Genomic DNA, 71,437 nt, shown 5'->3' with positions numbered 1-71,437 from the left:
TGGGATGTACTGAGATAATTTCAAACCCCAAGCTCATGACCCAGAAATGCCTTATTAGTAATGTTGAATCATGTCCTGTGTAACACAAGCCTCGGGAAGTCTCATGGAGGAGAAAGTGTGCAGGTTATACCACCTCCCAGCTGTGGGACCCCATGACTAGACCCCTGGCGAAAATGAAGCAGCGCTCATGGACAGAAGCACCCGGCATGAGTGGGATTTAAGGACCAGTCCCCTCTCCCCTTGCCTCTCTAGGGCAGATAAGCAACCAGCACCCAATGCAACAAGCAGAGCCGACCTTGCCCACACCCGCCTTGTTCCAGAAGATCAAGTTCTTCTCAATAGAACTCAATCTTTTGGGGGGAAAACTTTGCTTAAATTGAAAAGTTGGCTGGGTTTATACCTGTAATCCCAGCACTTTGGAAGGCTGAGGTGGGTGGACCACCTGAGATCAGGGGTTTGAGACCAGCCTGGCCAACATGATGAAACCCTGTCTCTACTAAAAATACAAAAATTAGCTGAGTGTGTTGGTGGGTGCCTGTAATCCCAGCTACTGGGGAGGCTGAGACAGGAGAATTGCTTGAACCCAGGAGGCAGAGGTTTTAGTGAGCAAAGATAGCGCCACTGCACTCCAGCCTGGGCAACACAGCAAGACTCCATCTCAAAGAAAATAAAAATTGAAGTTATTTTAGTGAGGCATTTAAGACACCTAGAGAGTAAGCATGAGCCGGAATCAGGCAGGGTTTGAATTTAGGCTCTGTCACTTGCTAATAATGTGTGTGGTTATGCAACTGCCGGTGTCTCAATACAATAGGAGTAATAATAACAGAGCCTGCCTCATAGAGTGGTTGGAGGTGTAGATGAGGTGCCGCATACAGAGTCCTGAGAACTGTGCTGTCGCCCAGGAAGCAAGCTCTGCAGGTTCGCCAGAGCCTTGTTGAATCCTTCAGTATGTTCTCCACTGCATTTTTCTTCTTGTCTTTTTTTACCACCTCCTTCCCCACCTCCCACAGCACTGTTCATCTGAGTGTTCAATGTGGATTACGCCAAACATCTCTGCTTCTTTTAAGGGTGTAGACCATCGGGCAAGTGACTGCATGTGACAACAGAGAGGGGGCGTAGCACACGGTGGCAGATGAGCTCTGGACTGCAGGCAGATCAGGGTTCCAGTTCCAGCTCTACCAGCATGTGTCCTTCTGTTCTCTGGGCCTCAATTTCCTGTTGTAAAATTCAGAACTTGGAAAGACGTGAGTAGTTAGGTCACTCCTGAGACATCCCAGGTAATCACAGCCATCCAAAGGTTGGCTCAGAAGCCTTGAGTAACCAAGACAGCAGGAAGCAACAGTTTAGTAAAGGTTCAGAATCCTGCGATTAGGGCTCGAGAATGAAGAACTCTTCTAAGATCTTCTCCCAGACCAAAAAGAGCTAATTAGGAAAGAATGCTGGCATTCTTTTGGGCAAACTGGAGGACTCCCGGGCTTGGCCTCTTCATATCTGCCCCCTTGACCCTCCTCTAGCTCCCTTGCACACAATGCAACTGCCACTCTCTACTTTTCTTCCAGATACTGTAGTAAACCTGCTCTCAGATCCTCTTCCACATTCAGGGAAAAATTCATTCATCAACTATACCCTTCAGTGATATGCTCGTACTATGTACCAGCTACTCTGGGTGCTAGGGCAGAGTAGCGGGGACATAGTCCCTGCCCCCCTGGGGTCAACAGGCTGGTGGGGGCAGACAGAGGTAATAAAATAACCAAGTAAGACACACAGTAGAGCAGGCAGAGTTGGTGAAGAGCTGCATCTAACTGGGTTGGGGTTTTGAAAAGCGAGTACAAACCAGTTCAGGTTGCGGAGGGGAAGGCACAGACAAGGCAGGGACTAGAATAACTAACCCTGGAATTTAGGCTGGGAAAGGAGGGAGAAGGGATTTGAAAGGGGATGAGGTCAGTAGACTGTGGGGCCCTGAGGGGGTGAGGGTTCCGAGGCACATCACGGAAGACAAGATCACTGGGGAGAGGCAGTCCAAGAACTGGGAGGTGAGGCCAGGGTGCCATCGGTGGGCTGGTAAGTGGATGGTGAACCCACCAGGCAGGGGACAGGAGGAGTCTGAGAGAAGACACGAGATGGGAGCTAAAATCGGCAGGGGGTGTGGAAAGCAGTCACAGCAGTGAGCGCGGGGACGCTGGTCCTGAGTCTGGGATGGGGCGATGGAGTTTGAGGAGACATATTTAAGAGGACTTCTTAATTTTACATGTGGGAAGAACCCCTTTTGTTTTCATAAACTACAGAAAGGAACAGAGCTGTTCGTGTCATGAAAAGCAGGCCTCAGCATTACAAGACTGAGAAACACCTGGGAGGATCTTATTTCAACTGGGCTCAAAGCTGTGGGCCAAAGGGATGGAGTCCGAATTGGGCAATTGTGAGTGACTTGAAGCTGGGTGGGAAGGCCTCTAGTTTTTTATGCATGGAGGACCTTCCTGTAGTCTTTGAAATCACACCAAGTAGATCACCACCATTTCAGCCGAGGTTTGGATTACATTAATAATGACAACTTATCAGTATCATAGAACTAGTGTAATTGATTGATAGGAGAAGTTAAGAACATGGGACCTGGCCGGGCGAGGTGGCTCACACCTCTAATTCCAGCACTTTGGGTGGCTGAAGTGGGTGGATCACTTGAGTTCAAGAGTTCAAGATCAGCCTGGGCAATATGGCCAGGCAACATGTAAAAATATAAAAATCAGCCAGGTGGGGTGGTAGACACCTGTAATCCCAGCTAGTCTGGAGGCTGAGGTGGGAGAATCGTATGAACGTGGGAGGTAGAGGGTGCAGTGAACTGTGATTGTGCCACTGCACTACAGTGTGAGTGACAGAGTAAGACCTCGTAAAAAAAAAAAAAAAAAATCCAAAAACATGAGATCTGTTTAAATCTGGCTCTGCTCCTGCTACTCATTATCCTCTTCTGTGCACAGGGGTGATGCCAGCCCCCATCCCTCTGTTTCTGAGAAGTAGATGAACGCATATGTGCACAGAGACCTGCCTGCAGTGTTGTGAGGACTCACAAGATGTTGGCTAGATATCCTAATCTTTCTCATGTTTGTTGGCAAACAAAAATAGGCTTAGATGGCCCTGTGCCATTGGTATTTCTGTGTGTGGAATAACAGCCAGAATAAAGCTGAAAAGCAGGTCCTTCCTTGGCTAATTGCGTTTCAGCAGCCACTGGGAGGCAGTGTAGGGGGGCACTGAGAGTCAGGGGGCCTGGGTTTCCTCCTCATCCAATGAGGCCAAGGCCAAGTCAGGATGTCCCCAAACCCCTGTTTGTTCACAGTAACGTGCAAATGACCAGGTCCCCCACAAGGCTGTTGTGAGGACCAAATGAGGAAATGCTTCTTGAAGGTAAATGAAAATGCCCCACAAGAGCAGATGCAGCTCCCCTGTGCTGCTGAGGGCCCACCTACTGTGTGCTGGGCACAGGGCAGAGCCACCCACTTCTCCCTGCAGCAGTGCCCGGAAGGCAGGACCAGCACCCAGATAGCCAGAGCTGAGACAGAGTTTAGGGGCCTGCCAGGCAGAACCCCCTCCCCAGGCATGGAAATAACAGTAAATCTCGAGTTCCTTCAAGGAAAATTCCAGACACCTAGCTAGCCCTGAGAAGTACATGAACAACATGATAAGCAAGAAGGTAATAATAGCATTTTAAAAAAATAGCCAAGGAAGTTAGAGTCACAAAATGCTTGGTTCCCTATTGAAACTTAAGATAACATCTTATCATATGTTCCTGAATTGTTTTTCAGAAACCCAGGCCCCCACCAAATGGAAAATGCCATCCACTGGCACGGAGACCTCAGTTGGGAGCTGAGGACTGAACTCAGCCCACCATTCTTTGTTCAACATTTCTTCCTGAGGGGGCTGGAGGAAGTCACACCCTAAGGCCAGAGCTCAACATTCCTTTCTGCTGACCCCAGGTTTTTAGAGAAAGCTTTGCCCCCTTAACCAACCACAAATCAGAGGATCTTTGAATCCGTCTATGATCTGGGGGCCCCACTTCAAGATGTCCCACCCTTTTAGGTCAAACCAATGCACAGCCTCCATGTATTGGTTTATGCTTTGCCTGTAAACCCTGCCTCCCTGCCTTTAAACACCCTTACCTAGGCGTGGGTAAGGGCATGGTGGCTCATGCCTGTAATCCCAGCACTTTGGGAGGCCGAGGGACGGATCACGAGGTCAGGAGACCAAGACCGTCCTGGCTAATATGGTGAAATCCCGCCTCTACTAAAAATACAAAATGTAGCCAGGCATGATGGTGGGTGCCTGTAGTCCTAGCTACTCGGAAGGCTGAAGCAGGAGAATTGCTTGAACCCGGGAGGTGGAGGTTGCAGTGAGCTGGGATGGTGCCATTGCATTCTAGCCTGGACAACAGAGCCAGACTCCATCTCAGAAAAACAAACAAACAAACAAAAACGTCTTACCTGTGAGCTACGGAGGAGTTCGGGTCTTAAGCATGAGCTGCCCGATTCTCCTTGCTTGGTGCCCTGCAGTAAATGCCTCTCTTGCTGCAAATCCCAATGTCAGTGCTTGGCTTTGCTGCACCAGGTGGGCAGACCCTAGTTTGGCAACAGAGTCTGTAGGAGAAAGTGCTGTCAGAGGAACATGCTGGAGCAGTCAGATTGCAGAAGAAAGAAGCGTCATTATGGGTAAGTCTGTGAGCAGATTTGAGGAGAAGGTCATGAATGGCACCAAGTGTATTCAGCAGCTCCCCTTCTAGGGTGTTATCTGACTGAGGTGCTGCTCATGCCTTCTGCACCTAAGGTCAGGGATGCTCACGCAGAATGGGTTGTAACTGCATAAGGTCGGAAGCCTCCTCTACATCCACCAAATAGAGGATGAGTTGAATATGCAGATGAGAAAGCAGAATAAGGAAAGGCTCTTTACGAACTGACATGGAAAGACTGCCAAGAAGTACTAAGGGAAAAAAACTCAGTGCCAAACAGTACATGTAGGATGCCACCATTTTTTTTTTTTTTTTTTTTTGGTCTAAAAAATGGGGAAGAATATCATGGAACATACTCATTTATATATGAATAGAATAGTCTAAAACTAGTTGCAAGAAACTAGTACCCTTAATTGTCTCTAGGAAGGAAAACTGGGAAATGGTGTATCCTTTTGTATCCTTTGATTTTGAGACCATGTCGATGCAATATCTAAGACAGAGGAAGAGGGAGGAGAAGGAGGAGGTGGAAGAAGAAAAGAGAGAAAGAAACACTATACACAGGCTCTAGAATCAGATAGACTTGTGAATTTCAGCTCCACTACTTCCCAGCTGTGTGATCTTGTCCAAGCTACTCAGTCTCTCTGGAGCTCCATCTGTGCAGGAAAGGGGCATGACTATTACGTAATGCCTCCAACCCACCTGGACTGTAGGGAGATTGAGACTAACGAGTTTAAAGCTCTTAGCTGGAAATGGTTGCTACAGATGTTCAACCAGCCCTGGCTTCCCACTCTCCAGACCAGCTTCCAAACTTCCTGGAGGGCAAATGCAATTCATCTTCTCCTTTCATATGCAATGCCCCAGGCACCAGCCCATGGCAGCCCCTGTGCCTGCGGGATACCACATCAAAGCAGAGTTGGGGGAGGTGAGTGTCTTGAGTCAAATGCAATACCAGCCCCTATGCTTCCTCCCAGAGCAAAGCCCCCTGCAGACTAACTGCTGGGCCTTCTGGTAGTAGGGTCCTGCTCTACCAAACCCCACATTCCTTCATCCCAGGCTGCACCTCCTTCCTCAGATGAAAAGAGCAATTCTCAAACACAAGCTTGCATGTGAATTTCTGGTGCAGTGCTAATTCCTGGGCCCACCCCAGGACCTCATTTTGCCCACTGAGTTCTCTAAGATGGAGCTTTTGCCACCTCTCAGGCCGTAGGTCCCACACCCTTGAAAATCCACCTCTCCCCCCAGTTACACACTGGCTCCCAAGCATATCCAGATCTTTCCTCCTTCGTTCTCCATGCTTCTGATTTTGCAGTTCTCTCCTTCAAGAATCCTCCCACCACCCCCCATCATGCATTCAAGCACATTTTCCCACTTGCCTAAACCACGCCTACCTTGATAGGAGCAGCTCAACCATCTCTTCCTCCAGGAAGCCCTCCAATGCGGGCTGCCCTCCAATGGGGGCTCCCCTCTGGTTGATTTTGTGTCTGTCATAGCCTCTACATAGGTTGTTTGGATTAGAATTATCCTTGATAACAATGAAAGCTTTGACTAGTGAGTGGTTTATTAACATTGGCCCTCATCTGCCCCACACCCCCGAGAAGTGTTACTGTCCCTTTTCATAGAGGAAGAAGCTAAGGTTGAGGGATGTCAGAGAGTTTGCTCAGGGCATAGCACATAGTGGTGGGTTGAGATTTGTCTGCCTTTACCTGGTTGTGTGTGTGTGTGTGTGTGTGTGTGCGTGTGTGTGTGTGACTGCATCCAATTTTGAGACTGAACACTCTAGGTAGTGGTCAGTTTATTTTTCTCTCTTTCAGGGCCAGGGAAAGTCTAATCCCTCAGTGAATGCTAACTTGGATTCTCAAGATGGGGATCCAGGTTAGTATTCATAAGAAAGCTCTCTGATGATAATTTGGGAGGCTGAGTGGGGAGGATTGCTTGAGCCTAGGAGTTTGAGACCAGCCAAGGCAACGTAGCGAGACCTCATCTCTACAAAAAATATAAAACTTAGCTGGGCATGGCAGTGAGCACCTGCAGTCCTAGCCACTTGGCAGGCTGAGGCAAGAGGATCGCTTGAGTCCAGGAGTTTGAGACTACAGTGAGCCGTGATCGCACCACTGCTCTTCAGCCTGGGTGACAGAGCGAGACCCTGATTAAAAAAAAAAAAAAAAAAAAAAGAGGCTGGGCATGGTGGCTCATGCCTGTAATCCCAGCACTTTGGGAGGCCAAGGCAGGTGCATCACCTGAGGTTGGGAGTTCAAGACCAGCCTGACCACCATGGAGAAACCCTGTCTCTACTAAAAATACAAAATTAGCTGGGCATGGTGGGATATGCCTGTAATCCCAGCTACTTGGAAGGCTGAGACAGGAGAATTGTGTGAACCCAGGAGGAAGAGGTGCAGTGAGCTGAGATTGCACCATTGCACTCCAGCCTGGGCAACAAGAGTGAAACCCTGTCTCAAAAAAAAAAAAAAAAAAAGGAAAGAAAGAAAGAGTGGAAGGAAGGAAGGAAAGAGAGAGAGAGAGAGGAAGAAAGAAAGAAAGAAAAGAAAGAAAGAGAGAGAGAAGGGGAGGGAGGGAAGAAAGGAAGAGGAAGGAAGGAAAAAGAAAAGAAGAAACGGTGAGAGAAGTTGGGTAGAGACAATTCCTGAGGAGCTGTGTGGAGGTGGGGGTGGCTCAAAGGGAAGCGGTCGGGAGATGAACAGTATCATCTGGGAAGAAAGATGGTGTGGTGCAAACAGGACAGGGCGGATACCACTCTGACCCTGGGACACTCATGGAATTAAGGGAATTTGCTGACAACAGGCAGGCACAGGGCCAGAGAGGAGCAAACACTATCTTTCCTTTCCTTCTAAACATCTCAGGAGGTTCCTGTGAAAAATCTACGTGTGCACAGCCCCATGTGCAGCTGCACCCTGCTATCTATACACAGAGTTATGCATTGCAGAATTGACTGCGAAAGCCTGGAGCCCATTCAGTGTCTGTTAATAGGGAACGGGTTAAATCGACTAGGAGATTTTCATGAGGATGAAACACTCTCCAGCCAAGAAAGGAGGAGGAAGTCCTCACTGCTCTGATACGAACAGTCACCAAGACATATTTTAAGTAAAAAAAAAAAAAAAAAAAAAAAAATGCAGCATGCATAATCAGGGAAATAAAAACTAAAACCACAGTGAGTTACGGTTTTACACAGATCCATCTGTAAAATTAAAAAGCTGATAATTGCAGGTGTTGTGAGGAAGTGGAGTGAGGGGAATGCTCAAACTACTAGTGGGTTTGCAAATGGTTATAATCACCTTTTCAACCTTTGGCATTATCTACTGAAGTTGACCATGTACTTTCCCAATGGCCTTGCAAATGCCCTAGAAAAGTTCTTACCCAACCCCCGACTCCCAACATACACCAGAAGAAACAAGAACATTTGCACCAGCTCTGTTCCTAGAAGCCCAAAATCGAAAGCAACCCAAATGTCCTTGAAGAGTCCAACGAGGCCAAGCACAGTGGCTCATGCTTGTAATCCCAGCAGGCATGAGCCACCCTTTGGGAGGCTGAGGCAGGAGGATTACTGAGGCTGAGAATTCCAGACCAGCCTGGGCAATACAGTGAGACCTTGTCTCTATAAGAGGAGTTTTAAAAATTAGCCAGGTGTGGTGGTTCCTGCTTGTAGTCCCAGCCACTTGGGAGGCTGATGTAGGAGGATTGTTTGAGCCCTGGAGGTTGAGGCCTGCAGCGAGCCATGATTGCACCATTGATCTCCAGCCTAGGCAACAGAGTGAGGCCCTGTCTCAAATAATAAAATTAAATTAGAAAACAATTATAATTATTATTAATAGATAAAATAGTCCAATGAAAATAATCATTGTGTCTCCATGCAACAGAATTTTCTACAAGAGTGAAAATGAACTAACTCCAGCCATGCATAACAGCACACTGAACTTCAGAAATATAATTATGGGTGGGATAAAAGCAAGCTGTAGAAAACTATCCTATTTTAAATCTAAAAAAGTGAAGCAGTATATCATATTAATTGATTATATGTATTTATGTCTGGTATATACAACGTTTATTATATGTATCTCATTGAGTATAAAAATATAGCATATTTATTATAATCTATTATAAACAACTGGTAAGATTATTTAAAAAAAACAAACAGGCCGGGCGTGGTGGCTCACACCTGTAATCCAAGCACTTTGGGAGGCCAAGGCGGGCGGATCACCTGAGGTCGGGAGTTCAATATCAGCCTGACCAACATGGTGAAACCCCGTCTTTAAAAAAAGAAAAAGAAAAAAAAAAAGAGCAGGATAAGCATAAAATTCATGGTAGTATTTAGGGGAAGAGGAGGTGGAGCTGAAGAGGGGCAAAATAGAGGACTTTAAAAGCCCAGCTTCGGCCGGGCACGGTGGCTCAAGCTTGTAATCCCAGCGCTTTGGGAGGCCGAGGCGGGTGGATCACGAGGTCGAGAGATCGAGACTATCCTGGTCAACATGGTGAAACCTCGTCTCTACTAAAAATACAAAAAGTTAGCTGGGCATGGTGGCATGTGCCTGTCATCCCAGCTACTCAGGAGGCTGAGGCAGGAGAATTGCCTGAACCCAGGAGGCGGAGGTTGCGGTGAGCCGAGATCGCGCCATTGCACTCCAGCCTGGGTAACAAGAGCGAAACTCTGTCTCAAAAAAAAAAAAATAAATAAAAATAAATAAAAGCCCAGCTTCTTTGTCTAGAATAGGGTGTGAGTACCCATGCTGCCTATTGTATTGAGGGTGTTTTAAAAACGTATATATATTCTGGGGCCTGGTGCAGTGGCTCATGCCTGTAATCCCAGCCCTTTGGGAGGCTGAGGCGGGCAGATCACGAGGTCAGGAGATAGAGACCATCCTGGCTAACACCATGAAACCCTGCCTCTACTAAAAATACAAAAAATTAGCCAGGCTTGGTGGCATGTACCTGTGGTCCCAACTACTGAGGAGGTTGAGGTGGGAGAATCGCTTGGACCTGGGAGGTAGAGGTAGCAGTGAGCTGAGATTGCACCACTGCACTCCAGTCTGGGTGACAGGGTGAGACTTCGTCTCAAAAAAAAAAGTATATATATTATATAACTAATATTTTTGTATCTACTTGATACTTAATTTTATTTTTATTTTTATTTTTTTAAAGACAGGGTTTCACCATATTGGTCAGGCTGGTCTTGAACTCCCGACCTCAGGTGATCCGCCCGCCTTGGCCTCCAAAGTGCTTGGATTACAGGCGTGAGCCACCACGCCCAGCCATTATAAGACACTTAATTTTAAAATTTTAAATGAGGCCTGGAACAGTGTAAAAAGTATGCCACCCTTTGTATAGAAAAGGGGAGCCGGGTGCGGTGGCTCAAGCCTGTAATCCCAGCACTTTGGGAGGCCGAGGTGGTTGGATCACGAGGTCAAGAGATCGAGACCATCCTGGTCAACATGGTGAAACCCCGTCTCTACTAAAAATACAAAAAAATTAGCTGGGCATGGTGGTGTGTGCCTGTAATCCCAGCTACTCAGGAGGCTGAGGCAGGAGAATTGCCTGAACCCAGGAGGCGGAGGTTGCGGTGAGCCGAGATCGCGCCATTGCACTCCAGCCTGGGTAACAAGAGCGAAACTCCGTCTCAAAAAAAAAAGAAAAGAAAAGAAAAGAAAAGGGGGACATGCACATCACTCTTGTGCATAATTAAAGTGTCTCTGGAAAGTTTCACATGCAACTGGTGAAACTGGTTTTCTCTGGGGAGGAAAACTGGTAGGCGGGGGACAAGGAGGGACAATAAATCAATTGAAGTTAAGAATCATAAAATTTGAAGAGGACACAAAGAGGTGAAGGAGGAAGAGTAGGGAGGATGGAGGGAAGAAGCCAAATTCTGGTCCTGGGAGGGACAGGGAGCAGGAAGAGGAGGACTGGCCAGACTCTGGCTGTCAAAACCTGTGTGTGCCCACAGGCACGAGTGGGGCCAGAAGCCTGCGGGCCGCCCAGGAAAGCCTGCGTCCTCCCTGCACAACTCAGGCTTAGACCCAGATCATGCTCTTGCACCTGAGGACCAGGCCGGCTTCAAATAGTTGCCCTGATTGACCCTGGCTCTGCAGTCTTTTGTTTCCAGAGCTTTGCCTCCAAATGAGGCTCCCTCAGATCTCTTTCTCTGGCCCTGCCTTCTTATCTCTGACCTTCACCCCACCTATGATCCAAGCAATTCCTCTGAAGTTGCTTCAGTCTTCTGAGCCTTCATCCTCGATGATTGAAATGTGCGTCTGCGGCACCAAGGTCAGCCAACAGCAAGTAGGCCCTTTTCATCTCCTTTTAAACCTTCCCCTCAAGGACTCAGTGTCCTCGCTGTATTGCCTTATCAAAACCTGTTCACATATCCTTTGTTTGCACTGGGATACCAGTCACTTAAAGGAAACAGGCCCAGTCTAACTGGGGTCACTGCCATGTCCCCAAGGATCATGCCCTTGAGAGGTAAAAGCATGAAACACTAAGGGTAGAATTTTGGGCATCAGCCAGTGGACAAGAACACAATGGACACTGTGCAGGGGTTCCTTCTGCCCCATCAGTAAGGTCTCTGTCCCATGACACCTCAGGACACAGGCTGGGGTCTCTATTCAAAAGTGGGTCCCTCAGGCTATGCGCAGTAACTCACGCCTGTAATCCCAGCACTTTAGGAAGCCAAGGCCAGTGGAGTTGAGCCCAGGAGCCAGGAGTTCTTTTTTTTTTTTTTTTTTTGAGATGGAGTTTCACTCTTGTTACCCAGGCTGGAGTGCAATGGCGTGATCTCAGCTCACCACCACCTCCGCCTCCTGGGTTCAGGCAATTCTCCTGTCTCAGCCTCCTGAGTAGCTGGGATTACAGGCACACGCCACCATGCCCAGCTAATTTTTTGTATTTTTCGTAGAGACGGGGTTTCACCATGTTGACCAGGATGGTCTCGATCTCTTGACCTCGTGATCCACCCGCCTCGGCCTCCCAAAGTGCTGGGATTACAGGCTTGAGCCACCGCACCCAGTGAGCCCAGGAGTTCTTGACCAGCCTGGGCAATGTGGCAAAACCCCATCTCTGCAAAAAATACCAAAATGAGTCTAGTCGAGCATGGTAGTGCACACACCTAAGGTCCCAGCTATTTGGGAGGCTGAGGGAGGAGAATCACTTGAGCCCCGGGAGGCAGAGGTTGCAGTGAGCTGTGATCAAGCCACTGCACTCCAGCCTAGGCAACAGAGTGAGACCCTATCTCAAGAAAAAGAAACAACCAGAAAATAAAAAAGCAACCCTCCTGCAGAAGTGGGTCCCTCAGATCCCAATGGTGGAGATGAGGAGGATGAAGTGGGAGAGGTTGTGTTACTCTGAACTAAAAAGGACTGCCCGGTATGACCCTATTTCCCAAACAGCCCATGCAGGGATCCGGGTGGTACCATAGTATGGAGGTGGGTTCTAAGAGAAGCCTGTGCTACATAGCCAGGTGCGTACATGCCCTGGCATCCAGGACAGGATCCGCAGCAAATCCACTCCAGGGAGCTCTCCCTCCTCACCTCCTCTCAATCAGGGTTTGCCGGTTGAAAAGCACCTTGGCAGTTGTTCATAACTCTCCGACTAGAGACAGAAAGTGCTGTAAAGGAAGACAGAAGCCTTGCTGCACAGTGGAGCTTACTGGAAGTCATTCAACAAGCAGGTCTGGAGCAAACGTCACAGGCCGGCAGTAAGGTGTGTTGGCAGAGACGTGGAGCAACTAGACTCTCGCACACTGCAGTCACGATACGGCTTGGATTTGTGTCCCTACCAAAATCGCATGTTGAATTTTAATTCCCAGTGTTGGAATTAAATGTATATAGCACCCATCTAATTTCAAATGTTATGGAGACTACCAATATTTTAACAAAACAAAGGAACAAACAGGCAATGCTTGGTTTAGGCCTGTCCAAGATCCACAGCAAGTGAGAGGGGCTGGGTGGGAGGTGATTAGATCATGGGGGGAGGCATTTCCCCTTTGCTGTTCTCACGATCGTGAGGTGACTGCTCCGATCTGGTTGTTTCAAAGTGTGTAGCACCTCCCACTTTGATCCTTCCTCCTTCTCTAGCCATGTAAGATGTGCCTGCTTCTCCTTCCCCTTCCGCTATGATTCCATGCTTCCTGAGGCCTCCCCAGCCATGCTCCCTATACACCCTGCGGAACCGTGAGCCAATTAAACCTCTTTTCTTTATAAATCACCCAGTCTCAGGTATTTCCTTATAGCCGTGTGAGATCAGACTAATAAAGATGGGAATATAAATTGAACACCAAATGGAAAACCGGCAGAATCCGCTAAAGCTAAACATATATCTGACCTGTAACTTAGTAATTCCACTCCTGGGATATACAAGCACTTATCATGTCTATCAAATGACATGTACAAGAATGTTCACAGCAGTGTTATTTATAATAGCCCCAAACCAGAAATAACCCGATGTCCATCAGCAGGAGAATGGATACACAAACTGGTGTGTCTGCGTGATGGAATATTACTCAGCAACAACAAAAAGCAAACTATAGCTACATGCAAAACAGGGTGGAGCTCAGAACCATAATGTTAAGTGACAGAAGCCAGACACAAGAGCACAGGCTGTGTGATTCCATTTATGTGACGTTCAAGAACAAGCATCACTAACCCATGGCAATGGAAGTCTGGATGGTAGTTACCCTTGCAGGAGGGTCCTGACTGGGCAGGGTCATGAGGAACCTCCTGGGCCACTGGAAACATTCTGTATTTTGATCTGGGTTGCAATTTCATGGATGAGTACACGTATAAACAGTCATAGAGATTAAATCTAAGATTTGTGTGCCAGAGTTACTGTATGTAAAACTAGATCTAAAAAATAAAAATATTCAAAGTTCGGGCTCTGTTCCTCCTGCTGACAACCTGACTACCCGACTAACTGGTTATGTCCTCAGAAGAGTGTTGTATTTGCTGTGGAGAGATCTTCGTTCCTGATGCTGGTGGCTGTATCTGAAAGCAGAGGTGGGAACTTCTCAATCAAGAGAAGAATTATATGGCCATATGGTGGCCTCTTCACTCATTAGGTGTTTGCATGTGGGTCAGAATTTAGTCTAGGACTTAATTCCACGGAAATTTACCCCAAGAGAGCAAAGTTGTTGGGGTGAAGAGATATAGCACCCATCTAATTTCAAATGCTATGGGGACTACCAATATTTTAACAGAACAAAGGAACAAACAGGCAATGCTTGGTTTAGTCCTGTCCAAGATCCACAGCAAGTGACAAAAAGCAAGACTTATTTAGGCTGAGGAGGTGTGGGGACTTGCATTCTAGTCGTACCAAGAACTTCCACAGTGATGTCAGAGAGCTAAGAGACTTCTCAACTACCAAGTACGAGAAACTAAAATACATGCTCTACCTAGAAAAACCAAGAGACTATAAGGAATTACATTAAAATGGTAATTTCTGAATAAGGGTAATTTCTGAATAAGGTTAGAATAAGGGTAGTTCTTAATTTCTCCTTTGCACTTAAAAATTATCCCACAGTAGGCTGGGTGTGGTGGCTCATGCCTGTAATCCAAGCACTTTGGAAGGCCGAGGTGGGCGGATCACCTGAGGTCAGGAGTTCAAGACCAGCCTGACCAACATGGAAAAACCATGTCTCTACTAAAAATACAACAAAATTATCTGGGTATGGTGGCACATGCCTGTAATGCCAGGTACTCGGGAGGCTGAGGCAGGAAAATGGCTTGAATCTGGGAGGTGGACGTTGTGGTGAGCTGAGATCACACTATTGCGCTCCAGCCTGGGCAGCAAGAGTGAAACTCTGTCCCAAACAACAACAACAACAACAACAACAAAACAAAAAAACAAAATTATCCCCCATTACATACAAACAGTCCCCACACATTTTATAATCTTTCATGACCAGTTTAGATAAAATCTCCTTCAGGTCTCATTCTGGACTGTGAAGCTGGAGGGAAGGGGCTACCCCTGGGCCCTTATGTGGCACTCCCTGCCCGTGAGGAACCATCAACGTTGCATCCCCAATAAGGCTTCTGTATCCCCCAAAGGGATTAATAACAAACAGAAAGGAAAAAGAAGGAATTGAGACACTGCTTCAGGAGTTCAGTGGAATCCAGCCTCTTCCATCTAGCCTTACAGGTGCCGAGCAAAGGACACAAAATGTTCTTGGAAATAGCACCACAGCCCTTCTGAAATTTGGGGACAATTAGCTTTTTTGATTCTGTGTAGCCTGTGATGGAGATAGAACTCAGTGGTAGTGTTTGACTGCGTGTAGTCCATGAATCCTGACCCTTAAGAGTATTAAAGTTGAAGAGAATACTTACGTATATGTACACACACACACACACACACACACACACACACACACACACACACGTTTTTCTATCCCTGATTACCTTCTGCCACCCTTGAAGGGAAAAGGCAAACAGAAGGTCACCCCAGATGCCAGTGAAATGGGAAAAGTTCCCTTATTCCCCTCGCTGGGCCTGCAATGGGGATGTGGTCTTGGCAAATGCAACATTTGGGCTCAAAACCAAGAGTGCCTGTCCTCAACTAGGTTCATGGGCACAGGCCTGAGGGTGGAGCCCTCACCAGAGACCCCACCCTTCTCTACCCTGCACCTCCCCACCCCGCTCCCACATCACCAGGGTGGAGCCAGCACTCCCCTCCAGCTCTAGCCCAGCACTATTTCTCTGGCCCTTCTTCCTCACCACAGAGTAAGAAACTTCTGCCTCATCTTTTAGAGAAACCACTTCCCTCCTCCAAAGACCTCCTTCCTTCATCCCAGCCCCAGTAGAGGCCAGATGGCTGCAGCCAGCAGGACCAGAGACCTGCACACTCAGTGCCCTTCTGCAGATACTATGGGAGGCTGCAGACTCAGGGTAGTCAAGACCCATACCCTCCATCTTTCCTTCAGCACGGCTCCAAGCCTGGCAGTCTTGCCACTAGCCCCCACTTCTCTCAAAGTGAAGCTCAGAGCCTAGCCAGTTCAGGAGAGCCTATCTGGCAGGCACATTCACACTCAGGTGCTAATGACATCTAATACATTAATGGAAGCAGCCAAGCTGACCAGGGATTTTGGCAAATGCTTTCAGTGATATTTTTAAACTTGTTAGGAGAATGGGATTCTCTATTCCGAAGTTAGTGTGTCCAACACACGTCCCAATATTACAGTATCATTTTAGACTTGAGCTCATGAATTTTAACATAACATTGATAAAATTCATTGAGGACACTTTTGCCTACCTTGAGTAATATGTAGAGGTCTGTGCAGAGGAGAAAGGGCTGGGTGCTGAGTTCTGGTCCAGCGCTGCCTTCTCCTGCTTTGTGGTGCTGAGTAGATCTGACCTGCCTCTCCCTTCCGTCTGTGGCATGAGACAGCGGGGCGAGGGCTGACCTTACCTGTGAGACCCTCCCTGGAGAACAGACCTCACAGAAGGTACTGTCTCCACCTCTCCCCCAACACGACTTTAAAGGCAAGGGGCTTTCCTCAGGTCTGTCCTTTGCCTTCCTTGCCCTCCTCAGCCATTCTTCTAACTGCCTCAGTGGGATCCAGTGTGCCCACATTTCTGTCATCTGCTCCCATCTTTCCCTTGAACTCTGGGCTCAACTCCCATCTGCTTGCTGTAGGTTTTTCTTACATGTCCCACAGTCAACACAAACTCATAAAAAACTACACTTTCTCCTCCCTTCAAAACCCAGAGATCGCTCCAGCAGCTACCCAGCATCCTGTCTTAACACTCCTGCTTTTTAACTTTGATGTTTGGTTAGTTGCCAAGCTCCAATCAGGTCTCTGCCCTGTTCAAATCTTTCAATGGATGCTGCTACCTGCCACATACGAATGACACCTACCTTAAACTGTCTTCAGGGTCCTTTATTACATCGTCTCAGGGAGGACCAAGGTGACACAGTGAGTGATAGTGACAGAGCTTTTAAGCCCAATACACTGCCCCACCACCTCAGTGGCTTCCAGTCACACGGGAGGTCAGCTAGTCACTGGAGCTGGAATACACAGAGTCTCTCTCTGAGCCATGACTTTGCCTCCTCTTCTCGGCCTTGCCTGCTAAAATCCTACCCATCTGGCCACTTTTCCTTTATTTCTAAAATGTTTATAGAATGAGCTCATAATTTCACCCTACTTTGTAAATAACTTGAAAATGTCTTTGTAATTCAAATTACAATTCATATATAATGTCTTTCTTAAGCCCATTTGTCAAGGCTTGAATTAACTGCTTCTTCTGAAAGCTTTCATTGCTCCCCAACTAAACATGTGTCTCTCCCAAACTCCTCCATGTCTGTGACCCTCACACCGGCCTTATGGGGAGTTACGTGAGACGTGTCTTATAAATCAGGTTGTGAGTATCTTGAGACCAGGGATGTGTCTTTGCAGCCCCAACACATAATACAAGGATTATTAGCACATTGGCAGTACTTTGTGTGTTATGCCAAAATGAGAATTTTGACTTCAAAGACAAGGCTGTCAAAGGCCTCGTGGAGGAGGTAATCAGAAGACCCCTGCATCCTCAGCCACACCACTGAGACAAGCATAGGAGCCAGGTAGCACCAGAATGGGATACGGGTGGAGACAGGGGAAAAGCCATTCTATGCCCAGCAACTAAGCAGTCTGTCTCTGGGAACCCCTCTCTGCTACTGCTCTTCAGGGTGTTCTTATCCAGAAATGCTGGAGCCACAGCCCCTGAGAAAGAAGCATGATACAGAACAGGCCAGTGGAGTCTTGAAATGCTGTGGCGCCCATAAAGTCTTGGCCAGATCCTTGTCCCAGAATTCTGCCACCATTTCTTAGCTGGCTGACCTTGGTCTTTTAATTTTGCTGGTCTGTTTCCTTGTCTGTAAAATGAAGACTATATAGGCTCAAGGAGGCCTTCCAGCTTTAAGAGGAGTGAGGCCCATATTTCCCTGTGTGTCCCAGCTACCCATCTACAGAATTAATACAGCAGCACTGACACAGGGGTTGTGAGCATCCTAGAGTCTCAAGTTCAGCAAGCTTGGTAAACAGGTGCCAGGTGTGTCCAAAGAGTTACTCTCCTTCTGAATGAGCAAACTCCTAAAGGGACATGACCACAGGGAGGTGAGGCATGGGAAGGTAGGATGGACCTTCCACAGCTCCCTGAAGGTGGCAGTGCTGTCTGCGAGGGAAGTAAAGTCAGAGATCATCTTCACCCTCCTCCCAGGGCTCCAAGAGACAGACAGAGGCTGGGCATGGTGGCTCCCACCAGTAATCCTAGCACTTTGAGAGGCCAAGGCGGGAGGATTGCTTGAGCCCAGGAGTTTGAGACCAGCCTGGGCAACATAGTGAGACCTCATCTTTGCTAAAAATTAAAAAAAAAAAGGCCGGGCATGGTGGCTCACGCCTATAATCCCAGCACTTTGGGAGGCCGAGGCGGGTAGATCACAAGGTCAAGAGATCGAGACCATCCTGGTCAACATAGTGAAACCCCGTCTCTACTAAAAATACAAAAAAAATTAGCTGGGCCTGGTGGTGTGCGCCTGTAATCCCAACTACTCGGGAGGCTGAGGCAGGAGAATTGCTTGAACCCACGAGGCGGAGGTTGCGGTGAGCCGAGATTGTGCCACTGCACTCCAGCCTGGGTAACAAGAGTGAAACTCCGTCTCAAAAAATAAAAAATAAAAATAAAAATAGGTAGGCATGATGGCATGTGCCCGTAGTCCCAGCTACTGGAGAGGTTGAGGCAGGAGGATCTCTCGAGCCCAAGAAATGAATGCTGCAGTAAGCTATGATCACACCACTACACTCCAGCCTGAGCAACGGAGTGAGATCCTGTTTCAAAAAAAAAAAAAAAAAAAAAGAAAGAGCCCTCACTAGCTAGCAAACTGCAATAGCTAGCTAGACAACCCCATTCTCAATGGTCCTGGTCTGTTGAGGAGGTGGCTGTAGAGATTAAGACAGGGGTAGGCCCCTACTGATCACATTCAACACAGCACAGCAACTACTGCCCATTAGAACATTTATTTCTCAGAGAGAAAATAAGTTTCAGACAGTCATATTATAGTAGGTAAAATTAACTTTTGTATTCTTTACAAGCATAGATTTTTCTGTTTATTACCTCTCTTATACCATCTGTTATAAACAATTCTAGAAAGCAAATAAAGTCACTTTCTACAATAAATAGAGCATCATGTGCTTCACAGCAGACGCGACAGAGACACATAGGCCCCATGCCACAGCAGGATCTGAGCCGTTTCCCGTTCTAAAAGAGCATTTTAAAAAATGAGACTCAGAGAGAGAGACCGAAAGATTCAGAGATTGAAAAATAAAGAGAGAGACTAAGAAGAGTAAGTGTTGTGGGGGAAAGAGAAAGATATACATAGAAAGAGGGAGAAAGCCCCAAGATGTTACAACACAGGTTTAGACAAAGGTCACAGAGTCCACAGCCGACCAACTACCTGGGGAGAAGGGAAGCACTGGCTCCTTTAAATCAACGACACTGTGTGGCCACACAATGGAGGACTCCAATAATGGAAACTATAGGCCTGAATAATTTAGAACAGTATTTTACAATTATATACACCATGTCCTTCCCTAGCCATATGCTGTATTATGTTTTTATTATTGTACAAAATTCAAAACCCCATCCTTTAAGTTATAGTGTTTTGTTGGTTCCCTTTTAAACTCTGGCTCATGTCCCAAATGTATAAGAAGTTGTGGTTGGTTGGTTGTATTTTTAAAAAGTCAAGTGTGTAAAAATGGCAGTGATCTCCCCAGTGACTTTGTTTTGTCCAAAACTCCCCTATGAAAAATTTAAAACAATTAAAAAGAACATCAGGTTAAAAATCAACATGGCAATCAGCAGCCTGCAACTGGCCCTGCGACTTTGGTGCTCAGAAGGTGAAAAGAAATGTCCAGAGAACAGACACTGAAGCCTCTGAAAGTTGTGTTGGTCAGTCAGCATTCCCCGTTCACAGTTTTTTTTTTTTTTTTTTTCCCTTCCATATTTGAGAAGGTGAAGGTGGGGAGGAGGTTGAAGAGAAAGAAGGAAGGAGGCAGAGGGTTTGAAATAAAAGTAATGCATTCCCTGGAGTTGGGAAGTGGGAGTAGCTGAGGCTAAGCAGGGCACGGCAGAGCGCAGGCCAGGAAGATGTTTGGTGGCAGGCGCCATGCCATCCAGGTGGTAGAGAGTGAAACTTACGACTACAATTACAGAAAAAGTCCATGAGGAGAAAAGGGGGAAGAGGGCAGACTCGGCTGACGGGCATAGCTCCACCCCAACTACCCTCAACATCTACGTGGACAGATGGACACTCGCACACCCAGTGTGACAGGAGCCCACCCGGGAGGCTTGGCCCACCTTGCGGCAGCAAAGGAAAAAGCAAGAGAGGACCCGCCTCAATACAGAGGACATACTCACAGAGCTGGGAAGTTGTGTCGTCAGCAAAAGGGAAGGTCTGTGGGTGGGACGTGGTGTCCTGGGGGAGGGGGTCACCAGGTTGTGGGCTGGCCTCTCTCTGGGCCCTGAGGAACTTGGCAGAGACACCGACCTGGCATAGCAGCTGGCCTCAAGGCGAATGAGACATTAAAGAAAAAGACCAGTGTGGTGACGGTTTCTGTCAGTTTGGCACAAGAGAAAAAGAAAAGGGAATATGGGAAAGAGAAAGCAAGACTGGGCAATGGGTGCAGAAGATGGGACAGGAAAGAAGTGTGAGAATAGGTGACAAGGGGGAGAGAGAATGAGCTTGGGGAGATTCCCCTCGGGACCCTGGCATATCCACAGCATCTCTGGGATCAGTGTCAGAACCTCACCCGCCCTGAGGTGTAGTTAGTGGGAGTAGGATGGAGGGGGCCAGACAGCCCCTCAAGAAGGAGCCCAGGACCTCTTCCCATCTGGGCCGGGTCTATCTCCTAAGCTAGGCCCAAGCCCCACAGCTGTTTCTACTTCTAACTGGTTCTTTAGTGAAATATCCCCTGAGGGATCTTGGGTGGGAGTTTTTGGCACACAGCAGGCCTGCCAGGGGAACCATGCAATTGGTCAAAACTGGGGCTTTGCCCATGGTGGGGCGAAAGCCCAGTCCCTGGCCTGCCACGAGAGAGGGAAGCTGCCAGCCATACATCTGGCAGGGCAAGCAGATGTAGGCCCAGCCCTGCCCTTACAGGTAGCTGGAGGTGACGAAGGAGTGGGGCCCCCGGACTCTGCTCAGGTGGATCATCGCGCGGTCATAGGCCACCTGCACTGACTTGCGGATGCTGGTCTTGCGGCCTTCCAGCATCTTGAGCTTGTCCACGGTATCTTCCACACCCAAGGGCAGGACTTTGTCCCTTGGAAGCCACTGCCTGAAATGCAAGCACAGTAAGACACTGGGCAGTAGTGGGTCTCACAGGGGGCTCCTGTGGCCCCACTTGGCCAGGACCAGCAAAGCCAGGGTGAGGGTACAGGGCAGAGGGATGCAAATTGGGAGACTCCATGTAGGAGGCCACCAAGAACACAGCAGTTTAGGGCAGCAAGCAGGATATGCAGGAGTGGAGTGGAGGAATGGCATGGAATCCATTTTGCAGCTGGGTCCTTCTCTGGGGCCTCACTCTGGAGAGGTGTCAGGGTCCATAGGCTAAGAGAGGCCCACCCGCTGCCCTCTGGGGCCAGATGAGCCACCCTGGAGGGCTCTGAGTCTCGCCTTGCTTTAGAGAATTACAGAGTTATGGCTAGGAAGTAGAGCTGATGCCAGAAACTGATAAACTGATCTGTGGTGGGACCTGTACCCTGTGTGTGTGTGTTTTTAAAGCTCCCCAGGTGAATATAACATGTGGCTAACAATACAGGCTTTGGAGCAAGATCTTGTTTTGTATCCCAGTTCTGACTACAGGGTCTAGACTTTCTGAGCCTCAACTTCCTCATCTGCAAAATGGATTATGAGGGGCATTAATGAAGATTTAAATGAAGATTAAAAGTGATCAGATATATAAAATGATCTGTGTAAGTACATGGAGTAAACACTCAATGGCAGCTACTATCATCACTATTTTTATTAGCTAGTTCTACCTCCTCACTCTATAGAAGCTAAGGTGAAAGGACTCTCTTGCTGGTTCTAAGAGAAACTTTTAAGTGTTGTAAACCATGAATGAGCAAGTCCCCTGTAGTGGACACTGCACTGGCCAGAACCGTCCAGGATGGAAACATGCTTCCCAGAAGCTACAGGAAGTGTTAGAAGCCGACAGGCTCTCATCTGAGTCCCTCTCTAGCAAACACCCTCCACCAAAGAAGCCTCTGGCCCAAGGCCACACCCCTGTCTCAGAGCAGTGGCATTCAATAACTAGTTGGCACAGGGTAAAAAGGCATAGCCCCAATTCCTGATGTCTCTATCTTGCTGAGCCACCCAGCTCCAGATGTGCCCAGTGGATGAGCAGAGGCAGCAAGTGGGCTGTGGTTCAACTTCTGCCCAGTGCTGCCTCACTCCCACCCTACAGCTCTCCTCAATAAGCCTTCTGATGCAGGTCTTGACCTCAGAGTGTTTCCCAGGGAATCTGATCTGCAACACCCCTCAGTTACTATTAATGGGGCAAGTAACACCATCCCCTTCACCTGAGTGGAGACAAGGGTAACTGCATCCATGGCCCCTGTGTATCTCACTAGCACAGCAGTACTGACACAGACTCCTGGTGTGCCCCTCAGCCCCCTCACAGCAGCACCCACTAACCAGGTGCGCTTGTTGTCAAAGAAGAGGACAAGGAAGAGCTTCTCTCCAGCCTCTGCCTGTTTCTGCTCTCCCAGCTTCAGCACGTCCAGCGGGGGGACAGGGATGGGAACGCCATTGTGCAGGAGGCCCTCCCGGGGCATCTTGGGATCGATGATCTGGAGGCAGAATAGAAGATGGGCACTCAGTGAGGGAGGCCAGGGTGAGCAGTGCCCCAGCTGCAGGACCAACTGCTAAAGCACCTACACCAGGGGAGTATCAGGCCTGAGTGGGATATCTCTGACGTCTAGACCAGACAGGCAAACCCCTTCCTCCAATATCCTTTAGGAGAGAAGAGTAGAGGTCACTTTTTTCCTGTCAATTTCCCTTTAGTACCTTTGCAATTCACCTCAAATGCTTGGGGGCCTTCCCTAGGTACCATGGCTATGAAGAAGGCTCTGCACTGGGAAGACCATCCAGTTGGTTCTGTCTAACAAGGTCTCTGGTTATCCACTACCTTTCTGTCTAACTACTATCCTTCCTGATATATGGACCAGATACATTTGTGACACCTCCATGGTAAGAGCAGAGATCTTAGTGTATAGCTAGAGAATGAGCTTAGAGGTTGATGAAGAGCGGCGGGGGGTGGGGGTGGGTGGGGGTGGGATGGGGGTGAAAACAAGGGCCACTGAGGCATTAATCCTTGAGGCAACAAGCTCCACAAGGGCAGCAGCTGGCCTCTCTTCTTCAGGTCTGCTTCTGGCATCCAGCCCCGCCTTGCCTAGCACAGAGAAGGTAGGTGCTCAGCAAAAGGCCTAGCAGCATCAATACAACAATCAAAATCCAGGACTAGGGAGCACTTTCAAAGTTTCCAAAGCTAATTATTCACACAGCATCTCATTTCAATCTCTTGCTGATGCTGAGAAGTCTGCTGACAGGTGTTAGCCGACAGAGGAAAACACCAAGCACAGAGGCAGGATGTAGCTGGCTAAAACCACACTGGGGCTAAAACCACACTGGGACTAAAACCAGATAAGGCTTGGGCCTCCGCAGCCTACTGCCTCCTACACAGCCCCTGCTTCCAGAGCAGACAGCTAATCGCTCTGGGAGCAAAGACTGGGAACTTACTGAGGAAGCAGACTTCTCCAGAGATACAGCAATCTTACTTCCTATACGCTGTCCCAGTGGGCCCCTTCTCATAAAAAACTGCTCTCATTATTTACCTTTGCATGTCTGCCAACTTCACTACATCCCTCTCAAGATAAGCAGCTGAAAGCAGCTGTTCTGGTTAGAAGTTTACTCTAAGGAAGTAAACTTACCATCTTAAATCACCTTACCCTACCCACCAGGTGTGTAATTTGATAAAACTCTCTCTCCCAGCTTGTCTGTCAAACTCCCAGGGATTGAAGTAAACGGTTCTAGCGAGAACAACCATACAAGCCCCTGTGAGCTTCCTTGATTACCAAACAAGACAAAGAGGCTACTCTGACAACGTTTCCTCTTGACTAAGGCATGCTGGTTCCTGCCTTGGAAGCCAGCATTCTTGCAGAGGACAGATTGTGAAAAATTTCCCCTGGGGGCAAAAACAAGGTGGGTAAGTCTGCTATCTGAGGAGAGCTTTTGTGTCCCAAAATAATAAATGGTCCATTCACTCAACGAATACTATACAAATGTAAAACAAGAATACTATGCAAATGTAAAACAACATGGTAACAAGGCTTTACATATGTGTACGTACACTATTATTACAACTATAAGATGAATATATGAACACTAAGAACGATACAAAATACGTGGAGTCAACATTAGAATGGTGGGGTTTGTGTTGTTTCCTTCCCCTTTATTTTTCCAAACTTCTATAATGTGGTATATTACTCTTAAAAAGAAAAGAAAAAAATGTTTAGAAGACAAGGAAAAAACAAGACAAGAGCCAGAAAAAATTAAAAACTGCATACCCACTATCTATGGATGCAAATACACACTGAAGAATGCATAGGAAAAAGACTAGGAGAGCATACACCAAAATAAAAACACAGGTTGTGTTCAGGTGGTGGCTGAATTTCTTTAATCATGAGAGAAAGTATATAATTAAGAAGGTAGTTAGAAAAAAAAAAGATGAGTTTTAGATGAGCGTTTTTGCATTGTGAGGTATTTTGTTTGTTTTTTAAATCCAAACCTGCACAGCTTAATCACTTCTTTAATGAATGAGCTGGGAGTCCTGTGGTTTCACCACTGGCAGGGCAGAAAGCCCTGTGAAGGGCAGGCAGCCCGAGGCCCTCACTCTTCAGCTGCTGTAGTACAGCAAGGATTTTCCCCACCTACTACTGCTACGGAGGGACTAGAGTAGGCAACGTGGTTTCCAATATGGTTCCAACAAATTGTACTACTATAACCTCTTTGGGCCATAGTTTCCTTATCTGACCAAACAGGATCAGAATTCCTCCTCTTCTTGTCTTAAAAGGCTGCTGTTAAGAGTCGCAGATATGGCCCGGCGGTGGCTCAAGCCTGTAATCCCAGCACTTTGGGAGGCCGAGGTGGGTGGATCACGAGGTCAAGAGATCGAGACCATCCTGGTCAACATGGTGAAACCCCGTCTCTACTAAAAATACAAAAAATCAGCTGGGCATGGTGGCACATGCCTGTAATCCCAGCTACTCAGGAGGCTGAGGCAGGAGAATTGCCTGAACCCAGGAGGCGGAGGTTGCGGTGAGCCGAGATAGCGCCATTGCACTCCAGCCTGAATAACAAGAGCGAAACTCCGTCTCAAAAAAAAAAAAAAAAAGAGTCGCAGATATGAAGGGGCTGGAGAAACCCAGAGTCCTGTATACATTAAGAGGCTGGTAGGGTGTTTCCCAACCCTGGCTATAGATCATCTGGGATGTTTTCTAAAAAATATTCATGCCTCAGTCTGGCCTCGGAGAGTCTAATTTGATAGTGCTGGGGTGGAGCTGACTTGCTATGGGTATTGTTTTAAAAATTCCCCCAGATTATTCTCACATGTCCCAAAGGTTTAGTATCAGTGGTATCTTTCAGAGCCAAGTGGACACTACCTTCCCAACTAAGAAAGAGTTCAGAAATAATAATCAAGGTGGTAAGAACTGAAGTTTTAGCTGCTGCTACTATGAAAGAAGTGAAAAGCTTAGTTACTGCTGGTGTGAGTATAAACCAAAATGAAATTCTGGCAACATGGCAACTTGTATCAGATTTCTGCATAGACTTTGCCCCAAGAAGGCACTCCTAAGAATTCACTGTAAGGAAATAATCATGGATGTGCACAAGGGTAAAGCTACAATGATGTTTATTGCCAACTGTTTATCATAGTGAAAAATTCAAAACAATCTAAGTGACCAACTAGGGAATGGTTAAAATATGGTACATGCATACAACTGAAGACGATGCAATCATTAAAAGTGATGTTGACAAAGAATGTTTAATGGCATAAGATGTGTATGTTCATGATATGCTGTTAAGTTAAAAGGAGGCTAAAAGCAGTATGGTCTCATATATATGCATACTTATAAAATTTTTATTAAAGGGTAAGTGGCTATACACCCCAAGTTATCCCTGAATAGACAGGACTGTGGATGATTTTGAACTCAGTGGCTCAGAACACAGACTTTGACATCACACATTTTAAGCCCTGGGCTCAAATTCCAACCCTGTCATTTATTAGCTGGATGACTACAAATCGTCAGTTTTCTTCCCTACAAAATGGAATAATCATACTTTCCTCAGTATTTCAAGGACTCAGCATGACAAATGTTTAATAAAACATCTAAGCATTATCAGTAGCTTTAAAGATTCTCTACAATGGGCCCTGTTACTTTTATGCATAAACAAATAAATAAATGCTATTAAAACTCTAAGAACCCTAGCCTTGATCTGCATACTGTTAGTCTATTTTTAGTGCCCCAAACTGGGAGCCTTGCTAGTTTGACCCACCCAGGCTGGGGCAAAACCCCCCTCCCTTCTACAGCTAAAGGCACCCTGACTCCCACCACACTCTGCTGGTTTAATCCAATCAGATAAGCCCCCAAGGCAAGGCAGGGGGCCAGAACCGCCCAGGGGAGGTAGGACGGTGGTGTCTGGGGCAGACTCACCAAGGCAGGGTAGGAGGGGTAGCCTCGGCACTTGGCCCACACCAGCTCCAAGGGCTCCAGGTCTCCGCGGTCTTCAAAGGGCAGCAGGAGGCTTCTGCCTGGTAGTGGGGAGGGGAGGAGACAGCACCCAAAGGGGACTTGGAATGGTGCCCAAAAGACCTGCCTGTGGCCTCCATTTGACCGGGGCAACCCAGGAATGAGTCACAACATTCCCTCCACCCTTCCTTTTCCCTCTCCTTTCCTTAGAAGTTAGACTGGATCAGGGGTCGGCAAACTAGTTCTGTAAAGGGCCATATAGTAAGTATTTTAGCTTCTGTGGGCAACATGGGCTCTGTTGCAATTACTCAACACTGCTGGCATAGCATGAAAGCAGCCACACACACAATCTATAAATGAATAAATATCTATGTCCCAATAAAACTTTACTTTTTGGACACTGAAATCTGAATTTCATATAATTTTCACATGTTATAAAATATCATTCTTTTGATTTTTCTTTTCAATCATTTAAAAATGTAAAAACCATTCTTAGCCCATGGACCATACAAATATAGGCAACAGGCCATAGTTCACCGACCTCTGAACTAGAACCCTAAGATGGCTTTCCCTGGAAAAATGTAACTGCTTCATCCTCAGGGCCTTAGGGAAGGAGGGCCATAATCCAGCTTGGGCAATGCTACATACTGCTCTCTGGGCCTCCTTGAGTGGGGAGTCCTCATGATGGAGGCTTCATGAACAAAGATCCCAGGGAGGACATCTTGGTAAAATTACTTGCTAAATGAGTTCTTTTCTGACAGAGTCACACCTGGTCATCTAGGTCACCTGGATGCACAGCACTCAGTAGAGCCAAGCAGTCTGCAAGTCCTTCACATGCCTTCTTTTGTCAGAACCTTAGACTGGGTATCCCTGGGGCGGGCACTGCATCTTTTCATCTTACTTTGCTCTGCACTCAGTGCACTAGCACATGTGAATGAGTGCTTCACAGATGTTTCTGAACACACAAAAGAACCTCTCTTCCCCTCCCCACATCTATACACTGGAATGCACAGGTGATCATACTCAACCAAGGAAAAAAGTCCCAATCTAACAGAGTGGAAATTATTATTATTATTATTATTATTATTTTTGAGGAGGAGTTTCCCTCTTGTTACCCAGGCTGGAGTGCAATGGCACGATCTTGGCTCACCGCAACCTCCGCCTCCTGGGCTCAGGCAATTCTCCTGCCTCAGCCTCCTGAGTAGCTGGGATTATAGGCACGCGCCACCATGCCCAGCTAATTTTTGTATTTTTAGTAGAGACAGGGTTTCGCCATGTTGACCAGGATGGTCTCGATCTCTTGACCTCATGATCCACCTGCCTCGGCCTCCCAAAGTGCTGGGATTACAGGCTTCAGCCACCGCGCCCGGCCAATTATTTTTAAGGAAATATTACTATCTCGCCTTAAAAAAAAAATTATTTATTTATTTAATTTTTTGTAGAGGTAAGATCTCACTATGTTGCCAGGCTGGTCTCAAACTCCTGGCTTTAAGCAACTCTCCAGGCTTCAAGCAACCCTTCTGCCTTGGCTTCTCAAAGTGCTGGGATGACAGGCATGAGCCACTGTGCTTAATTCTACTTGTAATTTTAAAAAATGTTCAAAAATTATAATAAGATACTGTTCTGCACCTATTTAGTCAATAGCAGTTAACAATAAAAAGATTAAATTCAATACAAAAGAGGTAGACTGAGTGGAAACTGGTGCAATCACATACTACTGATGCAACTGCAGACCAAACCCATCCTTATGGAATGTAATTTGGCAGTATGTCTGAAGAGCCATTTAAAAAATGTATGAACCACCTGTTCCAGTAAATTCCTTCCCTGGGAATTTATTCTAAGAAAAATAACTTTAAAGATGAATAAAAGAATTTTAAACAAAAATATGGGTTCACTACATTATATATGATGTTAAAAGCTGGAAATAACCCAAATGTCTAACAATAGAATGGTTAAGTAAATTATAATGCATTGTTAGATCATTGTTCCAATAATGAGATATATAAAGATTATGTGTCAAAATGAAGAAAGTATAAAATAACATTGAAAAAAGTAGAATACAAAAGTGCGTGTGTTTGGATTAGCATTTTGTTAAAAATGTGCCTAAAATAAACAGAAGGCAACGCAGAGAAATGAAGACAATCATGTTACAGTGATGGAACTATGGGAGGTCAACATCCTTTGGCATCATTTTAATGAGCATGTGGTTTTAAAAGTAAAGAATAAGATGTCACCACCAGAAGCACAAAGTGTGTCAATCCACTCCTGGTTTTGTGCAAGATGCTATATAAATTCATCTAGACACGAGCCCTGCCTTTTGGGCACTGACAGTTACAAAAAGCAATGAAACACACAGGCATGCATTCATCAACACATATACGATAAAGAAACTGACGCTATGGGAAAATAAAGCAGTTGGGTAAAGGAAAGAAGGAAGAGAAGCCCTGTAAGCTGTATGTTAGATGGAAACTTCAAAGACAGGGCATCCAGGAGTGCACACCCCTGTACAGCAGGGCTGGACAGAGGTGAGTGCAGAGAACAGCCTGCTCTGCACCTGCCCTACCTGAGCACCACCCCAGACCTCTCCCCTAGGTCCTGCCCTGCCCTTTATTCCTTTTGTCCAAGGAGACGAGGCCCATGAAACTACATGGTTATGTATGTGTGAGATTCAGTGACATAGGCTATCAGTACGTTAGTGAATGCTGACAGCCAGTATCCATAAAAATTACAAACACACACTTCCTTCAATTCAGCAATTCCACTTCTATAGATATACTCCCTATGGATATAAAATTATGCATAAGATTGCTCACTGCAACACTGGTTATGATAATAAGTAAAAATCTCAATGTCCATCTTTAGAGGGCTGGCTAAGCAAATGATGGCATTCCTATATAATGGAACACTAGGAAGCCAATAAAAAGCACAGAAGGATCTCCATGATATATTCTTAACTGGAAAAGAGAAATGGTTTAGAGGAACATGTGCATATCAGGCTTCTCCATTCACTCTCTTAATTATTCATGCAAGTTTTGGCTTGTATACATACAGATTACCTCTGGAAAGATATAAAAGAAAATGCTAACAGTTGATGTTTCAGGAAGGGGATGGTAGCTTTCATTATACACCCTTTTGTGCCTTTTTGATTTTTATTAATATGGTCATGTATAACCTATTCAAATTTAAGATGCAATTAAAAAAAAAAAAAAAAAAGAGTATGATTGGCCTGGGAAAAGGCCATCTCCCTGCCCACTGGTCCAAGAGTTTTGGGGAGCTCAGGGACTGGCTGCCTGGTTCTGAGCCCAGCAGTGCAGCTGCCTGAAGAGCTGGCTCCCCAGAAGGCCTGGCCCCTTGAGCTCTGCCTGAACACTGCTCCTCACCTGAGCCACTGTAGTCAGAGTCTCCATTCACACCTTCCAGGAAGGGCACTCGAGACAGGGCTGGCTTTCCACGGCTGCGTTTGGGGGGCGTCAGACCACTGCACACAGAGCAGGGAGAGGGGTGAAATGAGCAATTTCAATGACTAAAATGCCCACTCCCCTTCTCCCTTCTCTCATCTCTGACAGGAGTGGAGCTGCAAAAACTCTTCAGGGAAGATAGTTTCCATCTTCCCCTAAAAACTCACACTAACCCATGTTTTTCACTGAAAAGTTCCTATGAGGTGTTGAGGAACCATGTCATCTACATGTAAGGACTGAACCTGGAGGGAGTTGCTCGTTTCCCTGCTCAGAACCCTTGGACTTCATCCAAAGGAAAGGTCACCCCAGTCTTCTGTCAGTCCTTCCACAGTCTCAGCAGCCTTGCCATGAAAAGGGGCCATCTTACATCTGCCCAGAATTCTTTGCTTTGGTTCACATTGCTTCTTCTTTGGAAACCAATTTATTTTTGAGATTCAAATATTTGCCTCTTTGCCAAATTTTCTAAAGTGGACATATCATACTTCCTTAATTAGAAAAGACTGTTTTAAATTGGAAAAAAAAATCACTTCTCACTTCCAAATGGTTTATATGTGAAGTTTTTCTTGGATAGAGAGAAGTGGATTTTTTAAACTGAAAAGTGGGCCGGGCATGGTGGCTCACACCTGTAATGCCAAAACTTTGGAAGGCCAAGGCAGGCAGATCACAAAGTCAGGAGTTCAAGACCAGCCTGGCCAACATGGTGAAACTCTGTCTCTATTAAAAATACAAAAACTAGCTGGGTGTGGTAGCATGTGACTGTAATCCCAGCTACTCAGGAGGCTGAGGCAGGATAATCCCTTGAACCAGGGAGTCAGAGGTTGCAGTAAGGTGATATCATGCTACTGTAGTCCAGCCTGGCCACAGCACAAGACTCCATCTCAAAAAAAAAAAAAAAAAGTGGACCAATTTTTTTTCATGGCTACTGCAAAGAGGCAAAATATGTATTAAACAAAGACTAAAAAGTGATAAGCAAAAATGAAAATAGCAATAGTAAAGCAATGTTACAACCAAAGCCCAACTGCACATCAGTATTTTCAAATTATTTCCCATGCAATTCTAATGTATGACCACAGTTTCTGGTCAAAAATTATGTGGCTAGGGCTTTTTTCCATCCAAACTTCAAAATATATTACTCCCGTTTTTTCTACTAAAAAATGCTTAAAGAACAGGTTGTTGGCCGGGTGTGGTGACTCACGCCTGTAATCCCAGCACTTTGGGTGGCCAAGGCGGGCAGATCACCTGAGATCAGGAATTTGAAACCAGCCTGGCCAACATGATGAAAGCCCGTCTCTACTAAAAAACAAAAAAAATTAGCTGGGCATGGAGTTGCATGCCTGTAATCCCAGCTACTTGGGAGGCTGAGGCAGGAGAATCGCTTGGACCCAGGAGGCAGAGGTTGCAATGAGCCAAGATCATGCCACTGCACTCCAGCACAGATGACAGAGTGAGACTTTAAAAAAAAAAAAAAAAAAAAAAAGGTGGTCAATCTGCAGAAAAGCAGAAATGCTTAAAGAAACCCTTGGTGATATAAGAAACGGCCAGGAGTAGGAACTTGATGGAGAGTAGGGTACTCCTGTTTTATTGAACCAGAACTGACTTTATGAGGATCTTATGCTAAGAAAACTTTGCTTAACCAAAACCCAATGAATCATAATTTTTCAGTAACCAGTAGTTAGGTTGGTAGTTTTTTATTGCTAGTCAAAATAGGAACCATTTGGGAAAAAAACAAAAAATACCCAGTTTACATTTAGGATTCAGTTCCCATTCACTCTACAAAAATCTGCCAACATATTAGACTTTGAGGCTTTGCACAATTTTATCAGAAAAGCCTCTCAAAGTTCACATCAAGACAAAAAAAAAAAATCACAGTTCACATAAAAAAACTGGGGAGACATCTTCAAATACAACAGAACAGAACACAGCAAAGTAGGTAAGAAACTGGAGCCTATCTGGGTTCAAAACCCAACTCTTGTCATCAGTTCTGTAACCTTCAGCAAGTTACTTAACTTCTCCAAGACTTGCACTCCCCACGTGTTGCTATAAGGATTAATGAATTGAACACATAAAGCCCTCAGAACAGCACGTACCATGAGGTCAATAAATGGCAGCTGTAGTTATTGTCATATGAAGGATAGTAAATTTTAATGTCTTACTTAAAGTCTTACTAACTGCTAATATTTTACTATAGAATGAGCTCTGAGAAGGATGAGTCAATAAACAGGATGCAACACCAAAAATGGTCTGTATGTTTCTGATTTATAGAAGAAAGCATAACTGACTAAATCATGGCCTGTATTTCAGCCCTCTTTTCAAGTTACCCAGGCCTAAAAACACAACCCAACCTATAATTATCTTATTTACTGGTTTAACATCCATCTCCATGAGAATAGACACCTGAGAAGAAAATCTCCATGAGAACAGACACCTTATTGCTTAGAACAATACCTGGCATACAGTAGGTATTCAATTATCAATAGCTGAATGAGTGACCTATAAAACCTGCTCAGAAAAATCATCAGAAAAGATAAAGCCAAGGGGTAAGTGAAAAAGGGGGGGTGGGGGATGGGTTAGTGAAGTGACCAGTTGTTTCAAGATTATTTCTAATTCTGGTCTAATAAATAAGATCTTCCCTTACGTACTTATTACCCAGTATAGGGGGAAAAAGAAAAAGAAAACCACCCTTGCAGTTGAAACCCCTGAATCTCCTATTTTAAACCCTGAAATATTAATACACACTTCCTCCAAGGGGCCCCAGATAAATCAAGGGCACTGCACTGGAGTTCTGCAAAAAGGCAAACACACCACCTCAATCAGCAGGCTAACCAGAGCCCGGCCTGGCTTGCTCTTGTGGCTCACAGCTGAAAAGAATGCCCTTCATAGAAGATGCCAACACACCTTCCACCTTTAGTCAAGGGCTAGAAAGGGATAGTTTGATGGGTCCGATCCTGCCCTGATCCCAATAAATTGGGCTTCCAGGCACTTTATCTTTGAAAGGAGTCAGGAACTTCAACCCAAGGCCAGGCTAGAAGCATCTTGTAAGATTCTGAAATCTCTTTTCCTTTCCTGTGCCTGATACTTTTTTCCCATCTACTTCCCCTGTATCTATGGAGGCTGCAATAGGAAGTTAGGTCAACTTTGAGGACTGGCTGGGGGTAGGGGACTCTCAAAGAAACCAAAGCAGGGAACCACTCCAGGGCCAAGGAGTAGCTGGGGACCCCCTCAGTCCTACCAGTAGTCCTACTGCCCAGGTAAACTGAATGTCTAACAGAACACATGCCCAATCTGCCTTGGGAGCACTTCAAACACAAATATATAGTCTTCTGGTGCTGCCCTGGGACCTTCCTCCCCTACTTTGAACCTAGGATCCATTCAGCAGTCTTGTGGTGGGGCCAAGACATTAGCCTTCAGGACAAGTCACTCTTCCTTTGTGGTACTAAGGGTTTCTCATTTCCAAGAGTCCTCCCCACCCTGATGTCTTGCAGAACACAGAATAACACAGAGAAGGAGCTCCATAAAGCCTTGGGCCTAGAAGAAACTTTAAGGTTCTGGTCTGAGAAACCCTCCCTTCAGATAAAACAATGTGAAGAAATTCATCCCTTTTCAGTTCAAGGATAGAAGAAGAGCTGCGGCCTTTGTCCGAATAAAAGGCAATTCCAGGCCAGGTGCTGTGGCTCACGCCTGTAATCCCAACACTTTGGGAGGTTGAGGCAGGCAGATCACTTGAGGTCAGGAGTTCAAGACCAGCCTGGCCAACAGGCTGAACAGGTGAAACCTTATCTCTACTAAAAATACAAAAATTAGCTGCGCATGGTGGCACGTGCCTGTACTCCCAGCTACTTGCGAGGCTGAGGCAGGAGAACCACTTGAACCCAGGAGGCGGAGGTTGCAGTGAGCCAAGATCACGCCACTGCACTCCAGCCTAGGCAGCAGAGCGAGACTCTGTCTCAAAAAAAAAAAAAAAAAAAAGGCAATTCCAAATTTCCTACTTGTTCATTTCACATACCTACACCACACCTCTATGAAGAAGCTATGATGCCCCAAAAGGCAAAGAGCAAAAACCAAGTCTGTAAAAGGCTGGGTTGTCTATGTGTGTAGGGGTAGCAGGGGACGTTGGTTCAAATGTTAATTTCACTGAGCAATAAGAGACAGCTTTCCCTATCCTCTAGAGTCCAAATTCAGCCCCACAAACCCTGTAAAGCATCAGTACTGCTCTTACTCTCTTAGATCATACCAGAGAGTCAAGGGTTACCCTGTTTCCTTGGAACTCCCAGAGTTACAGATCAGAGGCCTCAGGAAATAGTAGGAGTGGGAGAAGAAAGAAACAGGTAAGCAGGAGGAGGTTCAATCTATATCTGAATGGAGAGTAAAAGGAGAGGTGGCAGGGCTGCTGACAAAGCTTTGGGGAATGTGTTCTTACCTGCAAGCTTCAAATGCCAGTCCACCACTGAGACCCAAACTACATTCCGAGTCAGACCCGCTTTCGGTGTGTTTTCCAAAGCCGTTGGTCATGCCTGCCAAGGACACACACAGTGAGTCTGAGTGCAGAAATCCCCCTTCCTAATATATGCTACAGTGTGAGGCAGCCACCTCAGGAGGGCTCAGTGAGGAGTGGAGAAAGGATGGCTATTCCTTTCCCTTTAAGAATGGGTCTTGGGTGGTAGAGAAGATCTGATAAAGACAAAGGTTTGGGGGGATATATTGCTGCCTAGGGCAAGGAGCAGACACTGCAATTTCCTTCCCATCCTTCTGCTTTTACTTTAAGGAAACCATAGCACACAGCTTATTCAGCTACTGTCATTCAGCTTCAAAGGGAGACTTCTCCCACCTTGGCTGGCTCCTAAGTCCCTGGATCTGCTTCTAATTTCAAACCTCAATTATCACGGACTCTTCTCTGCCCTTTTCAGGAACCCACCTGCCTTGCCTCTTCAGATAAACACTCCCATACCCTATCCATCATGCAGCTGGTAACAGCTAGTTTGATTCTCTGGGGATGGTGTCAAGAGAGACTAGAGAAGGATAAGGGCCCTTCACCAACCACACCCTGAGTTATCTCACAGGGCTAATCCAAATTGAGGATTGGGGAGTCCTCTTCAGTGGAATTAAAGCAGCCCAGAATTTCCTGGGAGAGTCAGAACCTGGCATTCTAGGCTGGGCTCTGAAACACAGGTTCCTTTTCTCTTTCTTTGAGGTCTTTCTTTGGCCTCTCCTTTTGTAAAGTGAAGATAATACCTTACTTACTTACTATTCAGTATGAATGAGAGAAGGTCTGTTTACAGTGGGGAGCCCTTCAGAGGCAAATGAAGACTGGTCATTCCAGGGATATGACCTTGAAGTGAGGGCTTCCATTCTCCTATCTATCCAATTTACTTTTCTATTTTTTGAGACAGGGTCTCGCTCTGTTGCCTAGGCTAGAGTGCAGTGGCATAAACAAGGCTTCCTGTAGCTTTGATTGCCTAGGTTCAAGTAATCCTCCCGCCTCAACTTCCTGAGTAGCTGTGATCATAGGCATGCACCCTATGCCCAACTAACTTTTTAACTTTGTAGAAACAGGGTCTTGCCATGTTGCTCAGGCTGGTCTCAAGCTCCCGAGCTTAAGTAATTCTCCTGCCTCAGCCTCCCAAAGTGCTAGGATTACAGGTATGAGCCACTGTGCCTGGCCTTTATCCAATTGCTAGCAACACTAAAAGTCCTGTATTTCTAATAGCTGAGCCAAGAGGGGTGCACAGAATGGCCAGGCACCCAATTTGGAAGCTGTAAATTAGGCACTTTAGCTAGAAAACTGTGAGGCAAGTCCCTCCTGTAAAAGCAGGTGTCTGAGCCACAATGTCTATCCTCTGAACTGGCTCTGCCTCTAACATTATGACCACAATTTAAATCACTGAAGCCATCTGTGTTTTGGATGCCTCACATATAAAGGATCAACATCTCTTTTTGTGAGATTCATCTTAGGTTGTATAGAAATATTCCTGAGTGCCAGGCAACTGGGATGGCGAGAGAGAGACAGGATTGTAGCAGTATCTCCAAATAGCAGGCGCCTCAGGTTGGGTGGCCCTCATGTACAGAGCTATTTCCCAGTAGCAGAATCTCTCATTCTTTTAATGCAGTGTTCTCAGCACTGTATGGCTAACCCTGATACAGCTGAGAGGATGACAACGATAACTGCTACCATCTACTGCTATACGCCAAATGCTTCATAAAGGGTATTTCCAGTTCTTAGAACCCTGCAAGATAGGTATCAGAAGCTCCACATTAGAAATAAAGAAACAGGCTCAGAGAAGTTAATTAATTTTCCTGTGGTTACAGAGAGTAAGAAGTTGGGGATTTGAGTGCAGGTATGCCTAACTCCAGGCCTCAAATCTCTTGCCTGTATATACCAACTTACTCCCCTAATACAGAAAAGTTTTGGCCAGATGGGATGGAAAGGTATGTTTAAAACAAAATGTCAGGCAGGAAGACAGAAAAGCAAGTGCTGGCCACACAGTCCAAAGTCACCACATAAAAGTACATGAGGAATGCAAAGAGCAAAAGCCAAGAGCAGCCCCTCCCTGCCAAGAAAGTGGGTCTTCCCTATCCCAACAAGACAAGTACTCTGCCTGGCATTCAAAGTCCTTCACATTCAGTCCCATCTCACTCCAGTCTTGGCTCCTGATGCTCTGGGAAGCCTCTCTCTAAGCTGTCCCTCACAGAGAGTCTGTCCTCTTCCTTGTTCCCACACACCCCAGCCTAAAGCCTTCACAACTATTCCTTTCTGCCCTCATCCCACAGGGCCAGCTCAGCCCAATTACTACAGTTCAAATACCCTGAACACTTCTAGCAATGTTACCTCTCATGTGACAAGTAAAAACACATTGTTTACCACTGTGGTTCCTCTACATTTTGAGAGATTCATTTGCCCATTGGTCTGTGAACCTTCCAGAGCTGGAATGAAGTCTGACTTACTTTAATACTTCCCGTCCCCACTCATGACCAGCTCCTGCTGGATGTGTATTAGAACTCTCTAGGCCGAGAGCAGTGGCTCACACTTATAATCCCATCACTAAGGGAGGCTGAGATAGGCAAACCACTTGAGGTCAGGAGACTAGTCTGGCCAACGTGGTGAAACCCCATCTCCACTAAAAATACAAAAATTAGCAAGGCGGGTGGTGGGCGCCTGTAGTCCCAGCTACTCAGGAGGCTGAGGCAGGAGAATCACTTGAACCTGGGAGGCAAAGGCTGCAGTGAGCTGAGATCATGCCACTGCACTCCAGACTGGGCGACAGAGCAAGACTCGCCTCAAATTAAAAAAAAGAAAAGAAAAAAACCTTTCTTTAGTGATGGAGCCTCAGCCTCCATCACCTACCTCTACCACCACCTCACCCCACCCCACCCACACTGCTGTAGCCAAACTGTTCCCTCACCGTTCCTCAGACATGCAGGCATGTTCTCACCTCCAGGGCCTGTGTACTTTCTAGCCTATCTTTTTGGAATGTTCTTCCCCTAGACACACAAATAGCTCGTCTTCAATTCCTTCAGATCTTTACTCAAATACCATCTCCTTAGAGGATCTGGCCACCCTCTCTAAGACCACCCTAGCATTCCGTATCCTCCTTCCCTGCTGGATCTTTCTCCAAAGCCTCTAATATAAGATACAGTTTACTCATTTGCTTTTAATCTGTTTCCCCCATAAGAGAGGAGATTTTTGTCTGTTTTGTTCATTGCTTTTTTTCCCCCAGTGCCTAGAACAGTGCCTGATACAAATATTTGATGAATGAACTGAAACAAAGGTAGATCATTTTACTCTACCTAACACTGCATTCCCCTCAGGGCCAGTGAGAGTCCAGACGTAATCTGGCTCTCTGGAAAATACCTGCTCAAAGTCTATTTCCCCTGGCTGCTACTCACATGCCAGGCCCGACTGTGAACTATGGTGCCCTCAATGCTACTACTGCTGTCCAACAGGGCCATTAGGGAGATGGCCAACTGGGGAAGGTGCTGGCTGGCAAGGCAAAGCAGAAAAGCAGATGTGAAGTAGCAAGAGAAGTCACAGGCAGGGTCACCTGTCTCTTCCTCCTGCTGGGGGGACCTCTCCCCTTCGCTCTCACTACAGCTCCTGCTCCTTGGCCGCTTCCGGGAGTGGTGCTCATCCTCGATGCTGGCTGCAGAGGCAGGAGAGCCTGCCACACCATGGTCTTCGTCATTCTCCAGGGCCCTGTCTGGGCTTCTCTGTATCTTAACCCCATTCTTGGCCTTCTTGAAGAGGACTGATGTGCGGCGACCCACACCACTAAGAGGGGTACCGGCAGGGGTATCAGGGGCCGTGAGGGACAGTCTGTTGATGCCATTATCACTGAGCAAGCGCTGCAAAGGCTCACTCCCCAGCTGCAGTGGTGATTTTTCCGAGAGCTCATCTTCTTCCACCTTTCTGGGCTTAAGGAATCGGCTTGGAGATTTGCTATCATTGATGGGTTTCAGAGTCGGGGGATCCGGGGGGGATTCTTGCTCAGACAACGAAGGTGCAGGCCCAGTGGGCTCCAGGGTTGGTGGAGGAGGCAGTTTGGAGTCATCTATTAGAAAAAAAGAGAACCTGCTTGAACATTTTAGAAAGAGTCTGCTCCTATAAGCTAGATACTGACACTGATAACCAAAAAACCAAAGGCATGAGCTATTATAAGGCTTGAGACGTATACAAGGTCTTAGATCTGAAGCAAAGAGAGAGGACTAAGTTTGTTTGTCTTTTTTCAGAGACAGGATCTTGCTCTGTTGACCAGGCTGGTGTGCAGTAGTTTGATCACAGCGTACTGCAACTGCTAACTCCTGGGCTCAAGTGATTATTCTGCCTCAGTCTACAGGCACATACCACCACGCCTGGCTAATTTTGAAAAAAATTTTTTTGTAGAGACAGGGTCTCCCTATGTTGCCCAGGCTGGTCTCAAACTCCTGGACTCAAGCAATCCTCCTGCCTCTGCCTCCCAAAGTGCTGGGATTACAGGCATGAGCCATTGTACCCATCCCCAGGAGAACTAAGTTTTATCTATACCAGTAGTTCTCAATCCTGGCTATTAATAAGAATCACATAGGAAGTTTCTTAAAAATTCTAATGCCTAGGCCCATCCCATACCAATTGAAACCAAGTTTGTAAAAATGGAGTATTTGTTTTTTAAAGCTTACCAGGTGTTTCTAACGAAGTGAGGACTGCAAACCATTGCTTTACACCCAAGGAAGCCACATGCTTAATCAATAAATAGGTTAAGTCTCAGCTTGACAGATTAGGTGTCTACAATGCTCACTGGACTCAAGAGTTTTCTCATCTGTCAATTGATTTTATTTCACATCACCCAAGTGAGAGCAAGTACAGCAGGCAGAAAAAGTTGACAGATACGGAAAAACAGAGACCAAGTAAGTTAAATCAGTGGTTGCCAAACATGTCTGCTCACCTACCACCTTGAAACTTTTAAAAATTGGGACTTCCAAGCCAAAGCCCAGACATCCCTAACTGAATCTACGGGAGGTGAGGCTGAGATTTTTTTTTTTTTTTTTAATTTTCTAGGTGATGCTGTTGGCCCACTGGGCACAACTCTGTACTGCCACAGCCCCAGAAGTAGGGATACAAGTGGCATGCTGACTGTCACATGGGGAGTCCAGAGGCTCGCAATGGACACAAAGCCCTCTAATGTCAAATGTGATCTCTCAGCCATGTCCCCCCTCTCTGCCAACCTAAAATAAAATGGGCTGTTACCTGCTCTTTGGGTCCCTATCCACTGGAAATAACTCCCAATCTTTCGGCCTGTGTGCATGACAGGCCCTCCCAAGCTGTAGGCTCAGATCCAAAGGCAGGTACGAATGAGGGAGACAATTTCATCCCCAACGAAGGAGAAGAATGAGAAGCAGCTTAGCTTATAAGGTTCCTGGGTTTCTGAGATTCACTTCCCCAGTTATCTTTTTTCTTTTCTTTTTTTGTCTTTTCTCAAGATTAAGAAAATTTGTGGAAACCAACTATCTTTTATAGTCTGGCCTCTCTACTTGGGATGGGCCTGTAGATTCAGCCAGGTGGGGTGAAAACCATGAGGTGACTCAAAACTCTAAGGTCTTTCCTTCTCTGCTATCTGCTCACACCCCAACCTAACCTGCTCTAACAGTCTCTCCACATGATGATGTAAGGTAGGCTGACATTTAACTGGTATGTACAATACGGTTGGATCAAGTACAAAATACTGACATACTTAATTAGCTAATGAATAGTTGCTGGGCTGCACCACCTGAAACTCCCCACAATCCAGCAATGGAATATCTACACCGGGGCCTTCAGAAGGAGCCCACTCCAATACAATAGCCAACATTTACTGTGATAAATTTTGGTCTCTATCGATTGTTAAATATTTTGAACATCATCCCTGAGTACACATGGAAGTTTGACCCTTTCAGGGCCTTTTGCTTGCCCACAAGTGTCAGATATAAACTCAGAAAGGATACCCCCATTATGGGATTTCAGCTTAGCCTCTGTCCCTCCTTACCTTCCAACCCCCTGCCTTCCTGTTACTGTCTCTCACCTCTGTCCCCATCGTCTTCTGGCTCCTCCTGCAGGGCCTGCTCCAGCACAGCTGCATCCCCCTGTGACCCTGCTGGCAGCTCCCCATTGGATAATGTCTTGTTTAGTAATGGTGGCTGTGGTGGTGGTGGCTGTGCCAGCTTCTGTCGAAGGGCATTGATTTCCCGGCGTAGCAGGCGGACACGGCGGGTACGGGCCCCACTGGACCGCATGGCGCTCACCAGGTCCAGTTTCTCCAGCAGCTCCTTCAGCTGCACCTCTGGGGACAAATGGGCCCGGTTCTCTGGGATGAGGATGTTGTCCACTGCCAGGGAGAAGGGAGGACAGAAGGGGCTGAAGGACCTGCCCAGCACAGGGCAAGAGAAAGGGGCCGAATCCTTCGGATGCAAGACACTCTCTTGGAATGCCTGGGCCAGCAGCTTCCAGCAGCGTCACTGTGGGCCTTGGCCCTGCAACACCACTGCCCAGAAGGCAGCCACAGGGACAAGGTCAGAATCTGGGAAATGTCTGCAGGAAGCAGTTCACAGTCACGATTATGGGCTCCATGGAGCAGGCATGAGGCAGCTTGGCAATGCCCTGGCCTGAGTGACTGGCTGCTGCCATTGAGAAAGAGAGCAGGGACAGGCAGCATGTGGGGCTCAGAGGCAATTCCATTTTTCTGGTCCTCCACCTGCAATCTTCTGAATGAACCAGACACACACCAGCAATGCACTCTCCCTGTCCCATGCTCCAATGCCATACAGAGGGGATCCAAGAGAGGAAGACCTCTGATGAGGCTTTAAGCTTTGCAAACAGACTGCTAGTACCTGATTCCCCTTTTCTACCACTTAACAAGTGTTCAGTGCATTAGTTAAACTTTAACCCTTAGAACTATTCCAGCCACAAAGGTATACCTCAGTCTATGCTCACTCTCGGCTTTGCTCCTGGAGTCTATCTACAGCCCCAAGGACCACCCTGATCCCTCACTCTGTAGACTTGGTTCCTGTGCCTCCTCCTGGTCCCTCTCCTCCCCACCCATCCAAGCCTCTCACCGTCTTCCCAGGAGAAGCGGTAAAAGTCTTCCAATTTGGGTGACTCGGGCAGGTGAGTGCCCCTCTCGGGGTCATAGCCGATGTTCTCTGCCTGCCGCCGGGCGTGCCGTAGGATGGCCCCTCCCAGGTCCCGCAGGCGGACAGCTGCTCGGTGGAAAATTGTGTCTTTAGCATTATACTTCATGCAGTTGGTAACTATAAGGTTAAAGTCCTCCTCAAACTCCTCCAAGGTGTGGTACAGGTGGGACTCCAGCTTCCGCCTCATAGTAGAAAAATCCATTGGCTTGGATATGAATTCCAGGTAATCTGGAACCTAAACATATAAAACCTGTACAATTACAACAACCATTTACTAGCCAAACAGGCACACCCTTCACCGGTACTCTTGGCCTCATTTTCTGATTTGGCCAAGCCAGGCTAACTCAGAGCCCTACAGGCCTGGCCACCCTGGCCTGCTGACCTCTCATCAAGGGCAAGTCTACTAGCTTTGCCAGACCCACCCTCCTAACCCTGGTTTTGTACACCCTGTGGCCCAACTCCTTCCTAGCCTACTCAGACCGTGTTCCAGGTCAGGAAGAATTTACTTCTTGGGAAGTGGGGGGAACTTGCCTCACTCAAGTTGACTGGTTCTGCGAAGATATGTGCAGGATCCTTCTCCTGCAGCAGGTCCAGTGTTGTCCTCAACAGGACATTGAATGGCATCAGCTCCAGCTCCATGGCAGCCTGCTGGACTTTGACCTGTGGGGAAAGTGGGGTGAGATCGAATCAGGACAGCCCCTGCAAAGATCTACTGAAACTTTTTCTTGATAGCTTGACTTTTACCAGTCATGTACAGCAAACTTTCATAGGCTATTAAGCTGACCAGTATATAAGGAACTATTACCCAACCTTCAGCCTAGGAACAATGATACCAACAGCTACCATACCATTTTATGATTGTCTCCTATGTGCCAAACACCATACCAAAATTTACAGTTCTCCTATGTGCCAAACACCATGCCAAAATTTACAGTATCAATAATAATTACAGTATCACTACAATTCCAATAATTAACACTTCTACAGCCCTTACTAAATGCCAGGTAATGTTCTAAACATTTTAGGCAAAATAAATTGAGTGTATGAAGTAGGAACAGATGAGGTATTTTACAAAAAGGAAACCAAGGCACAGAATTACTAAGTAACTGGCCTAAAGTCATAGCTAGTAAGCAGCAGAGTTGGGATTCAGTCCCAGACACTGGTTCTACAGTGAGTGCTCTTGACCATTATGCCACACTACCTCTATACTTGTAGTACCTCAATTAATCATCATGATAACCCTGAAACAAAATTATTGTCCCCATTTTACAAATATGGATCAAAAAAAGATCACCAAGGACTAAAAGAAAAAAAATACAAATTAAAAAAATATATATGGAATCTGAAGTTTAGAGAGAGCATAGTGAAAGAGTTCCTAGTTTAAGGTCATCTGGCTAGAAAAGAATAGAGATAGGACCTGAAGCCAGGTCTGACTTAGTCCCAGGGGCATAATGATGATGTAAAATGTGCTTGAACCAGAATTTCCCATCCAGTGTGCTGATATACTGATCCCATCAGCCCTTGGAGCATCTAGGTCAGCATGGGGTCACCAGAGCCTCCAGACTTGACCCCTACAAACGGCAAGTAGCCTCATATATTTCAGTAGTATGCTGTACAAATGCTGTTTTATACATATGCCCTAAGGTGAAAAGTTGGGAAGCCACAAATTAGATATGGAAAATTCCCACCTCTTGGCTCTATCAAAACAGGTCTGCCTACTTCCCCAGGATCAGGGCCTCCTTCTGTCTCTCATTTCTCTGAACCAGAGATGGGACGAGAAGTTCAGCTGTTGGATCATGCCTCGGATAGCACAGACATTTTGAACCCAGGAAGAAGGTCCTGAGATGTCCTCCATGGCCATCCATGGTAAATATGGCATGAGCCGCCCAGGCTGTGAGGTGGAAACTGAGGCTACTGGCCTTCTAGAAAAGGGGTTGTGCTAAGGCTGAACACTGAATTAGAATTTAGAGAAAGAGAAAGAAACATCTTTTTTCCCCCTCTTTCTTGTGGAGAACGGGTCTTGCTATGTTGCCCAGGCTTGTCTCAAACTCCTGGACTCAACCTATCCTCCCGCCTCTGCTTCCCTAAGTGCTGGGATTACAGGTATGAGCCACCGTGCCCAGCAAGAAAGGAACATCTTTAGCCCAGGCCTCGGAAGCATGCAAGTGACAGCTACTATTTCTGGACCAGAGAGAAGTTTGGCTTTTTATCCACTCAATTAATAGTATTTGCTCTCTGCCATGTGCAGTAGATACTTCAGGGAAGCAAAGAGTATTGATAATAATAATGACAGCAGCTGACACTTTTCTGGCTGTTACTATGTGCCAGGCACTATTCTAAGCTCTTTACATAGACTAAGTCATCTAATCCTCACAACAACCTTATGATGTAGGCTCTATAATCACCCCCATATTCCAGTTAAGAAAACTGATGTATTAAGAGATTAAAGAACCTGCTTAATGTCACACAGGTAATAAGCAGAAGAGCCAGGATTTAAACCCAGGCAGTCTGGTACCATAGCTCACGTTCCTAAACCACTAAGCTATACTACCTACCTCAACATTTCCTATGCTCAGGGGCTTAGGATCTCCTAGAACAGAGGAGAAATAAAAAAATTAAATGATTCAAGACCATAAGTGTTTAAGATTCAAGCGAGAACCCTCAGAAGTTCCCAGGCCAGAGGCTTTCAACTGATGATGCCCGTTACAATGGCCTAAAAAGCTTTCCAAAATCCTCAAGGCCAGGCTCCCTCTGAGACTTCCTGAATCAGAAACTCCAGGAACAGGACCAGGCATATAATATCATATCATATGAGGCCACCAGGAGCTGAAACCCAAAATACAGAAACCATCAGTAGCACTATACCCAATACAGAGTAGGCAGATCTTGGAGCCCACAATGCTGGGTAGGAAGGGGAAAAAGCTAGCACAAGGCGGGGACTCCTGGATTTCCCAATACTAGACTAACAGTGGGAGAAAGTGACCTTGAACTAGGGCCCTAGGGCTGAGGGCTCCTCCTTACCTGCTCCCGTTTGAGCTTCTCTCTCTTCCGAATCAGTTCAATCAGCAGCCGCGCCCGCTCCAAGTCATGCCGGAGCTTCTGCCAATACTTCAGCTCTTCCTTCACTGCACTTGTCTTCTCATCCTGCTCTCGCTGCAGGAGAGAAGCAAAGACGAACTAGGAACCTCCTTCTTGCCCAAAGTCCTCCCCCTCTTCAAGCCTCATGGGGCTGCAGCAGGTAAAAGTCTTGTCCCCTTCCCTGACCCACAGTTCCAAGAGTCCTTCCACCCCTCTCTACCCCATGCCTTCCTCCTGAGCTGCCCCAGTATTATAGCAATGTTTCTTCATTATAGAGGATAACCATTGCTGGAGTAGGATCTGGTACGGCTTCCCCCACCCCCAGGTATACCAGAGAGCAGCTATGGCCCTTTGGGCCAGAAAGAATTTCACAAGAAAACTGACCTCAGGGGTGCAAAGAATTTCACCCTAGAGCTTTCACTTGACTAGAAAACTAAGTGAGGTTCTTACTGTAAGTTTCAACATACTTTGGTAAGACAACAACAAAATAATCACAATTCCTGCTGTAGAAAAAATTACAGTTGGAGTCAGGCGAAGAAAAGAGACCTAGAGCTTGAAGCACAAGGCATATTGGCATAAATATAATAAAAACTAATAATATAAACTGGAAATAAAATGCTAAGAGAATACAAAATAGAGAGAAGATCTGAGTAGGTAGAGGTTAGATCAGAGAAGCTTCCTGGTGAAGAGTCTTACTAGAGTTTTACATACAGGTAGGTGACAGACATGGATGGGCAAAGTAGTAAGGAAGGTCTCTTCTGGAACCAAAGGGATGAAAGGGGCAAATATGTAGAGGCCGAATTAAGTGATTCCTTGCTTGGTAAGCAAAACAAGCTAGCCAGAGCACACATGCTGGAAAACTACAAAAGCCAAGGAAGATCCAGAACACAGCTAAGAAGAAGCTTCAAATGTAAGGCAAAAGAGCCTTAACTTGGACTGCCTAGAAAGAGGAGTATATTTTGGAAGAGGAAGTGAGAGAATGGAGAATGGTATGTGAATAAGACACTACCAGTTGTAGAACAAAGAATGAATTAGAGGCTGGAGATCACCTAGAAAGCTATTGCTGAGATTAAGAGGGCATGGGTGAGCAGGAGAGCTGTAGAATGAAGACAAAAGGCCATGCTGATAAAGCCTCCAAAGCAGCTTAAGGGATGATTAACAGTGGCCCATTAGGGAGGAAAGAGTCAAAAATAACTCCAAGGTGGGAAACTCTTGATATGAGTCCAGGAGGGAGAGGAGTTCCATAATAACGGGGAAACAAGTTTACTGAGAGGAAAAAAGATAAGTAATTTCCAATATTTCAGTTTTAAGTAACAACATCCACATGGAAACATCCCTGAGGCACTGATGGCATAAAAAAGGGATGAGGACAAGGCAAAAGTCTGGAGCTACTATTACCGTTACTGTCAATTATGAGAGTGGACATGTTCTCCAAGCAAACAAAAAGACAGCAGAGCCACTGGGAATGTTACCATTAAAGAGCAAGAAGTGGGGTCAGCGTGGGGTACAGTCAGAGAGGCAGAAGAAGCAGGAAGTGGTATCACAGAGAAGCTCTTAGACAAAGTGATTTGTGCTCAAATGCAGCTCAGTGATGAATCAGGTGAGAATATAAGACTTCCTGGGAGAAGACAGCTGATGTTTTAGGGGAGGCTTCAGGGGAGCAAGTGGACCAAAAGGTTCACAGGGAGCCAGATACAGGTTTGTACTTCAGGAGTTTAGTTATAAAAGGCAAAAGCGAGATCAGACAGAATGCAGAAGACACCAGACTCACGTAAAGCTTTGCTTCATCTCTGGAGCAGCAGTATGGGAACACTTAAAGGCAGAAGGAATAGAACAGTTAAAGGGGGAGAAAGAAGTAAAGAGTTAAGAGAAATTAGGAGCAGAAAACAAACATGCAGCAACTCCAGGTGCTAATGGCTAAACAGCCACCACAATTGGACAGGCTGTGTCTTACAACTTAGATCGTAAATTTGTGTATTTACTATGAAACATTTTTTGGCAGATGGCAGCATAATGTCTTGAGGAAAGGGCGCCTTTTCCTAATTAACACAATGTGGCCACCCTGGCTCTCATTCAGCCTACTTCTCACTTTCTGCCACATTTAGAGGATTTTCCCCACATATATGGAAAGCTGGGCATGCGCTCCACTCTCCCCTAGAATTCTCTACAAAGTCAAACCTCTTCCATCCAGGAACAGCTGCTTGAAGATCTCTGTAGTGCTGGGGGTTGTTCCTGGGATAGACCACCCAGAGGGGTGATCCCCTATAGGAAAAGGCTCCATGGAGGGATCAAGGAGGGGTGCCAGCCCCACCCCAACCATCATCCCTTTTCCTTCACTCTTCACCTCCCTCTACCAGTCTCAAATCACCACCGTACCTACCTGCTCGGCATTTCTTTGGGACTGCAGATGGGAGTGCAGGCGCCGGATAAGAGGGACACCATTCCGTGCCTGACGCTTTAACAGCCAATAGTTGTGAAGCCGCTGCATAAACTGGTTTTTCCTCTGAAAGGAGAGACCACTACAGATCTTGTTCAACCTTGAGTAGAGGCACACGGAAGTGAAAGACAGGGTCAGTGGGCAGCCCAGATTATAGCCCATGCATCCTATCCAGACCCTGGTTCATTTCTGAACCTTACACAGGAAGACAGAATAAAATGGCCAAATACCTCACCTCAAAGAAAGGCTTGAAAAGGACAGAAAAGTTAAGCAGCTCAGATTCAGCATGAGGTATTTCGTTTGCTTTTCCACCTCTTGCCTTGCAGTCCTAATCCTCCAAAAGAACCCTCTCCCAGAACCCTATTTCCTATGGTCCTGGATATCTTTGTACCAGGTATGGACTGAGAAACAAGCCTGTGCCTCGATACCCCCACCCTCCTCTGTATAAAAACAGCAAAAAGGAACGGGAACTTGAGTAAGCTATGGGTAAGGCGGCCACTTCTGTGGCTGAGGGTCCCATCAGACCAGGGTGTCGCCCACACCCAGGCTAAGCCCAATGCAACCCCTTAGAGTTGTTTGACCTCTGGTTTTTCATAGTATAAATGTCAGCAGCCTAAAAATGTTGTTTAATTTTGAACTAAATGAAAAAAAAATTGATCTAAAGATGTAGAGGATGAAATATCTGAAAACCCAGCTGGCTAAACTACTCAAATGTCTTAAGGTCAGGGTTTAAGCCAGTAACTCCTTGGGGGAAGAAAAGGGGAAGGGGAGGAACAAATGCAAGCCTACAATCTCTATCTTAATATCCATATTGCAAGGTGGGTATCATTATTCCCATTTTACAAAAGATGGAAAGGCAGCATAGGAACAGAAGCTGAATAAATTGTCAAAGTAACTAATGCAGCTAATAAGATGGTGGATCTGGGAGGGATCTGAATTCACGATCTCTCTGCTATACCACGGTACATCCCCAAACTGGTTATCCACAGGGTAGGCAAGGCCTCAGTACTTCCGTGGTGTTTCCTCTGCTTTTTCTCTTCATCCCACTCCACTGATACAAAGATAAGCACAGCTAAACAAGAAGGTGAAACCTTAGAAGGATGGACGGACATGTTGGGCAGGACATTGCTCACCTAGGCCTTGCTCCTCTCCACAGTCAAACATTCCTGCCCCAAAGCCAAGCTTATAAAATCAAGAATTAGGCCTTCCCCAAAGAACAGATCCCCACCAATGCCCATGCCAAGCACACCTGCCCAGATGTATGCAGCATCCTCCCTCTACAACCTCTTGGCCTTGAAGGATCCCAATAGCATTTGTGCAGGTAGGGAAAAGAATAGTAATAATAAAATAGCAGCAGCAGCAGTAGCCACCATTTATTGAGCACTCACTATTTGCCAGACACTGTGCTAAGTGCTTTACTTATATTATCTTATTTATTTCTCACAACTCTATGTGATGGGTTCATTTACAAATAAACTAAGGCTTAGAGCAGTTAAGCAACTTGCCAAAGGTCACATAGGTACTAAGTGATAAAAATGGGTTTCAAATGTAGGTCTGTCTGGTTCTCAGCCAGCAAGCTCTGCTGGCTCCAGCATGAGGCATCTAGAACAACATACATGACAACCAAAGATTCTAGCCTCAGGGTGTAACCACCCTACAGATGGAACTAAGCATCCACCCACCTACTTCAGGAAAAAAAATAACCTAGAACAGCTCTGTGACTAGAAAACACATTCAGAGTCACTGAAATTCTAACTTGGGTCATAGCCGGCAATAAGAGCCTCCCCCTCCTGATCGCACCCTTCAGTCTTCTTCCCAGCCTGGCAAGTCTGGTTGCCTATTCATAGCTCACATACAACTCTTTCCCCAAGGCTCCTTTCTCCCTACCCTTCTCATCAAGAGAGATGGACAAGAGGAATGCAACCCAGAGGCATCATTAGGCCCAGCTTTGTGGTATAAGGTCTGCCACTTTCCACCCGGTTCCATCCCTTAGAACAGGACATGGCATGTAGTAAGTGCTCAATAAATACATAATTGAATGAATAAAGGAGTGAACAACTTTACCTCCCGTGGCCGCAGTTTCTTCATCTGGAGGTATGGGAGAAGGTGCAAGGACTACATCAGATGAACAATCTCCAAGACTCCTTCCTATACTGTTTTAATGACCACCACCCTTGTGATGAGCCTCTGCTAGGAAATCTTCCCTATCTCTTGCTTCTCTGCCAAGCTCCCATCCCTCCAATGGCTCCAGATACCTCTCTGATGTTTTAAAACAGGTACCATGTGCTCTCTACAGACTCAATAGGAGTCCAGACAGCTTAGCTACACAGATAAATTGAATGACCCTCTTATCCCTAAACTAAAACTTCAAGAGGAGGAATAGCATGTTCTCTCCACACCACATCAGCCCCTCATACCCAGGACAGAACTTGCCGGACAGCAGATGGCCATACCAATCCTCTGCAACAGTGGTTCTTCACTGGGTCATTAGTTCTATCCTCCCCAAGGTTTTTTAAAACATGCGTGAGGAGTGTTTGAGGTTGTCACAAAGACCAGGCAGTGGGGAAGGGGATGCAACTGGCATATACAAAGACTACAGATACTGAACGTCTAGAAATGTACTAGACAGTACTAACAATGAAGAATTATTCTGTCCAAAATGTCACTTAGTATCCCTATTAGAAAGTACTGCCTTAGATATCCTACCACCTGAGTTTTTAAGTAACATGAATAATTATTCTTTACAAAATGTCACTTAATGCCCCTATTAGAAAATACTGCCTTAGATATCCTATCACCTGAGTTTCTAAGTACTTAATTGTTTTATTTCACTTTGAACTAAAGGAAATACATTACTCTGAGAGCACAATCAAAACTACAAACCAGGCCAGATGAACCTGGGCTCATAAGGAAAAATTTAAATTTGGGGAGAATAGTGTCCAACGGTGCTTAGGGAAGGCCTGGCAAGGGCCAACACCAACCCAAGAAGAAACCATGAGTCCCTGAGGAACCCTTCTGGGAATGCTTACCTGTAAGACGGTATCTGTGGGACAGTGACCATGGGGAGAGTGGAGGGTGTGTCTTGGCCTGCTTCCTCTGGCTCCTTCTTGATCTTCTGCTTCAAACTCATCTTGTTCTTCTTGGGCACTCCCTTGAGGGGGCCACCCACCCCACCTTGGCCTTCCTGCTCCTCTTCCTCAACTTCTTCCTCTTGTTCCTCCTCCCCACCACCCTCCTTCAGTCCTTCCTCATCGCCAGTCTCACTGATGCTTCTGGGAGAGTCACCCTTCCTCCTAGCAGTGGCAGCACCTGGCGGCGAGTGGGCCTCACAGTAGGCAGTCTTGCGCACTGTGAAGATGGTGCCATTGAGGCTGGTTTCACGCATGGGCTCAATCTTCATGAAGAGCCCAGCCCGCTGTGCACATGTCACATGGAATGCTGTGTAGCAGTTCACCTTATGGCACTGGATGGCTGCACCCAGCCCTTTCTGCTTGCAGATATAGCAGGTTAGTTTCCAGCGGGCAGGTGGGATATTGTCAATGCCCTCGATAGGTTCCAAGAACACTGTGTTAGCAAAGCAGACTTCAGGGATCCAGATGGCACACACCACATGGGCCCAGTGCCCATCACTGGTCTGTTTGAAGGCGCCACCCTTATTGGGGCAGAGGACGCAATCCACAGGCCGGGAGGGAGACTGCAGGCAGCAGCGGCATAGCCACTGGCCCTCAGGGATGTAGGGGACACCGTAGCACTCCTGGTGTACTGCCAGGTTGCAGATGTCACAGAAGAGAATAACGTTGCTATTGTGACATTCATCATCCAGGCACACACAGCAGAAAGCATCTTCATCAATGAGTGACTGTTGGGCACCACTGCTGCGACTCTCCAAGTATGACTCTTTCTCAAGCCGGTCTACCAGCAGCTCAAAGGTGTCTGCAGACACCAAACTGTGCCCATCTACTCGCCGCTTTTCATTCACCATGTCCAGCCAAGCAAGATCCTCCTCATCCATGTCATACTCTACCTCTGCTTCCAGGTCTTCAGGTGGCTTGTCAATGTACCGGTAGTAGGCAGCAGGCAGTGGGGGTGCTTCTGGCTGGATGCCTGAGTCCACCATACGGAAGCTGGGCTGTGGGAGGTGGAAGGAAGTACCAGATGCATGCTTGGAGCAGGATTCCTTCTTTTTGCCCTTGGATGAGGGTTTCTTGGACTTGCCAGGGAACTGAGGCTGTTCACTGTTTTCCTTGTTACTATTGCATTCAGTGATATCCTGGGCAGTTAGCTCATCCTCAGTGATGATTTTGAGTGGGTCATAGATGCTGATACGATGCAGGCGTCCATCAATGTCTACCTCAACAATCCGCTGGGCCTGGGCATATGTCAGGGTCTCCCGGGTGGGTGAGCACTTGAGACTGTAGGGGGACGGGGAACGCTGGCCCTCGGCATTCTGCCGGGACTTCCGACGAGGCTTCTTCATGGCACCTGGGAACTGAGGGGACAGGCCTAAGGAGAGAAAGCCAGGAGCCTATGAGTTGGATGTCCGTGCCCTTATGCACCCATTCATCCTCCCATATGAGAAGGCATCCACCAAGAGGACTGGCTGTTCCCTCTGAAGAACCTGTCTCTCAGGCATCCACATGGTCTGCTCCTTCCTTCACCTCCTCTGAGTCTTTCATTTCTTCAAGTAAACAACACTTAGTGAGACCTTCTCTGACCACTTTATCTAAAATTGCAAATTCTTTTCCTCTACAGCAATCTACCTTTCATTCTGCTATATTTTTCCCTTTAACACTCACCATCTTATACCATGCTACATAATTTACCTACTACTATATTTATTGTTTCCTCCTTTCCACTAGAATGTAAGCTCCATGAGAAGATTTTTGTTTGCCTTGTTCACTGCTGTATTCTCAGTTCCTGGAGCAGTGCTTAGTTCCTAAATAACCACTCAATAAGTATTAGTTGAATGAAAGGAAAAATCAAACACGCATGATCCCTGCCCTCAAGGAGCCCTGACTAACTGAAGAGACAGAAAAGTAAACAGATGATTACGATGTAGCATAGGGAACAATCTAATGTTCTAATGATGTATGTACATAAAGCTGTGCGACAGCTAGCTATGGAAAAGGCATGAGTAGTGAAGGGCTTAGAAAAGAAGAAAACAAGAACAGCATCCACTGTCATGCTCTGTTCATGAATAATGGGCCCTATTAGAGAATCAAAACTTCCCAAGTCTAGTCTTCTCCCAATACATCTTACCATGATTAGAAACCCTACTCCTTGATCCTGCCTAGAGGTGAAGGGGTGAGGGGATCTGATATGCCTATAATACATGGTCTAAGGGCTTCAAACTATAGTATGCAGGGTATTCCCTACAAAAAGCAGCATCCAGGACAGTGGTTCCCCAACCTTTTTAGCCCCAGGGACTGGTTTTGTGGAAGACAATTTTTCCACATATGAGGGTGGGTGGTTGTTTAAACTGTTCCACCTCAAATCATCAGGCATTGGTCAGATTCTCATAAGGAGCATGCAACCTAGATCCCTAACATGCACAGTTCAAAACAGAGTTCGCGCGCTTTTAAGAATCCAATGCAGGCCGGGCGCGGTGGCTCAAGCCTGTAATCCCAGCACTTTGGGAGGCTGAGGCGGGTGGATCACGAGGTCAGGAGATCGAGACCATCCTAGTCAACATGGTGAAACCCCGTCTCTACAAAAAATACAAAAAATTAGCTGGGCATGGTGGCACGTGCCTGTAATCCCAGCTACTCAGGAGGCTGAGGCAGGAGAATTGCTTGAACCCAGGAGGCGGAGGTTGCGGTGAGCCGAGATCGCGCCATTGCACTCCAGCCTGGGTAACAAGAGCGAAACTCCGTCTCAAAAAAAAGAAAAGAATCCAATGCAGCCACTTATCTGACAGGAGGTAGAGCTCTGGTATGCTCACTTGCCCGCCATTCACCTTCTGCTGTGCGGCCTGGTTCCTAACCGGCCACTGACCAGTACCAGTCCATGGCCTGGGGGGTTGGGGACCCATGATCCAAGATATATCAGCGAGTACATTTCCAGGCAGAAATAAACCCTAGAAGCTCTGAAGTGGCTCCAAGAGATCTCTGAAGTTGTAGTGGCCTGTCTGGGACCTTCATTCAACCCAAAGTCAATATGATCTGGGCAGTATCTGAGATAAACTCTCAATGCATTCTGTTACCTCAAAAGTCTCTCCCAGAATACTTCTATCTAGCCTATCCTTGTACAGCCAAGAGAAAGCCCTAGTTTCCTACACCATTCTCTGGATGAAGGGAACTACAACAAGCTCATGAGGAACTACAGGTTGTCATCAAAGTTGTCACCACCAGAAGAGACCTTTGGGGATACAGGGCCAGACTTGGAAGGATACGAACAGGGAGAAGATTTCAAAGAGAAAACAATTCATTTATAAAGTAGAGACTGTGATAATAAAAGCACTTTTTCCAAACTACAAAGCCCACTTTTAATATTTCTCACCACTACCTTAGGAGATGGTAGAGCTACTATCATCTACCTAGAAGCTCAGAAAGACGTCACTCAACCTAATGCTAGTAAGTGAAAAAGCGACACTTTGAACCCAGATTTTCCAATGCTCAATTCATCTCAGTGGGAATTAAAAACACCACAGAGGTGCTGTGGTCTGGCACAAAAAGAGGCTCTGGGGCAACCTACGTTCTAATCTTGGTCCTCTGTGACCTGGAGAAAGTCCCTTAAGCTCTCTATGCCTCCACACTCCATCAGTAAAATGAGAGTAATACAATCCAGCTCTCGAGGTGCTACTTGTTAACAAGGTATTATTAACATCCTTATTTGAAAGGGCTTCCAATCCCAAAGTGTGACCGAAACAAACAAACAAACAAAAAAACAATTTGGCTGAGGAGCAGTGCCAGGCGGGCTGGCACACATCCCACTTGGAGCCAAAGGAAACAGAACCATTGCAGCAATTCTGTCCGGGTTCCAGAGGCCCGTGGCCACCGGATTCCTTACTAATGCCAAGTCCCTGGGGGCAGACAGGGCCAAGAGACCTGCTTCATCACCCACCCCTCCAGAGGCACGGAGGCCCCAGGAGGTGAGAACATCTGCCGCCACACCGACCCCAAACAGCAGACAGGCGGTGCGGCGCCCCCTTTCCTGAAAGCCGCTCCATCTTCTCCCTCCCCACCTGCCACCTCCTCGGCTGCTCAGGCATCTCTCGACCACGCAAGTCTCTACCCAGACGTGTTTTGTCCCACCCACGCCTCCAGACACCGGGGAGAAACTCTACAGCGGGAAGGGCTGCTGCTGAGGGAAAGGAAATGAGTTTCGCCCACAAGGAGCTTACAGTCTAGACGAGCTTTTTGGCGGGAGTTTCTCAACCTACACAGCCGTTCCCACAGACACACCTCCAAAATATCTCCAACGTCCCCCGCCCCCCAGATTTCCTCTCGGCACCCCCTGAACCCCCCGCTCGCTCACCCACCCAGGTCCCCGAAGAATGAAGAGCTTCTGCAATTAGACTGTATCCCCTGCACCCCACACAAGATACTCAGGAGACAAGGGAGGTCCCCAGCCAAGGCTTCTGCCCCTTTAAGGGGGCACCTCTTCCAGAAGAATCTTGACCCCTCGGAGAAGAAAGGAGAGAAATAACATCTCCTCAGAGGGGAGGGGGCGAGCGCACCAGAGACAGCCTGACGCGGAGTCCGACCCTCAGACAGAGAAAGCGAGCGCCAGCGAGTGAGTCGGCCAGAGAGGCGAGAGCCCATTGGCCGCCCCACCTGCCCGTCAGGGGGACCCGGGGGACTAAGGGACGCTCAAAGGGCGGAACTGTCCTCTGGCCAGGCCAATTGGAAGGCGTGCTGGGGGCGGGGCTTGGCAGCTCGGGTTCCAGGGCTTGGGGGGGGACAAGATGGCGGCTGCGGGAGGGGGTCCTCGCTTTTCAGCTCCCCCGCTCACCCGCCTTCTCCTTCCCCGCCGCCGCCCTCGCTCCAGGAGAGAGCTTTCGCACCGCCCCCGCCCTGCTCGGAAAGCCCCTCGCTTCTCCGGTTTCCTCCCGTGCAGTCCCTGGTCCCCGCAGGCCCCGCTGCCCCCGCCCCCGCTCTGTCCGGCCCCGCTGCCGCCCCCATTACCTCAGCCGCCGGCCCGGCCCCACCGTTCGGGGCCCCTGGGCGCAGGCGGGCTGGCCGCCGAGCAGGTTGGCGTGGCCCGGGAAGCGGAGCGCGGTCTCCTCCCGCGCCTGCCTCCGTGGCCTCCGCCGTGCCCCTTCCCGGCCCGCGCTAGGGCCCCTGCCCGGCCGCCGCCGCCGCTCCCGGGGGAGGAGGGGGAATGGAGCCGCCGCTGCTGCCGCTGCCGCCACGGAGCCCGGCCGAAGGGAGGGAGGGATCAGCCCCCAGGCAGGATCCGCCCCTCCGGCCTCCCCCCGCCACCTCCACCCCTTCCCTCTCTCCCTCCCTGACTCTGCGGGCTCTCCCGCAGAACGGGAGCGAGAGCGCGAAAGAGGGGGAAACGGGAAAAAAAAATCCCCCCACCCGTGCCCGGCGCGGCGGCGGCCGGGGCGGTGCGGAGAGGAGAGCGGAGGCGCCGCCGCCGCCACGGGGCACGGTCCCCGGCTCGGCCTCACGGTGGCGGTGCGGGCGCGGCGGGGGCGCGGAGCAGAGACCGGGTCTGAGCCCGCCGCGATCTCGGCGCACCGTGGCCCTGCCCGCCACGGGGCGAGCCCACCGAGAGGGCTGGGGACGTTCGGGTCTAGTTGGGAGAGACGGGGGTCCCTGACTCTTGAGTGGTCAGTCATTTCCTTCCCAATCCTTATGGGTGATGTGGCTACGGTTTGGGGCAGCAAGCCCCCTCCCCAAACTAAAGGGCCCCTCCAAAGGTTAGGCCAGGGCAGTCACTGAGGTCAAAGCCGCCCTGTAGTTTCTTGGGTGCAGGTGCCTACACGACTCCCAGAAAGTCGCGTCTCCCCCAACCCCCATGCCCAGTACCTGAGGACAAAGGTCTAGCGACTGTCCAGCCCCTCCCCCATGAGGACAGCCGGGAAAGACCTGTCTTTGTTATGTACAGGTGAGCGTCTAGTTCCGCACCAGACACCCTTGAAAAACAAAAGCAAAAAACCCCAAAAAACAAAAACGGACTTTCCCTTTTTAAAAGAGTAAACATAAAAGTTTGACAGTCTACTTAAGTATGCCTGGTAACTCGTCTGTCACTGTGGGCATGGGAAACATTTTAAACCTGATTTGGTTAGGAGTTGGTTAATTTAATGCACTAGGCGACTTTCTAAAAGACGCTTGACAAATGGCAGCATGGGACCAAACTGGATTTTGTTTTGATTTAAAAAATAAAAAAATAAAAGGGCTCCATTGCCACCTCCTTTTGCCTATAAACTGGAAAGCTTACCTCATATGACTGAAGTCTTAAGCACCAATGCGTAATAATGTTTATAAAGGATGTATGGGTAAACTGCCTGTAAATGTGCAGATGAATGACAATTTGAAAGGGTTTCCTTTGCCAACACTTGTGTTATAGCTGGTGAGACTCAATTTCTTGCTTGATTCTGATGATCAAGGACATGTATTCTAGAGTCAGAAGGATGAAGGAGAAAGTCTTAGGATCCAAGTTTTCTGAATGTTTAAAGTGAACATACTGCTACTTTTGAAGTGTAGATGTTTGTTATCCTAAGGAATTTAAATATAGAAAGTTTCAAATTCAAAAGTTTGAGTAAGGAAACTAATTAGTATCTCAAAGTTGTTCCCAAGTAAATGGTAGCATCTTCTGGCTAAGAGATAGTACAAAAATGCTTCTGTTAACCAATTTTTTTATAGCAAAGGGGGTGGCTTGTGGAACTAAGCAAGGGCAGGGCAATGTTTTGAAAGCTGTGAAAATGAAATAGTACGAATTAACGTCAAGTGTTCTGAAACTAAGGGGAATAATCATTTGGAGGGAAGGTGTGGAAGAAAAGATGATTAATTGTGGAAGGGAAAGCCCCAGAGGCAAGAGAATATTACAATTACAGTACTTTTAGTTAAGGAAGAAAAAAAAAGTCTGAAAACTAAAAGAAACGATACCGAATTTCTTGTTCTTTTAAAAAAGATGAAATGTAATAACCATTTATACATATGACTAGTAACTTTTATTTCTTGATGGATGTTCTCAAAATTTATTTAGCACAATTTCCGTTTGTGTCATCAGGAACTATCTTTTTCCACTAAAATGAATGAATAAATACCTTGAGAAAATGCACTGGTTTCCACTTGAAAGTAAAATAATGAGCCGGGCGCGGTGGCTCAAGCCTGTAATCCCAGCACTTTGGGAGGCTGAGGCGGGTGGATCACAAGGTCAAGAGATCGAGACCATCCTAGTCAACATGGTGAAACCCCGTCTCTACTAAAAATACAAAACATTAGCTGGGCATGGTGGCGCGTGCCTGTAGTCCCAGCTACTCAGGAGGCTGAGGCAGGAGAATTGCCTGAACCCAGGAGGCGGAGGTTGCAGTGAGCCGAGATCGCGCCATTGCACTCTAGCCTGGGTAACAAGAGTGAAACTCCGTCTCATCAAAAAAAAAAAAAATAAATAAAAATAAAAAAGAAAGAAAGAAAGTAAAATAATGACTTAAATGCTGTTGAAAAGGCATTAAGTCAACCTAATGCGTGTTATTTTTTTCAGGTTTTTCTGTTCAAAGCTTTCATATTAAGACCTTATTCAACCTAAGTGTTTCTCTTCCATTTTCAACTTCTACTTCTTTAATGATAACGTTATAGTTGTCCTCACTCTCATTTTTGACATTTGGAAATGGTTTCTATGCGCATAACTGCACACATAACCAGTTCCCTGTGATGTAATCTTAAATGTAACATGGAGCAATTGTGTTATTAAAAACAAATTTGGAACATATATCAAAAATCCCAGAGGCACTAAATTTGATTCACTTTAATCTTTTGTTATTTTAAATGGTTTAAATTCACCAGCCCCTGGCCTTTCTGATAAACCATACAGCAATTAAATTCAACAAACAGGGGCGTGGACCTTTGATTCCAAATAGTTGTTCTTAAAAATCGTCCAGCTGTAAGTAGAAACCAACTTATTTGGGATAGGAGAAGGTTTTACTATTTAAAACTAACAAACACGAATAAAAAAAAAATAATCATTTCCCCATCTCTTTCTTTCACACTTCCCCCTCACACTTTTTTTCCTGGCATTTCAGGATGTCTTTGTTAATGCTTCACTATTGTCATTAGTTTTTCAGGCCAAGAAAATTCTCAAGGGTCAGATGCAATACCCACTGGATTAATGACATATGGATGACGAGAAAAAAAAAATAGGCCTTGACTGATTGTAAAATTATTTTTAACAGAATATTCCTTCCTTAGATACTTGACTAAAAGAATTCTGAAACCACAGTTAGGAGGAATGTTTGAGGCTGGAATCATTGTGATATCTTTACACTAATTAAAATGGTTTAAGAATATAAAGTTTGCTTAGAAAATGGGAAAAGTTTAGCTAGGTTAAAAACAAGTCTTAAATAGAATAAGATACCAAACCCTCTAGATTTAATTCCATTTATGTATTTCTAAAACATATTCATTGACCATTTAAAGTGTGTCTAATACTGTGTAAGTTTCTTTGGAAAATAATGACAATCTCAACTTAGAAAAGGACTGATGATCATATATATAGATAGAATATATTTTTTCTTGCCTTAAGTCGTGTGCAATCCAGAACGGTAGAAATAAGTGGAAAACACATACAGAAAAAAATAGACAAAGCAGTGTAGAGTATGGAGCCACCATTATTCAAAGAAGGCTTCTTGGAGAATAGGAGACTTCTTTAAGCCAAGTTCTAAATCATGATGGATATGAAATGGTGAAAAGAGTATAAAATGACATTGGGTTTGTGGCAGGGCAATCCAGGCAAAGGGACAATATGCAGGGAATAATAAGGCAATTATTCTAGCTGGTATGATAGGCAGATGATAAGAAAAAGGTTGAATTGGGTAGGAGGTATGGCAAGGGGACAGGGATAATAAAAATAATGCCTAACACTTATGTGCAAGGTACCATGCTTAGTGCTTTATATACTCCATTTATCAAAGATCTCTGTTGCACTTAGCAGAAAACCAACTCAAGTGAGTTTAATAAAGGAAATCGACTCTCATAACCAGAAAGTCCAGGGGTACATCTAGTTATAGGCAAGATCAAGTCAAGGGACTCAAATTATGTCATCAGCATCCTGTATCTTGCAATTTCTCAGCCATCTTGAACGAATAACTATGGCCCAAGGGACATGCTACTTGTCATGTATCAACTCCTAAAACCAGAGGACATGAGCAGAAGATTCTACAAAAAGATAGTAGGTACTTGTACAAACTAGGTCCAGTATGCACACCATATCTCATTTATCAACTTAGTAACTCTATAAAATATTGTTATCCTCATTATGTATTGGAGAAAGTAGAACAGGAGATCCAGTAAACCTGGAAAAGTTTACTATTGGTAATTAGGCATTATGAAAATAAAAAGGCATTAAACAGAATGATGGAAAATGTGGTAAAGAAAGAGAAAAAGGAAGGGAAAATCTGAGTCACACGACAAAGCAACTGTCTTGTCCGATTGGACATAAGAACAAGGGAGAAATTTGAAGAATCTTAGTTCAAACTTGGGAGGCTTTCACAGTTTGAAACAATCCTTGCTAATTAACAGGCGGCAAAGGGTCGCTTGGGAGCTTCTATTGGAGGTGGGAATCTGAGGATTGTGGAAATGAGATCAGCTTAAGTTCTCTGGAACCTCTTTTGGTCACACTGAAATATGTATTTATTCAATTATTGTTTGTAAGCTGCTGGTAAGGTTCTATTTTATGCCTGCAAAGGCTAAAAAGGTGAAGAGTATGCTTTCAGACTTGAAGGCACTTACATTCTAATCATGGAATAAAGCAAGGATATTTGTAACTGGAATGTGTCACAATATAAGCACCTCTAGAAAGATGCAAACGAAGTGAAAGAGTTTGGAGGAGGGAGTGAGCTCATCTGTTTGGGAGAAAAGGGAAGGCTTGGTGAAGAAGGTGCCATCTGAGCTCCACCTTAAAGCTCTCAGGTAGGGTGTCAGCTAGAAAGATGGTAGAGGGAGTGTGATCCAGGCTGAGCCACCAGCATAAGCAAAGAGAACGCATCAAAGAATAAAATTTCAACAAAGGGGCTGGGCGCGGTGGCTCAAGCCTGTAATCCCAGCACTTTGGGAGGCCGAGGTGGGTGGATCACGAGGTCAAGAGATTGAGACCGTCCTGGTCAGCATAGTGAAACCCCGTCTCTACTAAAAATACAAAACATTAGCTGGTCATGGTGGCGTGTGCCTGTAATCCCAGCAACTCAGGAGGCTGAGGCAGGAGAATTGCCTGAACCCAGGAGGTGGAGGTTGCGGTGAGCCGGGATCGCGCCATTGCAGTCCAGCCTGGGAAACAAGAGCGAAACTCCGTCTCAAAAAAAAAAAAAAAAAAATTTCAGCAAATGAATCCCAAAGATCCAATTGGCTTTTATTAGCTGTTTATGAACTGGACAACATCCAGTCCGCAAAACAGGAGCTCCAATGAACTAGACAAGTAGCTGAGTTTTACAGGCAGAAAAAAGTGAAAGAAATCAGGAACAGTGAGCAAATAGCAGATTGGTCTTTTCAAGATTACTTTTCTCATAGGAATGTAAATGAAATCTTGTCGGTTTAATAGAATTTGACTATCATCTCTCTCCTGATTTCTTGAAGGGTCAGATCTTACAGTAAAATACAAGTTTTGATTTGGTGTCATGAAACCTCTCAGCATGAATGACTCCATTTGGGGACTGCTGTCTTTTCTTTTCTAATGCCATAAGATTGATTCAGAAAGCAGTGGGTTACCCCATTGACCAAAAAATGGGGGATATGAGAGAGAAAGCTAGTAAGGTAAAGTCAGAGCATGGAGGCTGTTGGGTAGGGAACCAAACATGAAGGGGCAGGAGACCCTGATGATTTTTGGAACAGGGAAATGATTTCAATAGTTCCATGCTTTAAGTTCTAGTCAGGAAAGAGAGTGTGTTACAGTATGGTTTAAATTAGCTATCCAGTATGGCTTGCATTTTCCTCTTTGGACTTGAATTCTAGCTAGAACTTTTTACCATATACTCAGCAGAATGCTAAACCAAGTAAGCATGAAAGCAAGTAGTATGTGACAGGTATAAATTGTTCAGCTTGATCTAATGTTCGATCATTTCAACTTTTAATTAGGATTTCTATTAAGTCCTAAACTCTTAACTGTGAGTGAAGCCAGGACACCATAAAATATAATTCCATGTTTTAGCAGAAGTACCAGCCCTAAAAGTAACTATCTTCTTGGCATAATTTTACTATAAGGAGAGAAAATACACAAAAATAATAGCATATACTAAACTAGAACGTGCATTTTAACAAGATTTCTTCTGTAGGTGATTTATATGCAAATTAAAGTTTAGAAGCAGTGAACTGGAGGATTTTAGAGAATTCCAGGATTAAAACACTGTCTGAGAAAAAGGCACAGTTAAAGAATTAATAGTAACTTTTGATTAGTCAAGAATACTTGGCCGGGCGCGGTGGCTCAAGCCTGTAATCCCAGCACTTTGGGAGGCCGAGGTGGGTGGATCACGAGGTCGAGAGATCGAGACCAACCTGGTCAACATGGTGAAACCTCGTCTCTACTAAAAATACAAAAAATTAGCTGGGCATGGTGGTGCGTGCCTATAATCCCAGCTACTCAGGAGGCTGAGGCAGGAGAATTGCCTGAACCCAGGAGGCGGAGGTTGCGGTGAGCCGAGATCGCGCCATTGCACTCCAGCCTGGGTAACAAGAGCGAGACTCCGTCTCAAAAAAAAAAAAAAAAAAAAACAACCTATAGTAGTGAATGTTTCCATTTATATGAAATTCTGGAAAATGCAAACTGCTCTATAATGATACCAGATTGGTGGTTTCCTGGTTGTGGAGGGGAGGAGGGACTATAAAGGGCATGAGGAAACTTTTTGGAGTGATAGAAACATTCTGTAAGTTGATTACAGTGGTAGAGAAACAGGTATATACATCTGTCAAAACTTAACAAAACTGTACAGAGTAGCTGTCTTTTATTTTGCATAAATTTTACCACGATTAAGTTGATAAAGCATACCTGTTGCAATTTTTAGACTAATCATTAAAAGAATGAAAAAATGAGGATATGACTCACAAACTAGTAGAAAGGAAAAAAAGAGTTAAAAATTCAACCAACCTAAAAGAAGTCAAGGAAAGAAAAGGAAGCATAGTAAAGGTGAAGCATAGAAAACAATGAAATGATGGCAAATTTAAATTCGATTTATAATTTACTTTGTACACTGTAGAAAGAGTAGTCCACAATGAGTGGGACATTTCTGGAAAAGTTTAGTGATTGGATGGTTAAAATGTCTGGCTTGAACACATGCCTTTGTCCTCACTTCCTCCCCTAATTCCACTAATGTTAGTAAAGGATAAAAAAAATCCACAAGACAGTGAAATCCACAAGAACAAAGACAGTGAGGGAAAACAACAGCAGATGAGACTTACCATCTCAAGAAATTAAAGAGAGTCTAGTCTTGGGGCCACCAGAAACCAATGAAGACAGAGATGAAGTATCATACTGAAAATGGAAATTAAAGTGAAACTCTGCATACTAAATAGTAAGATGCTCCCCCCAACCCCGATCATCACCATCACATATCCTTCCCTAGGCTGATGAGGGAGGAGAAATCTGGTACAAATTGCTGGAATCTGGTGGTCCAGAAGGCAGCTAAGAGAAAATTCCATGAAAACATTTCTAGTCAGTCCATCCTTTTAGTTGAAACAAATGTTTAAGAGATCAAAATTCTTGGTGGTCCTGCCTGCTCTCCCAATCACATTGCAAAACAGTGGAAGCCAGGTTTATTTTAGAACTTTGTTACTGTTTGTTTTAGTTTTTGTTTTTTGAGATGGGGTTTTGCGGCCGGGCGCGGTGGCTCAAGCCTGTAATCCCAGCACTTTGGGAGGCCGAGGCGGGTGGATCACAAGGTCAAGAGATCGAGACCTTCCTGGTCAACATGGTGAAACCCCGTCTCTACTAAAAATACAAAAAAAAATAGCTGGGCATGGTGGTGCGTGCCTGTAATCCCAGCTACTCAGGAGGCTGAGGCAGGAGAATTGCCTGAACCCAGGAGGCGGAGGTTGCGGTGAGCCGAGATCGCGCCATTGCACTCCAGCCTGGGTAACAAGAGCGAAACTCCGTCTCAAAAAAAAAAAAAAAAAAAAAAAAAAGAGATGGGGTTTTGCTCTGTTGTACAGGCTGGAGTGCAATGGTGCAATCACAGCTCACTGCAGCCTCAACCTCCCAAGCTCAAGCAATCCTTCCACCTCCACCTCCTGAATAGCTGGGACTACAGGTGCACAGCATCTTGCCTTGAATTTTTTTTTTAGATTCGAGGTCTCACTTTGTTGCCCAGGCTGGTCTGGAACTCTTATGCTCAAGCAGTGCTCCCAACTTGGCCTTTTAAAGTGTTGGGATTATAGACATGAGCCACCACCCCCAGTCAGAACCTTGCTACGTAGATTATTGTCCAAGAACCTGCGGCTTGGTTAAAGATGTGAACTCTTAGGCCCTACTCTAGACCTACAAAACCAGAATCTGCATTTTGACAAGATCTCCCTATATGATTCATACGCATATTAAAGTTTGAGAAGCAGTGGATTACAGATTGTTAGAGAATACCATGATTCCTCTCTGAAAATGGAAAAAATACCTATTTATGAACAAATGCGATGGAACATCTTGACTAAAACATCCAGCTTGTCACCTTTTTTGCCTTACACTGAAGCTTACCGGGTATCAGACATTCCCCACCCCTACCCCAACAGATGTAGAGTTTTAAACAGTTTAAAAAAAAATTACCTTGTAACATTGAATAGACAAAAGCCGACAGATATATGAGGAAAGTATCATGAAGGTCAGAATCTAAGAAAAAAGTACACAGAAAACAGAATATAGAGAACCAAAGAAGTCTTAACAAACAAAAATCTCTACGAGCCTCAAAGAGTAGCCAGCTAGGGGCAATGGCTCATGCTTAGTAATCTTAGCACTTTGGGAAGCCAGAGTGGGAGAATCACTTGAGGCCAGGAGTTTCAGACCAGCCTGGGCAACATAGGAATACCCTGTCTCCATTTTTAAAAAAAGAAAGAAACGGCCAGGCATGGTGGCTCACACCTCTATTCCCAGCACTTTGGGAGGCCAAGGTGGGCAAATCACTTGAGGTCAGGAGTTCGAAACCAGCCTGACCAAAATGGCAAAATCCCATCTCTACTAAAAATACAAAAAAAAAAAAAAAAAAAAAAAAAAAAAAAAAAAATTAGCTGGACATGGTGGTAGGCACCTGTAATCCCAACTACTTGGGCGGCTAAGGCAAGACAATCGCTTGAATTGGGGAGGTAAAGGTTGTAGTGAGCAGAGATAGTGCCACTGCATTCCACATTCCACCCTGGGCAACAGAGCAAGATTCCATCTCAGAAAAAAAAAAAAAAAAAAAGATAGCATCCATGAAACAGGAACATGATACCATTAAGAAAGATGGGGAGGCTAGACACTGTGGCTCACACCTGCAATCCCAGCACATTGGGAGGCCGAGGTGAGTGGCACATATGAGCGCAGGAGTTCAAGATCAGCATGGGCAACATAGAGAAACACTGTCTCTACAAAAAATACCAAAAAAAGAAGAAAAAAAAAAAATTAGCCAGGTATGGTGGCATGTTCCTGTGGAGGCTGAGGTGGGAGAATTGCTTGAGCCCAAGAGTTTGAGGCTGCAGTGAGCCAAGATCACACCACTGCACTCTGGCCTGGATGACAGAGACTTTGTCTCAAGAAATAAAGATGGCAAGGGGAGGGGAGAGGGAGAGAAAGGGAAGGAGGAAGGAAAGAAGGAAGAAAGAATGGGAAAGAAGGAATCGGAAAAGAGCAAATCTTGAATATTTTTAGAGTTGTAATGAAAGAGTTAGACGGTGAGGTTTAACAACTCTCCCAGAGAGAAAAGGAGATGGAAAATAGGACAGAAAAGCGAAGAAAAAAGAGAATTTGAGGATGAATTCAAGAAGTTCAGCATCCCATTTACAGTAGTTCTAGAAAGAGATGAGAATTTTTTCCCAGAAATGAAGGTAGTGAGTTGCCAGAATAAAAGGCTCCCCCAGTGCTCTGGTACAATAAATGCAAAAAGATCTAAACCAAGAACACTGGTGATAGAGAGAATCCTAAAAGCTTTTGGAGAGAAAAAGCAGGTCACATACAAAAAACTAGGAATCAAAATGGTATCAAGAAGCTAGAATGCAATAGAACAACTCTTTCAACTCCTGAGGAACAGTGTTTCCAATAGAAAAGTCTATGCCGAGCCAAAATATCAAGTGTGAGAATAGTATAGACATTTTCAAACTTTCAATTCACGTTTGTCTATGCTTTCTCAGGAAATAACTGCATGACATTTTTCCAAAAATGAGGGAGAAAAAAACAAGTAAAGTATACAGGATCCAGGAAATGGGATTTGATATTGTTTAGATCTGAGTCTTGCCCAAATCTCACGTCAAATTGTAATCTCCAGTGTTGGAGGTGGGGCTGGGTGGGAGGTGATTGGATCATGGGGGCACATTTCCCCCTTACCTTTGGTGCTTTGTCACAATAATGAGTTCTTGTGAGATCTGGTTGTTTAAAAGCGTATGGAATCTATCCCCACCCTTCCTCCTGCTCCAACCATGTAAAGTGCAAGCTTCCCCCTTTGCCTTTCCCCATGATTGTAAATTTCCTGAGACCTCCCCAGAAACAGAGGCCACCATGTTTCCTATATAGCCTGCAGAACTGTGAGCCAATTAAACCTGTTTTTTAAACATAAATTACCCAGTTTCAGATATTTCTTTATAGCAATATCAGGATGGACTAATACAGGATTCCATATAAGAAAGAAGCAAAAGATATTCCCAGGATTATGATGAAGGAAAATTCAAGGAAGAGAATTGTGTGGCAGGTGTAGAGTGAAACCACTGGAGTAGGAAGACAGAGGACTCCAGAAACAATTGAAATGGATAGATTACCACATGCATTCGACCATATGAGAGGAAGTTTTTCAATACTGATGGAGAGTTTTAGGATGGATTTAATAATGTATACATAGAAATTAACATTTTAAATCAGAGAAGTACTAATTTCAAGAAAGATAACTCATATTGTTTTAGTCTGTTTTCATGCTGCTATAAAAAACTGCCCAAAACTGGGTAATTTATAAAGGAAAGAGATTTAATTGACTCACAGTTCAGCATGGCTGGAGAAGCCTCAGAAAACTTACAGTCATGGTAGAAGGGGAAGCAAACACGTGCTTCTTCAAATGGCAGCAGCAAGAAGTAAAATAGATAAAAGGTAGAAAAGTCCCTTATAAAACTGTTAGATCCCATGATAAGTCACTCACTATCGCAAGAACAACATGAGGGTAACTACCCCATGATTCAGTTACCTCCCACTGGGTCCCTCCCCATGACACATGGGGATTATGGGAACTACAAGATGAGATTTGGGTGGGAATACAGCCAGACCACATCACACATGAAAAAGAAATATAGACTGGGTGCAGTAGCTCATGCTGTAATCTCAGCACCTTGAAAGGCTGAGGTGGAAGGATCACTTGAGGCCAGGAGTTCAAAACCAGACTGGACAACATAGCCAGACCCTATCTCTAATTATTATTATTATTTTTTAAATTAACCAGGCATGGTAGTGCATGCCTGTAGTCTCAGCTTCTCAGGAGGCTGAGGTGGGAGGATCACTTGAGCCAGGAATTCAAGGTTATAGTGAAGCCAATATTGTAAGCAGATCCTTCAAAGGATGGTGACCAGACCAGGCACATAGTTGACATCTGGAGACTTGGATTTTAGGAGTGTTCTCCACCACTCTAACTGATAAGAATGACTCCATTGGAGAGGATTCATGGAAGCTTGGGCCTGGTTTCCTCTGGACTTCACTCCATGTGTATTTTCCCTTGACTGATTTTGCGCTATGTCCTTTCAATGTGTCATAGCCGTGAGTATGGCTGTATACTGAGTCCTGTGATTCCTTCTAGCAAATCACTGGACTTGGGGATGATCTTGGGGATCCCAACACATATGTTGTAATTCAAATATCTCATTAAAATAATAGGGCTGGGTGCAGTGGCTCACATCTGTAATCCTAGTGCTTTGAGAGGCTGAGTGGGCAGATTGCTTGAGCCCAGGAGTTCCAGACCAACCTGGGAAACATGGTGAAACCCTGTCTCTACAAAAAAAAAAAAAAAAAAATACAAAAATCAGGCAGGCATGGTGGCATCCACCTATAGTTCCAGCTATTTGGTAGGCTAAAGTGGGAGGATTGATTGAGTCCAGGAGTTGAGGCTACACTGAGCCATGATGGCAGCACTGCACTTCAGCTTGGGTGACAGGCCTTGTCTCAGATGAAATAATAATAAATTAAATTAAATGATAAATTATAAAATATTAAATAATGTAGTAACAGGATGGGTGTTTGCAAGCAACAAAAAATAATTCAATCTAATTTTTTTTTAAAGATGGAGTCCAGGCTGGGTGCGGTGGCTCACACCTGTAATCCCAGCACTTTGGGAGGCTGAGATGGATGGATCACAAAGTCAGGAGTTCAAGACCAGCCTGGTCAACACGGTGAAACCCCATTTCTACTAAAAGTACAAAAATTAGCTGGGCGTGGTGGCAGGCACCTGTAATCCCAGCTACTCAGGAGGCTGAGGCAGGAGAATCGTTTGAACCTAGGAGGAGGAGGTTGCAGTGAACCAAGATCGCGCCGTTGAACTCCAGACTCAGCAACGGGGTGAGACTCCAACTTAAAAAAAAAAAAATTTATTCCCCCCCCAGGCTTTACTGAGATATAATTGACAAGTAAAAATTGTACATATTTAAGGTATACAATGTGATGTTTTGATATTTGTATACATTGTGAAATGATTACCACAAGCCTGTCTCTGGCTTATTTCACTTAGCATAATGTTCTCCACATTTGTTCTATCCAGTTAAGTCCACTGCTGAAGTTGACACAAAAGTAGCAGAAGAGAAGTTCCTGCAAGGGCTGACCAAACCATCCTAAGGTGGAGATAGTGGGGATTCCAAAGAAAGAAGTGTTAAATGTCAGAATGATCAGTCCGAAGCACTAATTAGGGAAACTTACATACAGAGTACTTCAGCAGTTCTTCTGATGTTCTACTTAGGTATGTCAACAATGAAGAGGTTGGATTATAAAGTTTAAATGGAGTTTTAAGGAGTTTGGCTTAGGGCCAAGGCTATTTTCTACATATTTAGCAACATTTTAATGTTTCAGTGTTTTGGACAACATCCTAAACAAATTTATCAGTTCATGGAGATGTTCAAGGTCCCAGCCTGGGTTCAAGCCTGCAGGAGAAAACATACAGCTGGCCAAGCCATAGAATGGTCAAGGTACTCTGCCTCTGAGTCAAAACAAAGGAAGAAAGCAGGGGAAAGTGGGGACCCTACAAGGTTCATCCATGTTGTCACAAATGACAGCATTTCCTTTTTAAAGTTTTTTAAGAGACAGGGTCTTACTGTGTTGCCCAGGCTGGATTCATCTTCTGGGCTCAAGTGATCCTCCCATCTCAGCCCCCCAAGTAATTAGGACTACAGGTGTCAGCCACAACACCTGGCTATTTTTTAAAAAATTTTTTTGTACAGATGAGGTTGCCAAGACTGAACTAAAAAACTCCTGAGCTCAAGCAATCCTCCTACTTCATCTTCCCAAACTGCTGTATTGCAGGCATGAGCCATCATTCCCAGTGGATTTCCTTCTGTTTAAGGCTGAATAATATTTCATTGTATGTGTTTATAACATTTTCTTTACCCATTCATCCACTGATGGAAACTTTGATTCCAAATCTTGGCTGTTGTCAACAGTGTGGGAATGAATAGTGGAATGCAGATATCTCTTTGATGTATGCCTTTTGTTTCACCTTGAAGAAATTTTAGTATTTATAAGGCAGGTCTAGTGGTGATGAACTCTCTCAGCTTTTGTTCATCTGGGAAAGTCTTTATATCTCCTTCATTTGTGAAGGATAGCTTTGCTGGAGTTGGCAGTTTTCGTTGTTGTTTTCTTTCAGCACTTCGAATATATCATCTTAGTCTCTCCTGGCCTACAGAGTTTCTGCTGGGAAATTCACTCGTGGTGTTACGGAGTTTCTTTGGATATGACAAGTCTTTTTCTTTTTCTCCTTTCAAAATTCTCTATTTAGGAGTTTGATTACAATGTGTCTCAGTAAAAATCTGTTTATGGGTTAGGCGCAGTGGCTTATGACTGTAATCCCAGCACTTTGGAGGCCGAGGCTTGTGGATCATGAGGTCAAGAGATCAAGACCATCTTGGCCAACATGGTGAAACCTGATCTCTACTAAAAACAGAAAAATTAGCTGGGCATGGTGGCATGTCCTGTAGTCCCAGCTACTTGGGAGGCTAAGGCAGGAGAATCGCTTGAACCCGAGAGGCAGAGGTTGCAGTGAGCCGAGATCACACCACTACACTCCAGCCTGGTGACAGAGCAAGACTCCATCTCAAAAAAAAAATATATATATATTTTTGGGTTTAACTATTTGAGTTTTTGGGGGGATTAATGGACCTGGATGTTCATTTCCTTCTCCAGATTTGGGAAGCTCTCTCTCATTATTTCTTTAAATATTATTTCTGTCTCTTTTTCTTTCTCTTCTTCTGGGAATCCCATAATATATACATTGGTTCACTAGATGGTATCCCACCATGGGTTTTTTTCATTCTTTTCCATTCTTTTTTCTTTTTGTTTCCCTGGCTGAATAATTTCAAATGTTGGTTTTTGAGCTCACAGATTTTTTTCTTCTGTTTGATGGAATCTGCTATTGAAGCTGTCTATGGAATTTTTCAGTTTAGTCATTGTGTTTTTCAGCTCCAGAATTTGCTTGGTTCTTTTTATGGTTTCTATCTCTGTTGAACATCTCATTAATTTTCTTTATGTCTTGTTTTCCTGATTTTGCTTAGTTGTCTGTATTCTCTTGTAGCTCACTGATCTGCTTTAAAATTATTTTTTTAAATTTCTTTTCAGGCAGTTCATAGATTTCTGCTTCTTTAGAGTTAGTTACTGGTGCTTTATTTTGTTAATTTGGTGGTGGTGTCATGTTTCCCTGATTATTCTTGATTCTCATTGCCTTGTGTTGATGTCTGTACATTTGAAGAAGTAGGCGTCTCTTCCAGTCTTTGCACACTGGCTTCAGCAGGGAAAGCCCTTCACCAATCAGCTTATGCAGAGATTCTGGGCAGGCCAGCTGGTGTGGGCCTATGAGAAGGCTTATTGCTGGAGTCCCTGGGCAGTATGGCTTAGTGCCTGAATCAGTGGGCAGGTAGGTCTGGTGCCTGGGTCTAAAGGGACCAGCCAGAGACTGGGGTCCCCTGGATGTATATGCTTTCATTATTGTCTCTCTCTCTCTCTCTCTCTCTCTCTCTGTCTCTCTCTCTCTCTCTCTCTCTCTCTCTCCCCTACCCTCTGTCTCTTTCTCTCTATCCCTCCCTCTCTCCCCCACCTCTCTAACTTTCAGCACAGTATTGGATAGAGAAAGTGACAGTTGAAATCCTTGTCTTGCTTGTCTTGTTATTTATTTATTTATTTATTTCAGATAGGGTCTTGCTCTACTAGCTAGGCTGGAGTGCACTGATATGATCGTGGCTCATTGCAGCCTTGACCTCCTGAACTCAAGCAATCCTCCCACCTCAGCCTACTGAGTAACTGGAACTACAGATGCATGCCACCATACCTGGCTAAATTTTTGTATTTTTTGTAGAGACAGGGTCTCACTATGTTGCCCAGTCTAGTTTTGAACTCCTGGGCTCAAGCAATCCTCCTGCCTCAGCCTCCCACCATGCCCAGCCCTGTTTGCACATTTAAAAGAATGCTTCTGACATTTCCCCATCAAGAATAATGTTTGCTGTAAAGGTATGTTAGATATTCTTTAGTAGATTAAGGAAAATAATTTCTACTTTAAATTATTTTGTCATTACAGATGTTGAATTTTATCAAATGCTTTCTTTGCATTTATTAAGATTATAATTAGCTTTCTCCTTGTGATATTGTGAAGTATATATTTGGTCTTTATTCTTGTTTCTTGACATACATCCCTTAAAGCCCTTGAAATCTCTGGAGGGGATTTCATGAGAGGGTGGTGATAATGATAATTGATAAGGGAATGTTTTGTATGCTAGCAAGATGACTAGTGGCTGGCAGTTGATAGATAGCTTCAGGATGGGGGCTGGTCACAGGAAAGACCAAGGCATGATTA

The 71,437-nt window shown here is 45.7% G+C and overlaps 1 protein-coding gene across 4 annotated transcripts; it reads right to left on the bottom strand.

Annotated features, from left to right (window-relative positions):
* Positions 1-18,673: 18,673 nt before the first annotated feature.
* BRPF3 (bromodomain and PHD finger containing 3) lies at positions 18,674-55,358 on the bottom strand. Of its 4 annotated transcripts, none has more exons than XM_039467709.2 (13): positions 55,215-55,358; positions 50,118-51,591; positions 47,032-47,188; positions 44,595-44,726; positions 42,105-42,233; positions 41,496-41,808; positions 40,466-40,768; positions 37,976-38,482; positions 34,357-34,450; positions 29,862-29,959; positions 26,446-26,543; positions 22,370-22,524; positions 18,674-21,011 (listed from the first exon to the last, which is right to left on the bottom strand). In XM_039467709.2, exons 2-13 carry the CDS (start codon positions 51,563-51,565, stop codon positions 20,828-20,830), a joined length of 3,618 nt encoding a protein of 1,205 aa, XP_039323643.1. In that variant the 5' UTR covers positions 51,566-51,591; positions 55,215-55,358; the 3' UTR covers positions 18,674-20,827. The 4 variants fall into 4 exon arrangements, with proteins under 4 accessions (XP_039323643.1, XP_039323642.2, XP_010332384.3 ...); XM_039467708.2 differs by lacking the exon at positions 55,215-55,358 and adding an exon at positions 54,767-55,034; XM_010334082.3 differs by lacking the exon at positions 55,215-55,358 and adding an exon at positions 54,569-54,750.
* Between the last annotated feature and the right edge of the window lie 16,079 nt (positions 55,359-71,437).

The sequence above is a fragment of the Saimiri boliviensis genome, chromosome 4, assembly GCF_048565385.1.
Source record: "Saimiri boliviensis isolate mSaiBol1 chromosome 4, mSaiBol1.pri, whole genome shotgun sequence".
Classification (NCBI taxonomy): domain Eukaryota; kingdom Metazoa; phylum Chordata; class Mammalia; order Primates; family Cebidae; genus Saimiri; species Saimiri boliviensis.
This window is presented reverse-complemented; position numbering and strand designations above follow the sequence as displayed.

What these genes read in the sequence shown, in the direction of transcription:
- BRPF3 (XM_039467708.2), bottom strand. Translation starts at nt 54,851, where the DNA reads ATGGGCTCTCGCCTCTCTGGCCGACTCACTCGCTGGCGCTCGCTTTCT. An exon ending in CCACAGATACCGTCTTACAG is followed by an intron (nt 47,189 to 50,117) that starts GTAAGCATTCCC and finishes CCTCTACTCAAG; the next exon opens with GTTGAACAAGATCTGTAGTG. An exon ending in CCAGCAGGAGGAAGAGACAG is followed by an intron (nt 34,451 to 37,975) that starts GTGACCCTGCCT and finishes TGTCCTTGGCAG; the next exon opens with GCATGACCAACGGCTTTGGA.